At 37.4% G+C, this 72,089-nt stretch overlaps 3 pseudogenes; 2 read left to right on the forward strand and 1 right to left on the reverse strand.

Annotated features, from left to right (window-relative positions):
* Positions 1-4,626: 4,626 nt before the first annotated feature.
* On the forward strand, positions 4,627-10,389 carry LOC129875667 (pentatricopeptide repeat-containing protein At2g15980-like; annotated as a pseudogene).
* Positions 10,390-23,050: 12,661 nt separating this feature from the next.
* On the forward strand, positions 23,051-36,987 carry LOC129875668 (pectinesterase-like; annotated as a pseudogene).
* A 2,157-nt stretch (positions 36,988-39,144) lies between these two features.
* LOC129877060 (ribulose bisphosphate carboxylase/oxygenase activase, chloroplastic-like) lies at positions 39,145-42,724 on the reverse strand (annotated as a pseudogene).
* Between the last annotated feature and the right edge of the window lie 29,365 nt (positions 42,725-72,089).

A 72,089-nucleotide genomic window follows, 5' to 3' on the forward strand; every position in this document is an offset into this window, starting at 1 on the left:
ATGTATCATCACTAGCTCATAAGTGATGGTTGTTGGTTAGAGAAACTCCCAACTGAGTAAGCATTTCTTATTATTTTTATTTTTAAACTTGCATTACATATTGATGTTGAGATGATGTTGAGTTCTGAGTCGAGTCTTCCTGAGAGGAGTTTCTTGATATTTGTCCTTACTTTCTTGCCATTTAACATACTCTTACATTCCATTTACTGACGTCATTCGACCTGCATCATTTTATGATGAAGAAACAGGTATTAAAGATTCTCAACAGGCGCATCGTTGAAGATCATTACTTTCCAGCTATTTGGTGAGTCCTTCTTGTATTCGGAGGAACTCTTTATCCTTTTATTATTGTTGAGTATTATGTTTCTTTTGAGGTAGTCATGGACATGTCATTGGCACCGTCTGATAGTGTTAGAGGCTTCATAGATAGAGTTTGATAATGTAATTGGAGTAGTTCTTTGAAACTACTTCTTCTAATGATTATTTCTTTTATTTGATGTTGATGATGGCGAGCCCACATAAGTATTCTTATTTTCAATTAAGTCTTTCGCTGATGAACAAATGAGTGATGAGACCAAGTGGTTCTCTCGGAGGCCAGAGATAGTTTTTGAGTGCTAGCCATGCCTAGGGTACCTTCTCAGGGCGTGACAAAAATATAACAAGATATTAGAAGCTAAGTGAGCATGAATTGAAGAGACATGAATTAAAAATTAATTCACTACACAAAAATATGAATTGTTTATAAAATTACCTTTTACAGATGATAAGTAAATTTTTATAACAAACTAACTTTAAAAGTTAATAGATAGCAAGTTTTTAAGAGAGTTATGGAGTTTTAAGATTAGAAATATGTTAGGGATGCATAGGTTTTTTATAATTGGGATGAAGGGTAGGGGTTTTGTCTAGGGTTCACGAACTTTTGTTAGGCTTTTCTGTGGAATTTGCACAGCAGCTGGTGAATTATAATTCGCATAGCAGCTTACAAATAATAATTTGCATAGCCACGCGCTAATTATATGGATGACAGGTATGGAAGTGTTGCATGTGATAAAGCCTTTGTTAGTTTGCATAAAGTGTTGCATGTGAGTTACTATTTTAATTTTTTTGCGGTGTTGATTAAATTCAATACTGTAAAATTTGTTCACATTAATAAAATCAAATAATTTTAATTAATAAAATAAATTATTAAAAGAATAATGAGGTATTTTTCTATTTTAAATTATTACGTAATTATTTAATTTAACTATTAAACATGTAAATTAAATTTTTACTATTTCATTATTCAAGAGGACATTGTTTAAGTTTGGAATTGTTGCATGTGAGTTCTACATTTTGTTTGCGGTGAGTGTGATTTCTATCTTATGTATGGCCGTGCCTAAGGGCATATCGTTTGAAGTAGATTCTTCTTTTGATCAATTCCCAAACTGTTTTTCGAACTTCTTCCAAAGCATAGGGCTTTCTGGATGTAGATGATTAAATTCAACATTGCAAATTTTGTTAATATTAATAAAATTAAATAATTTTAATTAATTAAATAATTTATTAAAAGTATAATTAGGTATTTTACTATTTTAAATTGTTGTGTAATTATTTTTGAATTATAATTCGCATAGTAGCTCACAAATTATAATTCCCACAACCACTCACGAATTATAAGGCCATTGCATGTGAGTTACTATTTTAAATTTTTTGCGGTGTTGATTAAATTCAACACTGCAAAGTTTGTTAACATTAATAAAATTAAATAATTTTAATTAATTAAATAAATTAGTAAAAGAATAATTAGGTATTTTACTATTTTAAATTATTACATAATTATTTAATTTAACTGTTAAACACGTAAATTAAATTTTAAAATTTGTTATATACCATTTCAATAGCAACTTTGTAGTGTTGAATCAAATCAACACTGCAAAACTTAAAAGCGGTCAAATTTTGCCAGACGACATGTAAGTGTCGAATCACATCAACACTACAAATTAACCACTATTCATTATGACAAAACTATTCGCAATTCCTACTCCAATTTGTTTTTCATTACATCTTCCTGGTTCAAAACTATTCAGACTGAAAATGATCATTATGATACACTGAAAATTAATTAATTCCGTCACCTAAATTTATGTATTTGATTTTAAATTAATACAAAAATTTAAATAATAAATATACTTTTTAAATTAAAGATATGTACAATATACTAAAATAATTAGTTATTTTAATCAAAATTTTAGCACATCATAACTTAATTTATTTAAATTTAAAAGCAGTCAACTTACATCATAACTTAATTTACTTAAATTTAAAAGCAGAGAATTTGCCAATGTGATGCGTCTTGTATTTCGCATACGAGAGTGCCATATATATATATATATATATATATTTGCATGGCTAAATTTACCTGCATCAGTGCATGTCTCGCATAAAATTCGTATATATATATGATTCAATTTTTGAAGAAATATATACATACGTTTAAGTAAATTTTTATTTATCTTGAGTTTATATGTTATTTTTAATAATTATTAACATGACTGATTCTAAGGTTAGAGTCATGCTTCACTAGGGTGGTGAAATTTTGCATGAAGCTGGATATGTGAGATATAATATTCTGCCTATAGTAACCCAATTGTTTCCATTAAATCTCAAGTATGATCATTTGCAAACAGTATTTTGAAACAAAATGGGTATTCGTGATCCAGAAGACATAGTGGTTATCTCTAGACGATATTCAAGTTATTTTATGTCTGATGGACACGCTATTTTTGATTTGATTCGTATTTGGAATAATGATTCTTTATTTTCATTTCTTCGTAGTTTTGAAACATTTTCAAACCGCATTGATATACAGAATATTGAGATGTATGCATCAGTTGAACGATGTCCTAATGTTCATGAACCAACTGATAGCGAGTTTGATCTTTGTGAACCCAATTTAAATTTAGAATCTTCAAGTGGTCCAGTCGATCAACAAATGATGAGAGCAATTGACCGATAATCAATTGATTTCTCTACTTTTGATAGTCAATTTGAAGGTGTGGACCATGATGCTGGTCCAAGCAATGCATGCAGTCAACCACCTCCTTTACCATCGGAGGCTATGAATATATATTCACTTATTTTTAAATACTACTTAAGATTATTTTTTGTAATTCGTGTATTAATTTTTCATAATTTTGAAGGTTTAATGAATGTGGAGGTATTGTCACTCAACTCACACAAGGACTAAGAAACGATTGGTCAAAATGGCAAGAAGTAATATAATCAGAGTTGCATTCACTTGTCAAGTGTGAAGTTTTTGGACCTATAATTCAAACACCTGATGGTATTAAACCTATTCGCTATAAATAGGTCTTTGTGCGAAAAATAAATGAGAAAAATGAAATACAAATGTACAAAACATGTTTTGTTGCACAAGAATTTCAACAAAGGCCTGGTGTCAATTATGACGAAACATACTCATCCGTTATGGATGCAATAATATTGCGTTATCTCATTAGTTTCATGGTCCATGAGAGACTTGATATGTATATGATGGATGTGGTTACATCATATCTTTATGGATCACTTGATAATGAGATATACTTGAAAATCCCTGAAGGATTTACGGTGCCTAAAATATATAGTTCAAATCTCAGGAAATGTATTCAATTAGATTGCAAAGATCATTGTATGATTATTTGAAGTAATCTGGCTGCATGTTGAATAATCGTCTTAGTAAGTATTCATCTAAGGAAGGTGATATAAATTATGTGATTTGACCATGTATTTTTATTAAGAAAATAATATCAGAGTTTGTTGTACTTGTTGTTTATGTTGATGACGTAAATCTTATTGAAACTCCAATAGAGCTTCAAAAGAAAATTGATTATTTAAAGAATGAATTTGAGATGAAAGATCTTGGAAGGACAAAATTATGTCTTGATTTGCAAATTGAGCATTTGACAAACAATATTTTAGTTCATCAATCTGCCTATACAGAAAAAGAGTTGAAAAGATTTTATATTAATGGAGCACATCCATTAAATACTCCAATGGTTATTCGATAACTTAATGTGAATAAGAATCCATTCCAACCTCAAGAAAAGAATGAGGAAATTCATATTCCTGAAGTACCATATCATAGGACAATTGGTGTACTAATGTATCTTCCTAACACTATAAGGCCTGATATAGCCTTTTCAGTTAATCTGTTAGCAAAATAAAGTTCTGCTCCTACTAGGAGACATTGGAATGGAATCAAACACATATTGCAATATCTAAAAGGGATTATCGATATGAGCTTATTTTATTCTAACAATTGCAGTCCCAATTTTGTTGGTTATGCTAATGCAGGGTATTTATCTAACCCACACAAAGCTCGATCTCAAATAGGTTACGTGTTCATATATGGGGGTACTGTCATATCTTGGAGATCTACAAAGCAGTCTATAATGACCACTTCATCAAATCATGCTGAGATAATAGTTATTCATGAAGTAAGCTGAGAACGTGTATGATTGAGGTCCATGATACATCTCATTCGAGAAAAATGTGATTTGAAATGTGACAAAGTACCCACAATTATATAAGAAGATAATTGATCATGCATAGCACAACTAAATGAAGGATTCATATAAGAAAGATAGAATGAAGCACATTTCGTCAAGGCTTTTCTACATATATGAGCTTCAAAAGAATGGTGATATCAACGTGCAACAAATTTGTTCGAGTGAAAAGGTGGTTGATTTATTCACCAAGTCTCTACCAGCTGCAACTTTCAAGAAGATGGTGCACAAGCTTGGAATGCGAAGATTCAACTCTTTGGATTGATGTTCTCATTAGAGGGAGTTAGGAAGCACTGTACTCTTTTGTTCCTTACGGAGTTTTGTCCCACTAGATTTTCTTTATAAGATTTTAATGAGAAAACAAGTAATGCATATTAGGAATAATTGTATATACTTATTCTTTAACTAGAACTTTTATTTTACATGAACATCTAAGAGGTAATGTTCTAAATGATTAATGAATGTCACCTTTTTATACCTATAAAAGGCATTGTAGCTTAGATGGAAAATACACAAAAAAAAATTAGGAAGACAAAGTTCCCTATTTCATTTCTCTCTACTATTTCTCCTCTTTCTTGATTTTTATTTTGTGATACTAATTTGATGTTAGTCATTACTTATTACTCTCTCTATTTCATATTAATTGAATTTTAAAGATAAAACACACATATTAAGAAAAGCATTGAAGGACAAAATTTGAACTATATTTTCTTCTACTACATTTTTGTTTAATCAGTCTCATAAAGATATTAAACGTGAAATCATAAATTCAAATAATCTCTTATTGGAGTATAACTTTGTAAATAGTGTAGTTTAACTCCTAAAAAATTATAATGGTTCATTAATGCAAAGGTAAATATTTGAAGTGTTTTTTTCTCACAAAAGGTTTTCCAAAGCGCTGATGGAATATTTGGAAGAGAAGATGTTCGACAAAATGCCTGAGTGGAGCAGCAAATAGGCTTATCAATGGCAATACTTTTCATCTCTTACAAGACGCACTGTTTTCTCAATCCCATTAACCAAACACGCACTATCCTCATTTTCTGCTTTTACTTCTTCTCCACCACAATTGTCTGCAAACGAAGGTGAAACTTTAGTCTCAGCCGCCACAACAATCCTCAAACATCATCGCTCAAAATCGCGATGGTTCGAGATCCTTTCTCTACCTCCTCCAACTTCCGGCTTCACTCCTTCCAAAGTCTCCGAGGGATAGTTTGGTTTGAATAAAAATTATAATGGGATTAATTATAACGGAATAAATTATGATGATATTAATTATGATGAAATAAATTGTAATGTGATTAATTTTTATTGAGTGTTTAGTTTGTTGTATTGAAAATAATATGAATTATATAAATTTTAAAAATAAATTATTTGTTTACAAAATATCTTTTATTTTTGTGAAAAGTAATTTATAAAAAGAGTTTAAATAAATATTTTTGTCATTTATCTACTTTATCTCAAAATAAATTATTTCAAAATTATTATATCATCTAAGAGAAAAATAATTTATACCGATACTAAATATTAATTCAGAATAAATTATTATAAATTTACCAATCAAACAACAAATTATATAATATTATAATTTAATTTTAGAATTATTTAATGTTATACTTAATACCAAACTACCCATAAAATCACTCTTCAACTCGGCAACAAGCCTCATCTCGCTCTCCCTTTCTTCAATTTCACAATCCGCCACTCCATATGCTCTCACTCTCTTTCTTCTTATGCCACCATCATTCACATCCTCTCCCGTTCTCGCCTCAAGTACCAAGCCCTAGAGCTAATAAAATGCGCCCTTCGCAAATTTCCTGATACCCATAAACCTGATTTACCAAACCTACCTAGGATTTTCGAAATCTTGGTTAAAACTTACAGAACTTGTGATTCAGCTCCTTTTTTGTTTGATTTGTTAATAAAAGCTTATTTGGATTCTAAGAAAATCGATGTTTCTGTTCAACTTGTGAGAATTTTGGCTTCCAAGAATATTTTCCCACATATTGATATATGTAATTCTTTGATTGAGTTGATAGCAAAAAGTAGAGGTCCTTTTGCTGCTTATGATATGTATACGGAAATCTTTAGGTGTGAGAAAGGGGAAGGGGAATGGCAGGGAGGTAAAGGGTGTGATGGCGAATGCCTATACATTTAACATTCTTATGGTTGCTTTTCAGAGGGAGGGAGTGGTGGAGAAGGTTGAGGAGGTTTGGAAGGAAATGATGGCAAAACATTGTTCTCCAAATGCATATAGTTAAAGCGTTTTAATGGCTGCATATTGTGAAGATGGAAGGATGGAGAATGCCATGAAAGTTTAGGAGGAGATGGGTGACGAGGATGTGAAGCATGATATTGTAGCTTATAATACCATAATCGAGGGGTTTTGCAAAGTCGGAAAGGTTGAGAGAGCTGAGGAGGTTTTCAGGTAGATGGTCTTCAATGGGGTAGAATGTATTTGTGTTACTCTTGAGCATCTCGTAAATGGACATTGTATGAGCGGGAATGTTCATGCAGCTCTAGTTTTGTATAAGGATATGTTTCGAAAGGGATTCAAGCCAGAAAGTTCAACAATAGATGTAGTGGCTAAGGTGCTCTGTGACAAAAGTGGAGTTTTTGATGCCTTGGAATCCGTGAGAGCTGTAATGAAGAAACACGATATTGCACCAAGGAAGACAACATATGAACTTCTGATACGGAGCTTGTGTAATGAGGGGTGGATGGAAGAAGCTCTGAAACTTCAGGTAGAGATGGTGGGAAAAGGATTTGCACCAAATTTGGAAATATATAGTGCTTTCATTGATGGGTACATCAAGCAAGGGGATGATGAAAAGGCTGAAACTTTGAGGAATGAAATGCTTAGGAATGAGATACCATGTAAAGACAGCTAGAAGTTTGTATGACATGCAGAGTTCTAACCAAATCTTAAATCGTGACTTCGGGCTATGAGGATAAAAACAGACAAGGGGACTTTACAAAAGTGCTAGTCTGTCAGTAAATCAAAGCAAGGTACTCTCTGAAGGGCACCTTCAAAGGCCAGCCTGGTGTACTAAAACTCCCACTATGATTCGTCAAATATGAATGCATTCTTGCTTAAACACTTCTGTTCCCTACTATAGGTCATCTTATGATGATTTTTGCTACTCTTCAACTGGATAATGAAATCAAGAAGAGTACCTTTCTGTGGATGGTACTTCTCTAAGGAGATCGATAAATGTTTTATTAATATGCGCACCGCCTATCTGCTTGAGGAGTTCTCACTACAGGTAAGACGATTCATCCAAGACTCTTTCCTGCAGTATTCTGGCATAATTGTTCTTTTATCACATTCCACATATAAGAGATTAAAGTTACATCTCACAATATACTTTAGGTTTCAGCATTCCAATTACATTGAGACTTTATTACCTATTTTCTTCTTCCAATTTATGAAAAGGTTAGAAAGTAGCCTGCTTTTCTTAGGACCGGTTAGATACCTTAGTACCATCATCCGAGTTTGATAGCCGAATAAGTGTAATCTGACATCTATACTTATTTCATGGAAGTATCAATGCTAAAAATCAGTCACATGAGCTGTCCAAATGTGAAAAATGAGTTTGAAATACTCCATGTTTGACGATTAAAGGTAGAGAAGTATATGGAATGAGGTTAGAATTTGGCTTTAGTCCCTTGACAAATAAAAAGAAAATTTATGAAAAATCTTGAGTTTTATTAATTTAATTTCACTAAATTTGGTTTTAGGATTATATTTTTATCAGATTTCTATTCTTCTTAAGAGTGAAAAAGAGATGTAGTTTCTGCATAAATCCTCAACTTTCTGTTTTCTTTTAGGTGGTGGTTGGGTACTGGATTTTAGTGACTTTGATTTATTATATTCTTGTTTTGGAGTTGAACTTTTTTCCCCTCATAAAGCAAAGGACAAAGGTGGTTGGGATGGAGAGTAGAGATGAAAAAAGGGAGTAATTTAAGCTAAGAAATTCATCATTCAATTAATAAGTTGTAATGTAATTGCAGAACAACAGAAAATAGTTGTGTCACCAACAGAACCATTTTGTACTTTATACTTCCTGTACTTAATGCTTTCTTTATGTGTCACCTACAGAACTGTTCAGGGGTAATAGTAGCCTTGCATAGTTTAAGAGCATAGATATTAAGAAAATATTAAGTTCAGGGGTAATAGGACCCTCGCATAATTTAGGTGTGTACTGATCTCAAAGTAGTAAAGAGCCGTGCTTAATTGTGTATGCCATTAACCGTTTCCGCAAGATGGTAAAGCTTGATGCTCTAACTTTTTGCTAATGTATATAAGTGACAAGCAAGAACTTTCTGCGGTACTCTAAAGTACAAGAAGATTCAAAGTCATAGCTATCCTAAGTTCTTGCATCTATGTAATTTTTAATGGTATGTAGTAAATGTCAAAAACAGAGAAACATGAGAGGACTGGAAGAATGAGTCTCAATTCATTGATCCAGATACATAAGAATGTGCTTTTAATTCATAAGTTAAATTTGGTTCCTAGTCAATCCTGCATTCGGGTGACTTGCTTATATCTTATTTCTCTTTGTATAACTTTTAAGAGCATGTTATAACCCTAACGACTTTGCTTTGATAGGAACTCAAATACTCCTTTCACTATAAATAAATTTCATGAGTTTTTCTTACCTTGTTAGATTTTTAGAATAGGTCTTGGATGCAAAAGTAAAGAAACTTTAACTTTAGTCTATGTTGCTTGGACTCTTCAAAAATGTCGACGAGTGCATGACGGATCCTCCAAAAGTAGTGCATTTTTGGAGGATCCGACACAGGTGCAGCAACAATTTTGAAGAGTCTGAGCAACTTAGACTTTAGTTGATAAAAATGTACTTACTGGTTGTGTTCTCTCCAATTTGGAGTAAGGGTGAATTGGACTGAATTTGATTGCATATTTTCTGTGCCAATTTGCATATTGCTGATGCGACGCTAATAGCAAGTTATCTGGAAGCAATTCTTGTACTCCTAGGTAAAGTAAAAATGATTCTCGCGATAAAAGGCCAGTGTTCAAAATTCTCTGGATACCAACTTGTTATTTTAGTGGAGTTCTGCTTCTTGTTTTAAATGTGAAAATCTTGTGTTAATTTTAGAGAATGTGAGATTGGACATATGTTGTGTGCATTTGCTTTACTACTTCACATACTCTGCATTTTTGTTTTGCAATCTAAAGTGCTGAACACAGTCTTAACAAAGCTAGTAGTTGTTTTGAAAGCAAATAACTAAGAAAGTTATATGATGTTTTAAAAAGTGCCATTATGAATATTTTTTAAAATATTGTGCTTGTTGCTTTTACTAATCACTTCTGAAACTTCTTGAAACACGGTGGAGGCTTATGTATAATGTTTAGCTTTGGATGATGAAGTTCGGTAAAGTCCCTTGGAGGATTACTCTTTCACTGGCCATGCTTAAGATGAGGCCAGTGGCTATGCATTTTCTAAACCTCTTTTCAGTAGATTTCTTTTTTCACTCACCGTGTAATATTATAATATGATGAAGATCTGAATATTGTCGTGCTTACTTCATCTGCAGAATACCTTGCACTATTTTCAATCGCTTTAAATATTTATTTATGGAGATTGTATTCTTTTGGGAATTTTATTGAATCATTTATTTATTATCTTTTGTAGGTGAAACAAATGAATAAATGGAAGACAAAAGTAGTGAAGACTTTATGTAAAGAGTGTTGGGTAGATTGTTGCTAGAGACCTTAATATTCTAGGAATGTCCTATTTCTGAATTTAATTTATGTAGAATTTTGTATGCAAAGTCTTGAATTGTCAAACAATATTGTATATATAAAATTAATATCACTAGCTAGAATTTTTGGACTATGATTATGTTGATGAATACTTCTTATCGTGATTTATTTGAATTTTAGAGCATTATATTTTATTATATAAATAATTAATACATTATTGTTTCATTAAACTGTTGCAATAGCCTAAAAAACCGTTGCATTTGATCACCAAACCATTGTACAATAGTCCATATAATCTGTTGCAATAGCCCATATTAACTGTTGCAATCGTATAAAAAGTTGTAGCATAAAACATATTGCAACGGTTTTTAACCGTTCCCGTTAATGAAAAAACCATTGCAATAGAGTATCTTGTGACAACGATAACAAAACTGTTGCAATAGATAAACCTATTGCAACGGTTCTTGAACCCGTTGCATGAAACCTTAGCCATAGATCTATGGCTACACGATCAGATGAGATGGGTCTTGAACCGTTGCAACAGATCTATTGCAACAGTTTTAGTATCTACTGTAACGGTTTTGCTTCTATTGCCATATACCTATTTTCTAGTAGTGTGGATTTTAGGAAGGATAAAACGTACACAGATTTTACTTTTATCGTTATAGTATAAAAAGATTGTTCCTAGTATATCCTTAGCTCGAAATAAAAAAAATAAATTAGGCTGATATTATTTGAAGTGTTTTAGCAAACTCCATAGGATCATTTCATATACGGAAAATAGGATAAATATATCTTCGAATTATTATAAATGATATCTAAATACCCTCTCTTATACGTTTAGGACACTAATGTCCTTACCATCTACTTTGGAGTGTATATATCCGTTGGACTAACGAAAGAAACACATGTCTCAATCTTAAAGACCTACTCAAAATTTATTTAATTTCTATCCACAATTAAAATACTCGCTCAAATAATTAAAAAACCCATTTAAAGAACTTAAGACACCACCCAAATTTTAACCCAAATCCCCCAAAAGACTTCACTTTCATACCCAAAAACATCAATTTCAAATATTTCCAAAACACAAAAGTCTCTTTATTTCCTCCGTAGAGGTATCGATCACTATGAAAAAAAACTAACCATTATAAGAACAGGTGTTTTCACGTCATCTCCATCCATGGGCACAATTATAAACACTAATTATCAAATAGTCGCCTTTATTTTTGGGGGTTTGGGGTTATAAATTTAGTGTGGGTCTTAAGTTATTTGGTTTTTTATTTATTTATTTGAGTGAGTCTTTTAATTCTTGATAGAAATTAAAATTTTCAGATAAAACTTTAAGATCAAGACACATGTCCTTTCGTCAAATTGTCCTAAAACTATAACAAAGGGTATTTACATACTATTTATATAGTTCATTGGTATATTATCCTTTTTCCTTTATATATAAGTAATAAATTTTGGTCGCTTAAAAATATTAGTCAATTAACTACACCACCTCACCGAATATTCACTTTTCCTCAAGTAAATTGATTATTATTTTATAATAAATAAACTGGATCTAAAACCAAATTGGCATGATTTAATCTTGTATAAGTATTTGTCACGATCCGAATTCGGGTGTGATGGCATTTATCGTTTCTCATCGGATAATTCAGCTTAAACCCCAACATTTCAATAAATAAAGTGGAAACAATCTAAATAGGTAAATAATAAACAAAAGCGGAAGTCTTCAGACTTAAATTACCCCCAAAGATTGGTTGTCACATGTACAAGCCGCTAAAGAAAACAAAACTTAAATGAAATACAATCTCAATATGTCTTCAACTTTCAAGTGGAGTAAAGCATAAAAGTATAGAAAATCTGAGAGTATGCTGAATGTCAATAGCTACCTCTCCCAAAAATCCTAAAAGCTTCAAATGATTACAAAGAGACGGTGATCAAAGTCCAGGCTCAGAACCTACACAAGTGTAGAAGCAAGGGTGAGTATCAAACGACATGGTACCTAGCAAGCTAACTAAGTAAATCTAATAGAATACACAAACTCCTTAACCAACCCTACCAAACCTCTAGACTACAACCTGCACAGAAATCAGCCCAACCTAACAATTCATACTAAACAGTTCAATAAGGTTCATATCACAGCTCAATATCACAAGACATATTGTACAAATACTCACAAGTCACAAATAGGCATCAAACTGTTAACACAGATATGCATGATATGTGTATGCACACTCAATGATCATGCATGTATGCAATTGCCGGCAAAGACCTCGGCATAATAAACTATGACCGAAAATGATCTCCATCTCATAATCTCTAACTGAAACTGACCTCGGTCCCACAACCTCGTCGAAAATGACCTCGGCCACATAATCTCATCATAAATGACCTTGGCAATGTAATCCTACCGAAAATGACTTTGGCAATACAATCCCGTCGGAAATGACCTCGGCCTATAAATCTCTCATCGGAAATGACCTCAGCCATATCATATCTTTGACCAAAAATGATCTTTGTCTCACAATCATATACCTCTCATCACAGTATTTCATAACCAATGCAAATAGCATGCTCACACAAGTAATAAGGACTAATCATTTCAGACAAACCGCAATCACAATTAGACTATCAAGTATTTCATCAAATACACATAAATATCTAGATTACGACATGTAATATTCAATACTCAACAATATCACACATCATCTTTTATTAACCCATCAATTCATTTTAAATTAGTTCATATAACAATTAAATCCATAACCTCATCCCCATTACTCCCCAACACATATACAATGGGATATTCGGGAATTCTAAGAGATTCACGGAGTTTTAAGAGTCCAATTACCTTAACCAATACGCAATCGATCAATCCACTTAAGCCTTTCCCTTTCGAATGCACTCCAAATCACCACAATCTATGTAAATTTAAGTTCCCAATCAAAATATGAAACTAACGATATCCATATCATATTTTTAAAAACCGGGTCGAAACTAACTCGAAATGCCTAAAAAACCCGATTCCAAAAACGAGCAGAAAATTCTAGAAATTTTTACATGAACAACATGCTCAAAGTATTTGGGATTTACTAGCGAAAAAGTAAGTGGATTCAGACTTAAAATGAGCTCACAATTATCAAAATATTGAAACTAATTCAAGTTCTTGAAATCCCAATTTCTCTAATTCAAAAACCTCAATTTCATGCTAAAAATCTTAGATAATTAATGGGTAATCAAGATTTGATGTTAGAATCACTTACCCCAAAGTTTTCCCACAAGAAACCTCTGAAAAATCCCTCCCCAAGCTCCAAAATCACCAAAAATGGTGAAAATAGGCTAAATCCCGACTTTACACTGTTCAAGGATCACTAACTACACGAATGCGGAGGCTAACCAGAAGTCTCTCCGCGAATACAACATAAGCTATGCGATACGGAGAAGGGACAATTGTCCTTTCGCGAATGCGACTAAGCTTCCGCAAACACGGAGAAGGAACTTCGTTCCTTTCGCGAACGTGGAGAAGGACTCTTAGGCACCGTATATCAACAATGTTCCTTAAGTCTCAAAGTTTCTGAATGACCCTCGGGATTCTTTCGAAACCCCATATAGACAAACCATATATGCCTACTAAACTCGACGTTTCAGACTCAACAGAATCATCAAAATTCGATTTCGAGGTCTCCTTGATCCGAAAACCAAAAAGTCTCAACTAAACCAACATTATGCCTCAAAAGAACAAACACCCTCGGAGCTTCCGAAAAATACACAGGAACTCTCCCTAGGCCTAAATTCACCCTCTAAATCCAACGGGGTCGCCGAAATTCGATTCCGAGCATCCAATCCTCAAATGTTGACCAAAGTCAAACTTATGGCCAAAAACTAAAGTATTTCCAATTCAACCCCTCAAATCCACGATATGTTTCCGAATATGATTTCGTCAACTCTCCTAGACCAATTTCAACATCCCAAAATTAATGGAATTCACAAAATTTTGTTCCAAGACTCAAAATTATGAATGACCTCAAATACCACTTTTGAGTTATTCTAAATCTCTAAAACTCAAATTTTATCAAAAATTTCAACTTTTCAAAAAAACTACGAGACCGATATCAGATATCAACCAAATATGACTCGAAAAAACTATTGAGGGGGTAAAATAGTTTTTTTATGAAAATTTCCAAAAATGACCTTCAGGGTCATTATATCATCCACTACTAAAAAACATGTTCGTGCTCGAACATAAATCGGGCCTGCATGTGGTCTTTCGACTCCTAAGTCGCCTCTCCGACTAAGCGATGCCTCCATTGTACCTTTACTAAAACTGGCTCCTTGGTCCTAAGCTTACAGACCTGTCTATCAAGAATGGATATTGCCCCCTCCTCAAAAGTCAAATTTGTACCCAACTCTACTGTGTCAAGAGATAGAACATGAGACTCATTCGGAACATACTTTCAAAGCATGGAAATATGAAATACAAGATGTACCACTGATAAGCTAGGTGAAAAGGCCAATTTATAAGCCACCTCTTCCACTCACCCTAAAATCTCAAATGGGCCAATAAACCGAGGGCTAAGCTTTCCCTTCTTTTTGAAACGCATCATGCCCTTCATGGGCGACACTTAGAGCCAAACATGGTCACCCTCCATAAACTCCAATGGTCAAACTCTCCTATCCGCATAGCTCTTTTGCCTACTCTAGGTTGTCAAGAACCTACCCTAGATCATCTGAACCTGCTTCATGGCATCTCTAAGCAAGTCCATGTCCAAAGAGTCCATCTCAACTGAATCAAACCACCCAATAGGTGAATGATATCGCCTACCATACAATGCCTCGAATGGGGCCATCTGAATGCTGAAGTGATAATTATTGTTGTAGGAAAATTCTACTAAGGGCAAATGTTGATCCTACCTAGCACCTAAATCAAAAACACAAGATCAGAGCATATCCTCCAATACCTGAATTGTCATATCAGACTGGCGATCAGTCTGTGGGTGAAAAGTTGTACTCATATCAAGCCTATTTCCCAAGCCTTCCTGTAAAGCCTGCCAAAAGTGTGAAGTAAACACTGAACCTCAATCTGAAACAATAGATATTGGAACTCCATAAAGTTGAATGATCTGCTGAGCTAGTCTGTCAGTCGTGTACTTCACCTTAACTGGAATAAAATGGGAAGACTTGGTCAGTCTGTCGACCACCACCCATATTCAATCATAAACACCCATAGTGGGAGGCAAACCCACAACAAAGTCCATGGTGATTCGCTCCCACTTTCAAGTAAGAATGGGTATCCTCTCACTCACACCTCCAGGCCGCTGGTGCTCACACTTGACTTGTTGATAGGTCAAACACTTGGACACGAACTCTTTGACATCCCTCTTCATCCCACACCACCAATAATGCTGACTAAGGTCATGATACATCTTTGCCGTGCCCAGATGGATAGAATACCGAGAGCAATAAGCCTCTTCTAGTATCAATCTAATTAAGTTGCCCACTTTGGGCATAGAAATCCGGTCCCCAATCCTCAAGACACCCTTTGAATCAAGTCTAGCCTCCTTGGATTTACCCCTCAACACCTTGTATCGAATGAGACATAACTTTTTATCATCAAACTGGCTCTCTCAAATCTAGTCAACTAAGGAAGAACAAGCCTTAATAAAAGCAATAAATCCTCTATTCTCCTCGAAAACTTGCAATCGAATAAGGCTATTGGCTAACCTTTGAAAATCTCTAGCCAAGGGCCTTCTGTCAACACTAATCACAGCGAGACTCTCTATACTAGGAGACTTCCTACTCAAAGCATCGGCCACCATATTGGCCTTTCCCGGGTGATATAAGATAGTCATGTCACAGTCCTTCAATAGCTTAAGCCATATACGCTGTCTCAAATTCACATCCCTTTGACTGAAAATGTACTGAAGACTCCGATGATCAGTGAATACCTCACAATGAACAACATACAAGTAATGATGCCATAGTTTCAACATAAATACCACCGTCGCTAACTCTAGGCCATGGGTAGGGTAGTTCTTCTCATGCGCCTTCAACTATCTAGACGCATAGGTAACTACCTTCCCTTTCTTCATCAGAACTCTACCCAAACCTACACCAGAAGAATTATAATACACGATGAAGTCTACACCCTGCTCGGGTAAGGTCAAAACAGGAGCCGAAGGCAATAAGGCCTTGAGCTTTTGAAAGCTCGTCTTACACTCATTGGACCAATGAAAATATACCGACTTTTGAGTCAATCTAGTCAGTGGGGCCACAATAGTAGAGAACCCCTCCACGAAACGCTGGTAATATCTAGCCAAAACTATAAAACTCTAAATCTTGGTGGGGAGTTTCAGCCCTTAACTACCTCAATCTTAGCCGAATCTACCCTAATACCCTCCTTGGACACCATGTGTCCGAGAAATGCCACAGAATCAAGCCAAAAATCACATTTGGAGAACTTGGCATATAATGTTTTCTCCCTCAATTTCTGAAGCACCAACCTCAAATGACTAGAATAATCCTCCTCTATCTTAGAGTACACCAAGATATCATCAATGAAAACAATCATAGAGGAGTCTAGATATGGCCTAAACACCCCATTCATCAACTCCATGAATGTTGTTGGGGCATTGGTCAGCCTAAATAAAATAACCAGAAACTCATAATGGTCATAACGAGTCCGAAAAGCAGTCCTAGGAATATCTGACATTCTAATCCTCAACTAATGCTACCCGGACCTCAAATCTATCTTAGAGAACAAGGCCGCTCTCTGGAGCTGATCAAATAATTCATCGATACGAGGAAAAGGATAATTGTTCTTAACTGTCACCTTGTTCAACTGTCTATAATCGATGAACATCCTTATAGACCCATCCTTCTTCTTCACAAACAAAATTGGTGTACCCCCAAGGTGACACACTAGGGCGAATAAATCCCTTACTCAACAAATCCTGTTTCTAGACCTTCAACTCTACCGAAGCCATGAAATAATAATATCCCTATATGAAAGAACTCCTAAAAAGTCAGTAGGTAAAACATCGATGAACTTTTTAACCATGGAAATAGACTCCATGGGAGGTGACTCAGCACTAGTATCCCGAATAAAAGCAAAATTAAACATACACCCTTTATCAATCAACCTCTGAGCACGCATATAAAAGATGACCTTACTAGGATAGGAACCACTAGTGCCCTTCCACTCAATCCTCAAAACACCAAGTATCGCTAAATTCAAAGTTTTAGCATAGCAATCAAGAATACCAGGATAAGGAGAAAGCCAATCCATGCCAAATATCACATCAAAGTCTACCATCCTAGTATAATCATGTCTACCCAAGTAAAATACCCAGTATAACCGTATCAGAAGCCTCATCCTCGGTTTTCCCAAGAAAAACATAACACTAAGCTCCTCTACCACCACCCGCCTGAACCATACCTTTACCTCACAGAACCACAACACCACCATCAGAGGCTCTACCACCTCTACCTGTCTGAGCCCTATCTCGACCTCTAGTTAGAGGTGCTAAATCTCTCTCGAGATACTGAATAAGTGCGTTGGGGCCTAAATGAGTCTCTAGTGGGTACTGGCACATCAAATGATACGAATCTCTATAAATAAAACACGGCCTCAGAACAGAAGACTATTGCGATAACCTTAATGGAACACCATATCCACCACGGCCTAAACTCTGAGACCCTCGGACTAAATATCCATTATTGTCTGCTGGCATAGAATCATGAACAGACATCTAGCATTGAAACTGACTGCTGACCCTATGTGAACCTCTACCTCCAAATGAGGTACTCAAAAACTGACCACTAGCATGGGCCCTCTTGGGGTGCCCAAACTCCTCTCTGACCATTAATTCTGCCTCCTTGGCGATGCTTACAATGGACTAGAAGGAAGCCCCCTCACGGGTTGATTTGAACACATAGGATCAAATAGAGAAGGCCTAACCCTTCATGAACCTGTGACTGTCTCCGCATCATCTAGGATCAACTCTATAGTATGTCTTGATAACCGAAAGAAATGGGCATCATAGTCGGCAATTGAAATGCCACCCTAAGTCAAACTCTTGAACCTCAATCTACTCTCCTCCCGTACACTTCATGAGATGAAGGGATCCTCAAAAGCACTAGAAAAAACTTCCTGCTCAATCGAGGGGATCCAACTAGTCTGGACATCATGAATGCCCTCTAAAACTCACTAGCTAACCCACAAAGCTGGAGTGCAACAAATCAAATACCCCGGGCATCAGCCATGGTCACTGCCTCCAACATCTAACGATACAATATCAAAAACTCATATGTGTCCTCGCTCTTACCACCCTAAAATTAGGGTGGTTTCATCTTCTAAAACCTATCATAGCACTAATGATCTTCTATAGTCATAATCATATCTAGAGCAATTTGCTCACCAATAGCTAGTGCGGGAACCAATGGTGGATGGCCTACCTAAACCTAAACCACTAGAACCTGATATTGCTCTGGGTCTGTACACCAACTCTACTCTATGAACCCTATGATGTGCCTATAGAACCCTGAGTGGAACTCTCCAACATATCCGACATCCTCAATAGTGTCTACTAAAGCAACAGTAGTGCGGATTCTAAAGGAACTTGATCTTCAACAATCTCTACTTGTGGCTCTGGGGAGGCCTATCTAGCACGACCTCGGGCAGGTGCCGCTCCTTGGCCATGGACTCTACTGATAACTACTCAACGACCTCAGCCTCTCACTCGGATCCTACCTCTACCCCTATCTGGGGTCTCAACAACTACCTCAGGAACTGTATCCTCCCTACCAATATACATAGCTATGGTCATCGACATCTACCAAAACAACACGCCATACTCAACACTAGAGATAATGACTTGGCACGATAAGAAAGAATGAATAAATAAAGTTTTCTAAGAGTTTTCATAACCTCTACAGATAAGTACAGACGTCTTTGTACTGATCCTCGAGACTCTACTTAGACTTGGCTTGTACATGTGAGACCTATGAACCTGTGCTCTGATATTAATTTTCCATGACCCAAATCCGAGTGTGATGACATCTGTCCTTTCTCACCAGATAAGTCAGTCTAAAACCCAACATTTTGATAAATAAAGAGAAAATAGTCTAAATAGGTAAATAATAAACAAAAGTAGAAGTTTATCGACTTAAATTATCCTCAAAGATTGGTTGTCACATGTAGCCGCTAAAGAAAACAAAACTAAAATGAAATACAGTCTCAATGTCTTTAACTCTAAGTAGTGTAAAGCATAAAAGTACAAGAAATCTGAGAGTATGCTGAATGTCAATAGCTACCTCTCCCAAAAATTCTGGAAGCCTCGAATGATCAGAAAGAGACAGTAATCAAAGTCCAGGCTTAGAATTTACATAAGTATAAAAACAAGGGTGAGTACCAAACGACACGGTGCCCAACAAGCTAACTAAAAAAACTAAGTAAATCTAATAAAATATGTGAACTTCTTTTCCAACCCTACCAAACCTCTAGACTACAACCTGCACAGAAATCAGCCCAACCTAACAGTTCATACTAAACAATTCAATAAGGTTCAGATCACAGCTCAATATCACAAGACATATCGTACAAATATTCACAAGTCTCAAATAGGCATAAAATTGTCAACATAGAATGCAGGATATGTGTATGCACTCTCAATAATCATGCATGTGTGCAAATACTGGCAAACACCTCAGCATAATAAACTTCGAACGAAAAAGACCTCGATCTCATAATATTTGACCGAAAATGACCTTGGTCCTACAACCTAGCCGAAAATGACCTCGGCCACATAATCTTTGACCAAAAATGACATCGATCCCATAACCTCGCTGGAAATGACCTCAGCCACATAACCTCGTCAGAAATGACCTCAACAATGTAATCCGACTGGAAATGACCTAGACAACAAAATCCTATTAGAAATAACCTTGGCCTATCAATCTCTCACTGGAAATGACCTCGGCCATATCATATCTCTGACTAAAAATGAACTTGGTCTCACAACCATATACCTCTCATCACAGTATTTCAAAACCAATTCAAACAGCATGCTCACACAAGTAATGAGGAATAATCAGTTCAGACAAACCGCAATTAATATTAGACTATCAAGTATTTCATCAAATACACATAGATAACTAGATTATGGCATGTAATAGTAAATGCTCAACAATATCAAACATCATTTTTATTAACCCCGTCAATTTATTTTAGATTAGTTCATCACAATTAAACCCGTAACCTCATTTCCATTATGCCACAACACATATACAATGGAATATTTGGGAATTCTAAGAGATTCACGGAGTTTTAAGAGTCCACTTGCCTTAGCCAATACGTGATCAATCAATCCACGTTGCCTGTCCCTTCTGATTGCACTCCAAATCACCACAATCTATGAAAATTTAAGTTTCCAATTAAAATACGGAACCAACGATATCTATATCATATATTTGAAAATCAGATCGAAACTGATCCGAAATGTCTGAAAAATCCGATTCCAAAAATCAGCAGGAAATTCTAGAAACTTTTACATGAACAACATCCTGAAAGTATATGGTATTTACTACAAAAATAAAAGTTGATTCGGACTTAAAATAAGGTCACAATCATCAAATCATTGAAACTAATTCAAGTTCTTGAAACCCCAATTTCTCCAATTCAAAAATCTCAATTTCATGCTAAAAATCTTAAATAATCAATGGGTAATCAAGATTTGATGTTAGAATCACTTACCCCAAAATTTTCCCAAAAGAAACCTTTGATAAATTACCTCCCCAAGCTCCAAAATCACCAAAAATGGTGAAAATAGGCTAAACCCCAACTTTCACTGTTCAGGGGTCATTTACTTTCCGCGAACGCGGATCACTAACTCCGCAAATGTGGAGGCGAACCAGAAGTCTCGCCACGAATGCGGTATAAGCTCTACGAACGTAGAGAAGTGTAATGACTCTGAAGGTCATTTTTAGATTTTTATAAAATGACCATTTTATCCTTTCCTTTAGTTTCTCCGAGTCATTTCTGATTAGTACCGGGTGTTGATTTTTATAAAATCCTATGAAAAGTTAAGTCTTTGAAAATTTTGAGTTTTCATAAGCTTTAAGTGTTCAAAAATAGTACTTGGGGTTAACCAAATCTACGGGTCTCGAAATAAAATTCCATTGATTCCAGCATCTTCAGAATGTCAAAATTGGCGTAGAGGAATTTACGAAATTAGTTTTGGAGTTGTAACCAAGAGTTGAGGTCTTGAGTTGAGAATTTGAGGAATTTTAGGCCAAGATTTGACTTTGGTAAACTTTTGAAGTTTTGATGCTCGGAATGGAATTCCGATGACTCCATTGGATTTGAGGAATTGTTTTTGGTCTAGAAGAAGTGTTGGCTAAATTATTAGAGGTCCCGAGCCCATTTTGTATTTTGAAGGCCTAAGTTGGTTTAGTTGCGACTTTTCGAGTTTCGGATCAAGAAAACTTCGAATTTGAATTCTGATGTTTTCATCAGCTCTGGAATGGCCAAATTATGCTAGTAACATTTTTGGCATGACTATCGAAGAAATCAATACGAGTTCGGGGCCATTTGACCTTTTTGACTTTGAAAGTTAGCCTATGGTTGACTTTGGTCAACATTCTTGAAAAACGCGCTTGATTGAAAATTTTGACAGCGCGGTTAGTTTTGAAATATCGAGTTTGGTCTAGAATGACCCTTCGTTCGCTTTTTGAGGCTTCTGGTCTAATCTCGAGTCCTGTTGTGGAATGTGACTTAAAATGACACTTGGTGTGGGATCCACTTTATATAAAAATGACCTTGTATGATAATTTTGAATGCGCCATTGAGTCCGAAATATCGAATTTAGTGAAGTAGTATATCTACTTTATTTTTATCGGATTTTGAACGAATCCCAAGCACCCCGTTGGAGATTTTGAACTTTTCCAAAATCAAATATTGCAGCAAAAATCTAATGCAAATGAAAACCCATTTTTGGGTTTTTCACTCAACTTTAAAACCTCATAACTTGAGTTCTAGAGCTCCATTTTGGGTGATTCAAAGCTAAGTGTGTTCGTAAAGTTTGTGTCTACACATTAAAATATTGGGGACTGTTGGGTACTCTTTGTTAGAGGTAAGATTTGTGTTATAGCAACTGTCCTTCCTATTTTCAGAATTAGTTTTTGAAGAATTTTGAGAATTTATTTCTTGGTCTATATAAATCCGATTTTGACGATTCAAGGGTCTAAGTTCAACAGAATTTTATGGGAAATCTGTTGGTGAGCTCGGAATTTCAAAGGGAGGCTTTGTTTGAGTAAAACTTCAAATTTAGCAGCTGGTTGTTATATTTTTGAGTTAGAATTGTGTTGATCTTTGAGGGGCTAGTTGTTGCTCGTTTTGACTCCGATTTTAGTGATTCTTTGGGCTAAATTGTGGTTTTTTTTGGTAGGATCATCGTGGTGCTATTGGTTTGGGTTGGGGGTTCATTATTAGTGGTAATTTGCTGCCCCTAAAATGTTGTCTTTTTCCATTATCTTAGGTGGAACCCGAGTTTTGTTGCATGATCGTGTTGGGGCTGTGATTATGTGTGAATTATGTTCCTATTTGGAACACAAGCTGAGAATAGTAATTAGAATGTATTTTTGGGGTCAATTCCAGAATTTCAGATGTGGAGCCACAATTTCCATTTTAGACCCAAAAATTAGTCCATCTCTAAAAATTATGAAATTAGTGTCTAAACGACCATATCGATATTGTCCCTTTATTTTTGACAGCATGACAGCATTCAGAGACCAATCGGAAGGGAAAGACTCTGGCACTGTGATTTGGAGCTCGCGTGTTCAGCCTACAGGTAGGCTACAGTTTTCCTTTCTTTAGATTGAGCTAGAATGTATGAAAGCATGTTGAAATAGTTGGAATTTTGGTTGGGTAGCTTAATGGTATATCTTAGGTGTTAGAAATCATGCTTTAGACTTGTTATCGGGTTTTTCGAGTATGTGGAAGTATGCGTGTCCTAACGTTATTTGTTAGTATTATAAGAAGAGTTAAATGAGAATGTTGCTTATATTGTGGAGTATGTTGGAATTAGTATAGGTTGTAAACCTGCTTTAGTTTCCCTGGCATCGCTCCAGCGGACTTAGATCCTTATAGAATGGAGTAGCGGGCTAGTTTCTGGTAGTTGGCCTTAGCTAGGCGATACCCTTGCTCTTAATAACACCCTCATCCATAACTCGGTATAACCATGACTTTGAGGTGCATCGACTATACTAGACTTCGTGATCGTTTGACTTCAGCTTTGGTTTAAGTTTTAGCGGTATATCAGTTGAAACATTGGGGAGGAGATTGTCGATACTGTTGTTATGTGGTTGGAAAAAAGAATATTCGGCACCATGGGATAAATTATCTGTGAGCATCCCGATACCCAGTCTCGGCCACCGTTCTAAATTATTAGAGAGCATCCGGGTACCCAGCCCCGACCTTTGCCAGCTTGCTAGTATGACAAGCATCCGGGTACCCAGTCCTGGCCTCAATTATATCAATGTTTTACGGCGAACATTCGGGTACCCAATGCCGACCTCGACCGCACTGATGTATTATAGAGAGAATCTGGGTACCCAGTCTCAACCTTGGCCACGTTGGATATTCGGGCAGGCATCTGGGTCCTAGTCCTGGCCTCGACCCCTAAGGCATCGCTAGTTCATTGACTCTTGGAGATTTTAGGTTTGGAAATGATACAGTACTTCGGTTCCTGACATCGCAGATTCTTGGTTCCCAGCCTTGATAGTTATAGCTATTCTGTATACTCGGCAAGCTTATGAGGGTTCATCTGGATTTTTATTTAACTTGCACATGAGTGTCCCGACTGGGCTTATGGGGGTCCAGTTGGGTATAGTTAGCTATTGTTCTCATAGATAGTACACTTTTCCCTTGTGATACTTATGTTGATTCCTATTTAGGCTTATTCCTCTTTTTCATATTATTTTCACCTTTTTTGCTCAGTCGGCCTATAATGCCTACTGGGTACCTGTTGTCTTGGTACTCATACTACACTCTGCATCTACTTTCGTGATGCAGGACCGAGAACCAACTACCATCACGAATAGATCGAGTCTGTTGCAGTCAGATTCGGAGACCAGGTGAGCACTTGGCATTTCTGGATCACTTCTGTCTCCTTCAGTATGGATGACCCATCCTTTGCTTTTTTAGACTAGCCAGTTGTTGTATATATATATTCGATCCACTTTCGGGACTTGTACTCGTCTTTTATTTTGTAGAAGCTCTGTACTTATGACCTCCAGGTTCTGGGAGGGATCTTTAGTTGTTTATATCATGTTTTGGTTTACTTTCGCTTATTCATTCTGCTTACTTTTATAATTCGCTACTCTCGTGTAGTTTTCGCCCTCAAACCCATTACTTGACATTCCGGATTTACGGGTTGGCTTACCTACTGGTGGTTTATAGTAGGTGCCATCATGACCTGATAAAAATTGGGTCGTGACAAGAAGGGACAACTGTCCTTCCGCAAACGCAGGCAAGTCTCCGCGAACTTGGAGAAGGACTCTCAGGCACCAGATGATAGTAATGTTCCTTAAGTCTCAAATCCTCTGAATGACCCTCGTGATTTGTTTGGAACCCCGTACAGACAAACCATATATGCAACCCTACTAAACCTGATGTTTCGGACTCAACAGAATCATTGGAATTCGATTTCAAGGCCTCCTTAACACGAAAACCAAAAATTCACAAATAAACTAATATTATGCTTCAAAAGACAAAAATGCCCTCGGAGCTTTAGAAAAAATACACTGGAACTTTCCCTAGTCCTAAAATCACCCTTCGAATCCAACGGAGTCATCAGAATTCGATTTCGAGCATCTGATCCTCAAATGTTGACCAAAGTCGAACCTATGGCCAAAAACTCAAATATTTCCAACTCAACCCCTCAAATTTGCGATATGACCTCAAATATGATTTCATCAACTCTCCTAGATAAATTTCAACGTCTCAAAACTGGTGGCATCAACGGAATTTCATTCTGAGACTCGAAACTTTAAAATATCACTTTTAAGTCATTCTAAACCTCTAAAACTTAAAGTTTACCAAAAATCTCAACTTTTCAAGAAAACTATGGGAACAATGATAGATATCAATCAAATATGACTTGAAAAAACTACTGAGAGGGGTAAAATAGTCTTTTTACAAAAATTTCTAAAAATAACCTTCAGGATCATTACGGTATTACTCCCTATGAATCCCGATTTGTTTTTTAGTTAATTTCATGCTAATAAATCACACATTTGATTGATGTTATGTGTTATATATTAAAGAGAAAAGGATAAAAATGCTCTTCAAGTTTGTGAAATTGAACAAAAATGATCGGGTTGTTTGGTAGCTAATTGGAATTTGAGTTTTGCAGATTTTAAATCCTGCATAAATGGTACCATGTTTGGTAGCTAATTAATTAGGAGGTAAATTAATTATGTATAAAAATAAGTTTGTGTTTGATTTGCTTAGAAACTTGCATAACTAATACATATATAAATTATGAGAGAATTTATGTATTATTTTATGCAAGGTGAAAGGTGGAATAACTAATACATGAATAATAAATTTCTCCATAACTAATACCTGCATAAATGTCTTTATCGTAAATAGTTTGGTTTAAAATGTCTCTATTGTTAATTAATGGGTCAAAATGTCTTTACCCCAAATAAATATATTATTTTATTTTTTTAAACATATTTTTTCCTAATAATAATTTTGTTTAGTAGCAAATGTTTATCCTACTTCAATTCGATATTGATTAAGAAATACAAATATTTTCTATTTTATTAGATTTTTTTTATTGTTACCCAAATGAAATTAATGATGGGTTTACTATAATCTTATATATTATCAGTTGAAAATGCATACGTAGGTATTCTATTTTAATTGATAAAATGAGAATAAGAAGAAAAAAAAATTGTTTCCTATTTATTTATTAGTTAAAGTAATTTTAAATGATAATAACTGTAACACCCCAGAATCTTTTTCGCAAAGACTCGAGCATTTCTCCACGTGTGTGTAGACTCAAACCGTGTGACTTGTAATTTTATATATGAGTTAGGATTAATTCCTAAGTTTTGAAGTGTTTTAGATGTGGTGAGGGGTCATAAGGGATCTCTAACTCCAAATCGAGCCCAAAGATTTCCAATCGATTAAGTTTTCGGATGAGTTAGTATAAGGGTCAACTTCTAATGACCATATCTTTTGCAATATGCCGATCTGGGTGGCCCATGACCTATTAAATTAAAGGTCTTCGAGTCTTCTTTCCAACGCCGCCAAGATTGTAATTTTTGGAGTTCGAAGTCAAAAGTTATAACTATCCTAAGACGGACTGGTACTGCAGGAATTTCAGGCCTAGGTTGTGACTGCAGGAAGCCTGGGCTTGGCACCGCAGTGGCGCGACGCGCCACTATCGCACCAGGAACAAGCCTCAGTAGTTTGGTCCCTGGCGCGATGCGCCACTATTAGGCTTACACGGTTTCTAAGCCTATTTTCCCGAACCCAGAAAACTTAGGCTTGGCGCTGTAAGGGCGCGACGCGCCACTATAGCGCCATAAAATAGCCTCAGTAGTTTGGTCCTTGACGCGATGCGCCATTATCAGATGTGCAGGTTTTAAGCCTATTTTGGCTTGGCGCTGTAGTGGCGCGATGCGCCACTATAGCGCCAGAAGGAAATTTTGCCCAGTTTTCCAGATTTTTAGGAAGGGCAAACTGGACTTTTTCCCTAATTATATATACTCTAGCCTTGGATTATTTGGACCATATTTTTCAGTCTTGTGCCTCTCTCTAATCTCCATTCTCTTCTCTACCAAACATCTCCAACAAGATTTGCCCTCAAAAATTCAAGGATTCAAGCTCCCCATTGAAGACCCAACAACAAAGTTTCTTCAAAATCTACTCTAAGGTATGTAAGGCTAATCTAAAATATGGATTGATTTCTTCCATATGCCCATGTATGTGTTGGATAGGAGTTGTGAAAGATTTGAACCTTCTAGGAAGGTTTTCTTGAAATTTTTCCTAAACCCTAGAATATCTTTATATACTAAAAATTGATGGATGATTTCATGACTTGAATTATTAAATAGTCAACTTTTATATTATTGACTACAAATGTATCTTTGTATATAGATTTATAGGTATTGACGATATTCTTGAGTTGAGTTTTATTGAGAGTATGGATTCATGTATTCATTCACATGAACCCAAGATGAAATTTCTTTTTGGTCATAATTTGTCTTGAGTTTGAGATGGATGGTTTGTGTATATGTGTTGATTGGAATGAAAAGAATGAATTGGAATAGTTATGAATGTGAATGGCATAAAAAGGATTGAAACATTGGTAGAGCTAGAATGTCACTTTTGTTGCTATAAATGGAATGTGGAATTAAATAAGGATTTTGGAGTAGATGTTTGATGATGATGTGATGACGATGTTTGATGATGATGTGAATGATGATATTTGACGATGATGTGAATGAAGAGGTTATGTTTATGAGGATGTTGTGTGATGAAGTAGATTGGAGTCTAATGTGATTATGTGATATGTGATTTGCATAATTTGATTGGATTGGAGTCTTATGAGCATTCTCAAAATAAATGATCTTTTGAGAAGGAGTTTTAAATAAATGATTGTGAGCATTTTTGCATAAACTATTTATACATTATTTTGAGTTTTAAAGAATGATTATTTTCATCTATAATTTAAAAAGAGTTTAAGAATGAGTTGAGTTTGAGAAGTCTTTTAATTATTTTTGAACATGAGTATTTGGAGTATAAATGAGTTGGGCATTTTTACTTTGAAATGTCAATTTTTGAGATTGAGTTGAGATTGTATAAATTTTAAAAAGAAGAGTTTGATGATTTGAGATGAGTCGATTTGAAAGAAGGTCCAATGAGGTCAGATTTGATTGAGTTTTGAAAAGAGTCCAATGAGACTAAATGAGTTGATTTGAAAGAGTCCGATGAGACTAAATGAGTATTTTGAATATTTTACTCACTTAATAGCTATGTGCATATTGAGTCTTGGGAGGAGTATTGAGCACCGAATTGGGTAAGAGCATAGTCCATACTCGAATCCCATAAACTACGCCGCCAACGTAGGAAGGAATTGTATCGTGTCGGATGTTTCCCTATTTCATTGTCCTGAAATGATAGGACTTGATTGATTGACGGATCCATGATGGGTTTGAGTCATTCATATCCTGGCAAGTATGAACGGACGGAGCAACGACGTGACTCGTTGTGCATCACCTATATATAGGTGGTAGGATTGTTGTCGGTTAGAAAAACTCCCGAATTGAGTGGATTGTGCATGATATGATTGGTTTGATTGTGATTGTAGATAATTGAGTTGAATCGTAAAACATTGCATAATTTAATTTGCATATTTATTGAGTTGAGTCCTTTGAGTTGATTGTATATGATCGGATTGGATTAAATGATAGGTGATTAGATTGTGTACGATTGGATCAGATTAGATGATGTGTGATGGATTGGATTAGGTGATATGTGATTGGGTTGAATAGAATGGTATGTGATTGGATCAGATCGGATTGTATATAATTGGGGTTGGATCGGATCGTATATGACCGGATTGAACCGATCGTGATTGGATTTGAACTATATTGTACATGATTGGATTGGATTGGAGTGTATGGTGTGTGATTGGTCTTTGTCTAAAATGTATTCTTACTTTGGACTTATGATACTTTGATTGAGTCTCTCTTATCTTTCTGATTTGAGAAATTTGAACCGATGTTATTCTTCCTTGAGGTATATTTTATTCTGCCATATTACATACTCGTACATTCCATGTACTGACGTCCATTTGGACCTGCATCATTTCATGATGCAGCGATAGGTTTAAGAGATCGTCAATAGGAGCACCATTGAGGATCTATTCACACTCAGCGTATTGGTGAGTCCTCCCCTACATTCGGAGGAAACCACTTATGTTATTCTTGCGTCGAGTTAGTTTTTTTTTTTCATTTTGATTTGAGGTAGCCATGAACATGTCATTGGCACCAATTAGATAGTAGTGATAGAGGCTTCATAGACTAGATAGTGATGGGTTGATTGAACATTTTATTTCCTTCAAACTATTCTTGTCAAACTATTTTAATGACAAAGATTGAAGTTTGATTTGTTGGCCCATGACCTTTCTTTCTTGAGTTAGATTGTTGATTTGGGATTTGTCCACCAAATATTCTCTTTATTTTAAGTCTTCTGCTGATTGAATGAATGAACGGATGTGTGATCAGGCTATGTGGTTCGCTTGGGAACCAGAAATGGTTCCTGAGTGTCGGTCGCGTCTAGGGTACCCTCTCGGGGCGTGACAATAACAAGAATAGAATTTTTTTTAAAAGTAATATTTTTATTAAGAATAAAATGTGTTCAAGAAAAGAGCATTTTTACCCATTAAATAACAATTGAAGCCTTTTTCGTATCTCTTAATTCTATTAATTTGTTACCCTCTTAATTCTCTTAAGATGATCAATAATTATTTAAGGAGGAACTCCATAATTTTCATTCGTAATTACATTTGTAACTCTCATGCACTTTCTAATATTTATAACTTTAAAAAATTAGGTGTGAGTTTATAACATGACCTTATGCCTTCTTTCATCTTCTTTCTTATATTACTATCGAAGGAGAGGAATGGAAGTAGTCGCCTTGCTTATTTTCTTTGGATCCTCTTATGTCTCTACTTCGCTTGATTCTCATGCCAGTGGACTCCATGCTCTGTTTTTGACCTTATTAGCTTGATTAGATCACTTAGATGGTGATGATTCGGTACTAGTACATGTCCAATATTATGAAAGCTAAAATTTTTATTGATGTAAATTTTCTTTTTCTTAGTAAATACTCCGTATTACATTTAATAAGATTTTTTTTTAGTAGTCTGCTTGATTTTTTATCACCATTTCATAGTACATTTTTAATAACATAAATCTAATGCTGGCAACACATATGTAATGTTCTTTAAAAATATATTCCATTCAAAATCATATCTGATTGATTCGGTTTCCTTTACTAGTGATGGAAACAAAACAATTCATTGATTATATTTCTTCAAATGGTAGAAAACATTCTTATATAGTGAATGCGACTGCTTATTGGGCGGATCGATAGGACAATTATGCTTAATGGTTTGACTTATCGATTATCGATTTTTGAATATTCACTAGTCAATCAATAAGATATATGTTGGTTTGATAACGGATTAACAATTATTGGACAGTTTATCAGCTAACCTTCTTGATACCTTCTTTTTTTTTCGATGAATGCAACTTGAATAAAATGACTTCTTTTCACTGTATTAAATTATTAGCGTTTTTTTTTTGGCAACTACAAAAAAGAGGACTTTATTACTAATTAAGTTTTGATGATCTCTAAAATCTTAAATATGTAAGAACGAATTCTCCGTTGCAACATGTTAGGAGTACTGTAACTAATAGGAATTTAAGAAGCACCTAAACTAAAAACATAGAACAATTGAGCAAACAGAAGAACGAAAGCTTTATTCTTTGCTCTTTACAATTAATAATAGTAATATAATAATTCATACAACTAAAAACTAAACGGGCTTTGCCTCTTTAGGTATAGGGTTAACAATAACATATTATGATAAAATATTAAATGGGGCTTGGATTAAATCATAATATAATATATACTTTATAATTTATATATCTAGGGATAAAAGTGTAAGTATGATAGCTCTTAACGGGTTAATAGTTTATTCGATAAGGAAATTTAGTAATCTTTCCCACATCGATAAGCCATTAATTATAAAATTCTAATCCGTTCACTAATCGTTTATCCAATAACCCAATAGCAATAAGCCAATAAGTCAATTTTGTGATTGACTTATCGTTTTTGGATAGATTTTATGTCACGCCCCGGGAGGGTACCCTAGAAGTGGCCGGCACTCAGAAACCATTACTGGCTCCCAAGCGAACCACTTGACTTGATCACACATTCGTTCATTTATTCAATCAGCGGAAGACTTAAATTAAAAAAGGTAATTAAGTGGGCAATTCCAATCAACAATCTAGCTCAAGGAAGAAAGGTCATGGGCCAACAAATTGAACTTCAATCTATGTCGTTAAATAGTCTGACAAGAACAATTCAAGAAAAAAAAATACTCAATCGATCCATCACTATCTAGTCTATGAAGCCTCTATCACTACTATCTAATTGGTGCCAATGACAGGTTCATGGCTACCTCAAATCAGAATGAAAAGACTAAACTCAACGCAAGAATAACATAAGTGGTATCCTCCAAATGTAGGGGAGGACTCACCAATATGCTGAGTGTGAACAGATCCTCAACGGTGTGCCTATTGATGATCTCCTAAACCTGTCTTTGCATCATGAAATGATGCAAATCTAAAATGGACGTCAGTATGTGAAATGTACGAATATGTAATATGACAGAATAAAATATGCGTCAAGATAGAATAATATCGGTTCAAATATCTCATGTCAGAAAGATAAAAGAGACTCAATCAAGGTGTCATAAGTCTAAAGTAAGAATACATTTTATATAAAGACCAATCATATACAATCCAATCCAATCATGTACAATCCAATTCAATCAAATCAATTACAATTCGATCCAATCCAATCATATACAATCCGATTCAATCCAATCATATACCATCCAATCCAATCCAATCATATACAATCCGATTCAATCCAATCACAACCATCCAATCCAATCTAATCATATACAATTCGATTCAATTCAATCACATACCATCCAATCCAATCCAATCCAATCATATACCATCAACTCTAATCCAATCATATATCTTCAACTCAACAAATAAAGTCAAAGGACTCAACTCAATAGACATGTGAATTAGAATTTAGAAATATTTTACAAATCGACTCGATCATCTACAATGTCAATCAAACCAATCACATCATACTCAATCAACTCAATAATAAACTCAAAGGACTCATCTCAACAGGTATGCAAATCAGAATTTAGAAATGTCTTTCAAATCGACTCAATCATCTACAATCTCAATCAAACCAATCATATCAACCACAATCCACTCAATTTGGGATTTTCTCTAACCGAAAACTGTCACCTATGAGCCAGTGATGTACAACAAACGGATGTTGTTGCCACGTCCGTTCAATACTTTGCCAGGGTATGAACGAATCAATCAATCATGGATCCATCAATCAATTAAGTCCTATCATTTCAGGACAATGAAATAGGAAAAACATCCGACTTTAACGGTTCAATCCCTTCCTACGTTGGCTACGTAGTTCATGGGATTCGAGTATGGACTATGCTCTTACCCAATTCGGTGCTCAATACTCCTCCCAAGACTCAATATGCTCATATCTATCATGTGAGTAAAATACTCAAAATATCATTTAGTCTCTTTAGGACTTAATTCAAATCAACTCATTTAGTTTCATTGGACTCTTTTCAAAACTCAATCAATATAGTCTCATTGGACCTTCTTTCAAAACTCAATCAATTTCAATCATCACTTCATTCAATTAGGCAATCCTTTCAAGACTCATTCATGACTCATCAGGACTCCAAGTCAACAATCATTATCATTAAACTCTTCTTTTTAAATTTGATACAATCTCAACTCAATGAATGCAATAAAACATGTGAATAAATACATGAATCCATACTCTCAAAAAAACTCAACTCAAGAACATCATTAATACATATTAATTTATATATATAAAAAACTCAATAGAAATTATAGATAACTCAAGAACTCAACTCATGGAACCTCAAAACTCAACTCAACTCGAATCAATGGAGATGTAGGGCACGTGGATGAAATTAATACAACGTTGTGAGTAGCCTTACATACTTGGAATGAAGATTATCTCACCAAAAACCAAGAACATGGCTTGAAGATTTTGAATCCTAACTCTTCTTCTCCTTTCTAGTCTTTTATCTCAAATCTCCTAAGGTAAAGGAGAGGAAAACCTCCTTGGATATTATGAGAGAACTGATTTTTAGTCCCAAAATTTTTAGGGTTATACTTGAGATAGGTGGGGAAAAGTCTGGAATGCCCTTTCCAAAAGAATATGAAAACTTGCAGAAGTTGAAGCAAAAGCTGGCCAAGTCCGTGCCAGGTCCACGTCACGGACTTATCGCGCACCTCTCTTGTCAACTGGCATAACGTTTTACTCCGAACTCCACAAAATGCAATCTTGGTGGCGTTGGAAAGAAGACTCAATGACTTTTTCCTATTCAAAGATCAGCCCCTTTAAGTTGATAGGTCATTGGCCACCAATTCATTATATTCTAGGAAATATGGTCATTTGAAGTTGACCCTTATACGAACTCATTCGAAAACTTAGCCGATAGAAATTCTTTGGACTTGGCTTGGTGTTAGAGATCCTTTATGACCCTAAACTACATCTAATACTCTTAAAATACTTAGGAATTGATCCTAACTCATGTATACAATTAGAAGCCATTCAGTTCGAGTTTATACGCATATGAAGAATGGTTCAAGTCTTGACGAAAAATTTTTTGGAGTGTTACATTTTAAATAGCCCTAATAGTGAATGTAAGTCTTATAGTATTCAATGTTGTAAAATAATAAATAAAAGAATAAAAGTAAGAGTTTCTAGTCCTACCTAAAATCACTCAACTCTTTCATCACATTACATTGTGTAATTTGCCTTAGCAAGTTTTACATCGAACCTTCTTTCAAGCAACCTCTAACTTAGAAGAGTTCCAAATCAAACAGTAACTAATAACACAATTACAAAATTGATTTATTGGTATTGGATTTCTATATACAAGGTTTTATTGGATAGCATGACCATTAATCAGGTAAATTTTATATTTTCTTTATTACTTTAGTATTTAGTAATCATATTTATTGAACAATTATAATAAGAGAAAATTTCATAAATAGCTACAGTATATAACTATATTACATAACACAACGATAGTATTGTTATTTACATTAACCTATCGACTTTTCTTCATAGTTTGTTTTGTATCTAAGTTGTAGATTATTTGTATCGAAGATATAATTCTCGGCGAGGCACTTTAATTGTATCTAAGCTTTTGTTGATGTATTACGATATATCTGTCATGGACGGAGACTACACCCAAAATTAACACCGTGCTTAAAATTACAAGTGGTCCAAAGCTAACCCTTAGCTTGATACTGGCATAAGTCATGAACAACTAAATACAAACATGTATAAGAGCTAAATGACTAAGCGAAAGCATAATTATGGAATAAATTGGTTCAATACATTACTGAACAAAGTTTTGTTTACAACAACTGTATTTTGAAAAGAAACTTGAACTAAATAGATTTAATACAGTAACTGACTATCTATGAAATCTCTATTAATACCGAATATATGTAGCCGGGACATGACCCCTACTTCTCTTAATCAATACGTATGAATAGAAATAAAATACTAGGACTACATATTAACTTTAGTCCCCAAATAAAGAGAATTCATCACATGCTGCCTAGAACCTGTGATTTCGTTGACTAGGGTCTTGATATTAAGCACCTGAATCTACATCACTAAGTATGTACGAACAAAACTAAATAGCTGAAATCATATTTGTATCATTAGTTGTGGGAGGGACCACAATGAGTTTTTCAATTATATGTAAATTTCAACTGAGAAAGAATGCAATGAAAGATCATAAATAAATATTTTTGAAAGAAAATGTATATTTGAGACAATATTTTTCGAAATCATAGTGAAAAGGATGCATATATGAAATCATGCTATCTGAAATCATAAAATAATTATATCAAGTAAAATCTAAAAATAGAGTTAAGTCTTTTAGGTTGAAGTTTCTTATAACCGATATAAACCATGCGAGCAACATGGAATTTCACGTACAACCCCGTGTTGGAAGGGTGCCCTATATCTTGCCATGAGCATATAACACGTCTGCTGTGGATCCATTAACTGAGCCATTTAGGCTAAAAGTGTCAATCTTAACTAGCGAAAGACCCTTATTGAGTCATATAGGCCAAACGTATCAACCTCAACTAGCAGAAGTTGAATTTTTTCACAAAACTCTAATATTAATAGACAAGTACTCCATCCCTCCAGCTCAACTGATCTTTCTATAATTTCTTCTTTACATTAATTAACCCCTCTTGAATAGTTATTTGAATTATACAACATCTCATAATTGTCTCCGCGCAACATTATAATATTGTTGATTGTTGCTATGACTATTTTATCCATCACTTTATGTAGTGAAAGTCAGCTGATAGAAACACCTAATGCGATTGTTTCTCTAAATGAACCAGGAGATTTTAAGAAAATAGTTGGAGCAATACTAGCAGCGCTGGATCATAGTGTCCAACACTATATCAAGCTTAGCCAAGACACATATTGATTATACATTCGAGTTGATAAAAAGAAGATCAACATATTCCTCATTGGAGAAGGAATAGACATAAGAAGAGCTCTTTGCTATTACCTTGAAGCGATTATTCCCCAGCTATTCATTGTACAGTAGATATATGCTTTCCAAGGGCCGGGTGGATTACCTTTGGGAGCTAAGTCGAAGATCTCGGTGGTCTTGTGAGTGGTTGATAAACTGCGATTGCAGTTTTCTTTAGGAAGTCCCATAGCAGCCAATTTTCCATTTTTGATAGAAGGTGCTGTCTTTGGTACTACTATTATTTTACACGATCCAGGAACTTCCATAACGTTGGCGTGATAGTGGAAGGTTTTCTGCGTTCAGTCAATCTACGCAGAGTGATCGCAGGCAGGCCGCCTTCCTACATCTGCGGGCCGGTAGGCCATACCCTAGGGGGGTCGAGGGCTGCTATTTGTACTTTTTTTTGGGCGAATCTCGATTGATAATAATGACGGGAAATAGAATCTTCATATATATATATATATATATTCTTTGTTCTTATTTAATTTGTAGGGGTCCTTGGAAATGGCTTCACGGTCCAAGGCATAACCTTTAGAAATGATGCTGGATCGATAAAGCATCAGGCAGTGGCATTGAGAGTACAAGAAGATCCGTCTTTCTTTTATAGATGTTAATTTGATGGGTATCAAGAAACCCTATATACGAAAAGGAACTGTTAATTCTACCGGAATTGTGAAATTTATGGCACGATACATTTTATTTGCGGTGACAGGCTGAATCTGTTTCAAAACAACTTAATTGAAGCACGCATTCCATTGGTCAAGCAGTATAAAATAATGCCAACTCAAAATAGGGAGCATGAGGAATCTCCAACTGAAATAGTTCTTAAAATTTGTGGTTCAAAGGCTACCAAGATTTGGAGAAAATGGAAAACATCACAACATATTTAGGTCGGCCATGGGGTATATTCTCTAGGATAGTGGTCATGGAAAGCTGCATTGACCACTTGATGAATTCTAGAGGATGGATTGAATTTACAAATAAATTCTTTGTTCTCCCATATTATCTAGAGTTTAATAATAGAGGACCGGGTGATGTTACAGAGGGATGTGTGACATGGGCATTCGTCACTAGCGATAGAAATATTATATCGCATTTTATCGTCAAACACTTCATAAGTGGTGACAAGTGGATTACAGCCAATATACCATTATTTCTATTTATCCTGAACAGCATTAAGGAGTATTGTGTTCCTACTAGTTACTGTGTTACATTAACTTGTTTTTTCAAATGAATATAATTATCTGATTTGAAATTTCGTCTTCAAGCAATTTATGATTATGCTGCCTTTATATTGCCCAACTAATCGATGACCATTAATTCACTAGAAAATCATACTCACAAAAACTCCAACTTTACTCTATTGAGAGGGTTACTTTGTGTCGAATATTGGTGGGAATCCATTTATCACCATTTAGGAAGTGTCTGACAGTAAAATTTGGTGCAATATTCGGATTCCTAGCAATCGATGCCCATGTTACACGTCCCTTTGTGACTACACTCGGTCCTCGATTCTTGTACTCTAGATAATATATTACTAATGTCTACATAACTTAACTAATATACAAACGATCCGGGGCGACATAATGAAATTAGTTGCCTAAAACCAACCCTTAGGTAAAAATCTCAATTATATTGACTAAAATTAGTATTTTCGTGCATCGTACGTGCATCTTGTGAGTCAGGCGTGCATCTCGTGTGTCACACGTGCATTCTCTGTCAATTATTTGTTTTTATTTTTTTTAATCACATATGTATTGCATAACAAAATTAAAAGAAAATTAGTACAAGCTTAAAATGATGAAAAATGATCTTATCTGTACAAGAAAAAAATAAGAATGGTGAAAAAAGGTTATACTAAACGGATGAGAGAGAAAGTTCATTAATATTCTTGTCCTTAAATCTGTTTGTCACTTGAAATGATCAGATTTAATTTTTATTGGTTCGATGAAAGGATATTATGTAATTATTTTCTGGTATAACTATTTTGTCAGCCATTATATCATATCGTGAAAGTCAACTAACAAAAACACCAAACACGATTGTTGCTCAAGATGGATTCGGAGATTTCAGGGCAAGAGCTGAAGCAATACTGACGGACTGAATCATAGTTTTGAGCAATACTGCATCAAAATTAAACTACGGAACATATCTGGAACACATTCAAGTTGATAAAAAGAAGACCAACATAGTTCTTATTAGAGAAGGAAGGAATACTATCAAAATAACGGGCAATATATAGAAGCTTCTACGATGACAACAAAATGTATGGCTGCAAGAGTGGGTAAGTCTATTATACTTGGCGTTATTCCAATCATAGAATAACTCATAAATGAGAGTAGTGATGACTTTGCTTAACTAAAAGAGAATGTATTACAAATATTTGAAATTGTTTACCAAACTCGATGTTAAACCAACAAAATTAACCAAATCGTCACTTCATGATTTTATTACGGAATTTCCTAACATATTATTCAACAAATGATTCTTCACCAATAGAAAACTTTGCCTCGGGAAAGTTATTTGCACCGAAATCATTAATTGATGATGTAGCGTCATCTACCACTCCATCATAATTTTCCTTGCAAATTTGAAGGCAACCCTTGAGAACATGTTCTTTTATTTGGTTTAGTAGACTTATGACTTCATTGTAAATATTTTTTTGCCTTTGTTAAACACTATCAAAGTAGAATATGAAATAAACCCTTTTCTTAGAGTCATTTTATCAACCCTCCAAACAAAGTGTAATAGTCGATTTCAATTCAATAGGTCACCTGAACCAATTAAGAACCTAATGTTCATGATTTTCAGATAACTGCACTACCTTGTTAGAGCTGATATGCAGATGTTATGTTTCGAGAAATTGCTACTACTTGATGAAGAATCCGACTTTGAGATCCGCACCTGGATTGGATACCCGCGCACCTGAGTCTGAGCAACATCGATATTGGCTTTACTTTATTTACAGATCATATACATTTGAGTACACAAAGATAGTCATTTACAAAGCAAATATTGAAATTACAAATGAAGTTGATTACAGAAGAATGATAAAAACTGAAAACAAAAGATTATTTGGAGTCTGTATTCCCTTAACACTGGAACACAACTGATTTACATAATATTAAACAGATCAGTCACATTCTATAGCTACCCTCACAAATTGCCTCAAAAAAGTTGAAGAAATAAAATACATCATCACTCCTGGAAATTGAATCAATCGAGACTTCAAGCAACAGGGCGATTAACATGTCATGCTTTTTTCCCCTGCATCCACACAACAATGAGAACTTTTTAGAGATGTTGTTTTCTCCAATCTTCGATGTTATTATTAAAGCTTTTGAAAAAAAAAACCAACCTCTTGTTTCGACATTGAGAATTGTGAAGGTTCTTAGAAAGTTCCAGTGTTGATGGCATCCACGTTGGCATCTCTGAGTGCTGCCTCTTTAAGATAGCCAACTGAAAACTCTTGACATTCTCTTGCTCTTGAACAAGCATGTTACCACACTCAAGGAGCTTCTCAAGGGTCATGTTTGGTTGCTCGAAAGTTGGGGGTTCATCTCTAGAGTTCAAAAGTTTTTCCCCAACGGCTTCAATTCCAGTGCCTGAATCCCATTTCCTCACTTCATCGTCATATACTCGTTCCCTCAGAGCACCAAAGAAATCTGTTATCAGAACAAAAAGATACACATCAGTTATCATCAACAGGATTTATAGAGAAATTTCATTTTGAATTCTTGAGTGTCTGTACCAATAGATTGTTCAGGGAAGGAGTGGACAATCTTTATAACAGCTTCCTCAGGCACGTAGTCAGCTCTGAAATAACCTTGCAAACACCAATTCTATCCTCGCTAGTTGGAGCCCAGTAGAACTTCTCCATACGACCATCACGGATAAGAGGAGCATACAATGTGGAGAAATCGTTACCAGTGACTAATGGGGACCCTGGCGTTCTCTTGCTTGTTGTACATACTGGGGAGCTGGACATTTGTTGGGTTGTCAGCGCAGTTCATGAGGGTGGCATTCACCATCTGGTTGTTAGTGGTGTAGTGGGTAGTTCCATCCATTCTACCAGCTCCTGCATCGAGATCGTTGATGAAGAGGCAACACATGTTTCCTTTCCTGATGATTTCAGCTACTTCTCTGTACCTTTGCCTAATCAATTTTGCTGGCTCTCCTGCATTTCCACTTTCGAATTCTCTAGCACTCATCATAATGGGGCTGCAAGTTTTTACCGTCCAAACATAGTGAGTAAGAGCCCGTTGGACTTAAACTGATTAAAAATTGTTGATAAGCATCAAGTGCTTATATACGATACGAAATACTCACTTGGTTCCCATCTTTCTGCAGACAAGCTCACATTGGAATGATTTACCTTGACCTTTGCCTCTCCAGACACCCAAGATGAGTGGAACCTATAAGAAACATACACAGAATTCAATTTTTTTTCCAACCACAAAAGACGGCTCATGTTAGCCCAAATATTCTGACAAGTATTTGTTTAACAGACATTGATGTTGGGAAATTTCAAGAAGTTCTAGGTGATGTGAACAACAAGCTTTTCCATGAAAGCAGAGGCGATGTAGGATCCATCCAACTTGTTGGGAAAAAGCAACCGACTAATTCCCGTCCCTTCCAGAACGCCTTCAAGCAGAAAATAATAACAGACAAATTAAAGATAATAAAAACAACACAAGATTTAACGTGGAAACCCAATGCGGAAAAAACCACGGACCACCCAAAAAAATATTCACTATATGAAAAATTGTTACAACCATATAATACACAATATTTCTCTTACACACCCCAATACCTAAAATACTATACCCAGGAGACCTCCAAGAGATACCATCCCTAAATCCCTCAATGGTAAAAAAATACTATATCATTTATTTTATACATTTTGGTATTTGGTGTATTTTGGTGTCTAGATACAAACAATGAAGCTAAGCTCCTTAAATAGCTAACAAAAGCTATTTTCATTTGCTATCTACCGATGTGGGATAGCCTAACATATTTGACATTTCTTTTTCTTCTTTATCAAACAAAAACCAACAAATCTCCACCTTTGAAAAAGAAGAAAATGCAGTTCGTTGGACTTTACAGTTGTCCAGCTACACATAATAGAATTAGTTCTCCACCTAACTCTAAATTCGGCCAACCATGTGCAACTACAACTTTTACATTGTCTGTTGCTGACAATCATAATTCTAATATCAAGAATTATCATACCTCCACCATAAAGAGTACCTCTACTCAGATTGAATATTACCAATCAAAGAATTTTCACTTGAAATCACTTTCGAATTTCAAGAATTTCAGTTTCGGCTCATGTCGAAAATAAAAACCCGCTAATAACTTATTTCCACCCTCTAGTTTATTTTTTGAGAGTCCATTAGCTATCGACATTATTTCCACCACACATCTTGGCATCACCTATTAGCTAATGCCCATCGTACAATTGGAGCCCTTGTCGAACCTCTCCTTACAATCCTATCTCTTCCAAATTTACTAGTTGTTGATTAAAGTTCTCAGTCCACAAAGATTATAAAATTTCACTAGTCAAATCCTCAATTTTTTTTTACCATTTGAACAGACTTGAATCTTTGATCACCTCTTTTGATCCCTCCTTGTGTTAACAGAAAACCACAAAATTCCCAAAGCTACATCCCCACCGCAATCATACATGCCAGAAATCACAACAGTCATAGTTCGAGAACCACCGCTGAAGCTTCTTCATCTATTAACTAATGCACACCAGATTTTGACAACACTTGCAGATAATTTTTCATCATCTTTAACTTTATTTTCTCACACAACCAGCTCCAAAACTCATTCTCTAACCAAACTTGTCAAATACTATCCCCACATGCTTAATATTACTAATAAATGGACAATAGCAATGAAAAAGTACCACTAAATATGTTTTTAGGAAAGAGAGGTGGATCACAATGGCTACACTTAAATACCAAGTCTTTCCTTAGACAGAACCTCTTTAGATTGTACTTATTTCCACTATTACCAAATATACAAGTACCTCAAAGCAACTCCACCAAAATAGAAAACTCCACCGGAATCAGACTCCACTTGCTACTCTACAGGGATGAAACTTCTGTTTGAAAATAATAATTCTAATTCAGAAATTTATTCAGATGTGGAAGATCAGACAAAGCTGCAACCACAGAGCATACTAAAATTTTAAGAAGAATTATTCTACACCTAAGACTCTGATACCACATATTGGGAAAAAGTCACTCACTAATTTCCGTCCCTTCGAGACCGCCTTCAAGAAGAAAATAATAATAGAGAAATTAAAGAGAATAAAAATAACACACAATTTAACGTAGAAACTCAATGCGGAAAAAACCATGGACCACTCAGAAAAATATTCATTATATGAACGATTTATCGTGGAAACTCAATGCGGAAAAAACCACGGACCACTCAGAAAAATATTCACTATATGAAAAATTGTTATAACCATATAATACACAATATTTTTCTTACACACCCAAATACCTAAAATACTATACCCAAGAGACCTCCAAGATACCATCCCTAAATCCCTCAATGGTAAAAAAAAATATATTATACCATGTATTTTATACATTTTGATACTTGGTGTGTAGATACTAACAATGGAGCTAAGCTCCTTAAATAGCTAAGAAAAGTTAGTTTCATTTGCTATCTACCGATGTGGGATAGCCTAACATATTTGTCTTTTCTCTTTTTTCTTTATCAAACCAAAACCAACACAACTTGTTGTCCAAGTTGTACCTACATAAATAAGGTGAAAGTTTTCATTAACAATCAAAACTTCAAGAATCAAAAAGCAATGTCTTTCCAGAAATAGAGTAATTACTTACTATTTAAGACCGGCTGAGGCATCCGTAGGAATTCATAATGGCATGATGAGTACCAGTACGTCTAGGAGCCTGGAAAAGACTGTCAACCATACCCTTACCCCTTGCAATGTCGTTGTAACACCTCCCAACATTTTCCCTAAGATTCGAACCTTCCTTGTATTCGTGTTGGGTCGAACTCTATTATTGTGAAGTATATGCATGAGTTAAGATGAGTCCCTGAGAAATTGAAAAGTGTTAGAGGTGATGTGGGGTTACAAAGGACACCTAGGACGAAGCTAAGTCCAAAAGATTCGTCGTGGCTAAGTTTTAGGATGAGTTCGTATAAGAGGTCAACTTTTAACGATCCTATCTTTTGAAAGACGACAATCTGGGTGGCCCGCGACCTATTAAATTAAAGGTCATCGAATTTTCTTTCCAACGCCACCAAGAATGTAATTTTTGGAGTTTGGAGTCAAAAGATATGGCGATCCTAAGGCGCACCTCTATCGCGCCAGGAATAAGCCTCAGTAGTTTGTCCCCTGGCGCGGTGCACCACTGCGAGATGTGTAGGGTTTCCAAGCCTATTTTCCATAACCCAGAAAACTTGGGCTTGGCGCTGTAAGGGCGCGACGTGCCACTATCGCGCCAGGAACAAGCCTCAGTAGTTTGGTCCTTGGCGCGACGCGCCACTAACAGATGTGCAGGTTTTTAGCCTATTCGACTTGGCGTCGTAGTGGCCTTACCCTTACCCTAGTCAGAGGTACACCCATCGAGGGCTAGAGGCCGACCCGCGAGGTATGCGGAGGCACCTCAAATACCTACTACTCCACCTGTACCAACTTCAGAGGAAGATTTTTTTAGGAGCGATTGCCATGCTCACTCAATTAGTGGCTGCCCGAAATGGTAACCAGAGTTTGCCAACTCTTAGCTCTAATTCCCAAGAGCCGTCTGCTGCCACCAGAATTAGAGACTTTCTGAGAATGAATCCGCCGGCATTCATGGGTTCTAAGGTTGATGAAGATCCCCAAAATTTTATTGATGAGATGTAGAAAATTCTGAAAGCTATGTATGCTATGGAAATTGAGGGGGTTGAGTTGGTGTCTTATCAACTCAAGACGTGGCAAACATTTGGTATAACCAATGGGAACAAGGCAGAGGTGAGGATGCTGAACCTTCTATGTGGGATGAATTTGAGGGAGCCTTTCTTGACCACTTCTTTCCCCGAGAATTGAGGAAAGCAAAAGTGGTGGAGTTTGTGAATCTGAAACAAGAAGGCATGATTGTTAAGGAGTCCAGCCTGAAGTTTTTCCAGTTGTCCAGGTATGCCCCAGAAATAATCCCAGATATGAAGTCGAAGATGAGGAAGTTCATCTCCAGATTGGGAAGACATGTGAAGAAGGAGTGCAAAGCAGCATTGTTGATCTCTGACATGGATATTTCCATATTGATGGTGTATGCTCGACAGGTGGAGGACGAGAAGAGGAAAGACAGAGAGGAGCATCTGAGCAAAAAGGCAAAATCAGTTGGGCGTGAGAATGAACAGAGGCAAAACAAGGGCAACAGGTCCTTCTTCCAGAAGAGGCCTTCCAACTATGCCTCATCTACCGCCAGTGCACCTATGCCGCGGAACAGGTATGATCGGCAGGAACAGAGTCGCCAAACTTTCAGACCCCAAGGTTCTCAATCCCAGACTAGTGTGAGTCAAGGTTCGAGAGGGAAGCCACCATGCGGCAAGTGTGGTAGGCTCTACTTGGGGGACTACAGAGCGGGAAGGGTTGGTTGTTATAAATGCGGCCAAATGGATCATTTTCAGAGAGAGTGTCCAACAGGGGGAAACAGAGCCCAGCATTCTACCACCGCACCACCAACTAGGGGTGATCAGAGGGGCACTACTTCAGGCACGAGGGGAGGTACAAACCGTTTATATGCCATGGGTAGTCTCCAAGATCAAGAGAACTCTCCAAACGTCGTGATGGGTATAATTCGAGTCTCTTCTCTTGATTGCTATGTTTTGATGGATTCGGGTGCCACCCTATCTTTTGTGACTCCTTACGTGGCTAGTAAATTCAATAAAATTCCTGAATGTCTTCTTGAGCCTTTCAGTGTAACTACTCCAGTCGGTGATTCTGTCTTAGCTGAGAGAGTCTATAGAGATTGCACTGTGTCAATTCATCATAGGGATACCTTAGCTGGCTTAGTTGAGTTGGACATGGTTGATTTTGATGTGATCCTTAGCATAGACTAGCTTTATATCTGTTATGCCTCAGTTGACTGTAGGAATCAGATCGTTAAGTTCAAATTCTCGAATGAGACTGTCATAGAGTGGAAGGAGAGTCCTGTTGGTAAGTTTATTTCCTACCTTAGGGCCAGGAAGCTAATCTTAAATTGGTGCATTTAGCACCTTGTCCGAGTGAAAGATGACAATATTGAGTCTCCATCCCTTGAGTCGGTTCCGATTGTCAATGAGTTTCCTGACGTCTTTCCCAAAGATATGCCTAGAGTCCCTCCCGACAAAGAGATCGACTTTGGGGTTGATGTTCTTTCTAATGCCCAGCCTATCTCAATCCCTTCCTATAGAATGGCTCCGACTGAGTTGAAGGAGTTGAAGGAGTAGTTGAAGGACTTGTTAGATAAAGGATTCATTAGGCTGAGTGTCTCACCATGGGGCACTCCCGTCCTATTTGTGCGGAAGAAAGATGGGTCCTTTAGAATGTGTATTGATTACAGGCAGCTGAACAAGGTCACCATAAAGAACAAATACCCTCTCCCAAGAATAGATGATTTATTTGATCAACTTCAGGGTGCCACTTGTTTCTCAAAAATAGACCTAAGATTGGGCTACCATCAGTTGAAGGTGAGGGAGTGCGATATTCCAAAGATAACATTTCAGAACCGTTATGACCACTTTGAATTTTTGGTCATGTCCTTTGGATTGACTAATGCCCCCACAACTTTTATGGATCTCATGAACCGAGTATTTAAACCATATCTTGATATGTTTGTGATTATTTTCATAGATGATATTTTGGTTTATTTCAAGAATAAGGAGGAGCACGCCCATCATCTTAGGGTTATCTTGCAAACTCTGAAGGACCAGGTATTATATGCAAAGTTCTCCAAATGTGAATTCTAGCTTGCATCAATGGCTTTCCTAGGCCACAATATATCTGGAGATGGTATTCAGGTTGATGCTCAGAAAATTAAGGCTGTGAAGAATTAGCCCAGACCCACATCCCCGACAGAGGTGAGAAGCTTCTTGGGTTTGGCCGGCTATTATCGAAGGTTTGTAGAGGGATTCTCATCTATATCATCACCATTGACTAAGCTGACCCAGAAGAAGGCTAAGTTCCAATGGTCTGAAGCTTGTGAGGAGAGTTTCCAGAAATTGAAGACCAATCTAACCACTGCTCCTGTCTTGACTTTGCCTGATGGAACAGAGGGCTTTGTGATCTATTATGATACATTTAGAATTGGGTTGGGCTGTGTGCTGATGCAGAGGGGAAAGGTGATAGCCTATGCTTCAAGACAGCTTAAGGTTCATGAGAAGAACTACCCAACTCATGACCTTGAGCTGGTAGCTATGGTGTTCACGCTTAAAATTTGGTGCCACTACTTGTATGGAGTGCATGTTGATGTGTTCACCGATCACAAGAGCTTACAATACGTCTTCAGCCAGAAGGAACTCAACCCGAGGCAAAGGAGGTGGCTCAAACTACTTAAATATTATGATATAAGCATCCTCTAGTACCCAGGTAAAGCTAATGCTGTTGCTGATGCTCTTAGCAGGTTGTCTATGGGTAGCACTACCCATGTGGAGGAGGGAAGGAGAAAATTGGCGAAGTAGGTACATAGATTAGCCCGATTGGGAGTTCGTCTTGAAGAGAACGATGAAGGTGTGGTTAATGTTCAGGATGGGGCTGCATCCTCACTCGTGACGGAGGTAAAATAAAAGCAAGACCAAGATCCCGTCCTTCTCCGATTGAAGGAATTTATTCACAAGCAAGAGGTAATGGTTTTTACCAAAAGGGGAGATGGTGTGTTGAGGTACCAAACTAGACTGTGTGTACCTGATGTCGATGATGTTTGAGAGAGGATTATGGCCGAAGCACATAGTTCTAGATACTCTATTCATCCGGGCTCTACAAAAGTGTACCATGACTTGAGGGAAATCTATTAGTGGAGTGGGATGAAGAGGGATATTGCGGAATTTGTCTCCAAGTGCCCGAATTGCCAACAGGTGAAGGTTGAGCATCAACGACTGTGTGGCTTAGCTCAAAATATAGAAATTCCATAATGGAAGTAGGAGATGATCAACATGGACTTTATTACGGGTTTGTCGAGATCCCGAAAACAATATGATTTGATTTGGGTGATTATAGGATAGAATGACGAAATTAGCTTACTTCTTGGCAGTTAAGACTACAGACACCGCAGAGGATTATGCAAAATTATATATACAGGAGATCGTCAGATTGCATGGGGTTCCTTTGTCTATCATCTCAGATAGAGGAGCTCAATTCACTTCCCAATTTTAGAAATCCTTTTAGAAGGGATTAGGGAGGAGGTATAGATCGCCAATTGGATGGTTTGAGGTTGGTGAAGTTGAGTTGATTGGGCCCGATTTTGTTCACCAAGCCATGGACAAGGTGAGAGTCATTCAAGACAGGCTAAAGATAGCCCAAAGCTGCCAAAAATCTTACACCGACGTGAGAAGGAGAAACTTAGAGTTTGAGGTGGGTGATTGGGTATACTCGAAAGTGTCACCCATGAAGGGCGTCATGAGTTTTGGGAGGAAGGGGAAGCTTAGTCCTCGATATATTGGTCCTTACCAGGTTTCGAGGCGGATTGGGAGTGTTGCCTATGAGTTAGAGTTACCCTCGGAGCTAGCCTCTATTCATGTGGTATTCCACGTTTCGATGTTGAAAAAATGCTTAGGCGATCCCTCGTTGGTAGTCCCCATTGATAGTATTGGAGTTAAGGATAGCTTATCCTATGAAGAGGTTCCGGTCCAAATTCTTGATCGCCAAATCCGCAAATTGAGGAACAAAGAGATTGCCTCAGTTAAAGTCTTGTGGAGAAATCAATTTTTTGAGGAAGCCACATGGGAAGCGGAGGAAGACATGAAATCTAAATATCCATATCTATTCGTGCCTACCGACGAGAATGTTGAAGGTAATGTCCATTTCCTTAACTTAAATTTGTTTGCGCATTATGAGTTTGATTGGTAATTTGTTTGAGAATTTAATTGGCTGAATGACTGAATTCTGATTGTGATTTGTACCCCGAGTCCATTCTTGGTTACTCATTATTCGAGGATGAATGATCCCAAAAGGGAGATAATGTAACACCCCTAAAAAATTTTCCCTAAGATTTGGACCCTTCTTGTATACGGATAGGGTCGAACTCGAGTATTGTAAAGTATATGCATGAGTTAAGATGAGTCCCTGAGAAATTAAGTGGTGTTATAGGCGATGTGGGGTCACAAAGGACACCTAGGACCAAGCTAAGTCCCAAAGATTTATCGTGACTAAGCTTTAGGATGAGTTCGTATAAAAGGTCGACTTCTAACGACCCAACCTTTTGAAAGATGACAATCAGGGTAGCCCACGACCTATTGAATTAAAGGTCATCGAGTCTTCTTTCCAACGCCACCAAGAATGTAATTTTTGGAGTTCGGAGTTAAAAGATACGATGATCTCAAGAGGAACTAACACGGCAGGAATTTCAGGCCTGGGGTGCAAGTGCTGGAAATCTGGGCTTGGATCCGCAGTGGCGTGACGCGCCACTATCGTGCTAGGAACAAGCCTTAGTAGTTTGGCCCCTGGCGCGGTGCGCCACTATCAGGTGTGCAAAGTTTTCAAGCCTATTTTCCAGAACCCAGAAAATATGGCCTTGGCGCTGTAAGGGCGCGACGCGCCACTATCGTGCCAAGAACATACCTTAGTAGTTCAGTCCTTGGCATGGCACGCCACTAATGGATTTGCAGGTTTTAGGCCTAATCGACCTGGCGCTGCAATGGCGCGACGCGCCACTATCGCGCCAGAAGCATTTTCATCCTATTTTTCAGAATTTTGGAAAAAGGGCAATTTGGGAATTGTCCCAAATTATATATGTATTAGCCTTAGCACATTTTGGGACCATTTTCAATCCCTCACTCTCTCTCTAAAAATCCTTAGAAATCCCTCTCTCTTCTTTTTCTTCTTCTTCTTCTCCATTTCCAATAAGAGATTGTTCCAAGAGCTTTAAGACTTCAAGCTTTCCATTGAAGACCCAACAATAAGGTTTCTTCAAGAATCTATTCTAAGGTATGTAAGGCTACTCAAAGCATGGGTTGAGTCCACCCATGTGCCCTACTCTTCTTTGAGGTTAGATATCCATGAGAATGGAGTTTCTGGATATGGTTCATGTTTAAATGATTCTTTCCTACTATCAATTTGATTCTTATTGTGTTGAAGTTGTTGAGCTAAGAATTTCTAAACCTTCACGTTAGCATGAGTTGATGGAGATGGTTTGTTAATATGCTTTGTTGATTTCCTTAACCATGTGATTATGTGGAATGTGTCAATTTCCTTAAATGTGTTATTCCTCTTGAATTGTTGGTTTAAAACCTTAGAGTTGTGATGAGTCCTAATGAGGTGATAAATGAGGAGAGGATTGGTTTATTATGTTTGTGGGATTGTTATGAATGCTTCTTAAAGTAGGCTTGATTGAGTTGATTGGAGGATAGAATTGACGAGTGGACAAGGTCCTAAATGAGACTTGCCATTATGACTTGATTGAGTTGAAATGAGAATAGAGTTGATGAGTTGGCAAAGTCCTAAATGAAACTAGCCATGAGGGCTTGTTTGAGATGATTGGAGGGAGTCTTATGAGCATGGATTCATGGGAGGAGTATCGAGCACCAAAGCGGGTAAGAGTATAGTCCATACTTGAACCCCAGAAACTACACTGCCAACTTAGGTAGGGATGGAACCATTAAAGTCGGATGCTTCCCGTGGGATCGAACTGTTAAAGTAGGATGTTTCCCCTTTTATTATTCTGAAATAATAGGACTTGACTAATCGATGGAATCCATGATTAAAGAGGCGTTTATGCCCTGGCAAGGTATGGATGGACGTGGCAACAACATCTGATTGTTGTACTATCGCTGGCTCATAAGTGATGGTTGTCGCATAAGAGAAACTCCCATTTAGGTCTTGATAGTGCTCCGAGTAATTTGAGTTGAGTGGCATGTGAATTGGTCCCATCTAAACCATTTCGTGTTAGACTTAGGACACTTGAGTGAGTTGTCACTTCTTTATGAGTTGAGATTTCCGAGTTAGTTGATCCTTTTCTGATGTTGTTTTATTCAGTCATTTTACATACTCGTAAATTCCACGTACTGACGCCATTTGGCCTGCATCGTTTCATGATGCAGAGATAGGTACTAGAGATCATTAATCGGCGCACCGTTGAAGATCTTCACATTTCCAGCTACTTGGTGAGTCCTCTTAGTTTCCGGAGGATGTTGAGCTCCCTGTATAGTTTTGTATTGTTTCCTGTATTTTGATTGTTGGTAGCCATGGGCTTGTCATTGGCACCTCCTAGATTTTGATAGAGGCTTCATAGACTAGAGAGTGGGGAGGCTGGACTGTTATTTTGAGGAGTCTTAATATATTTGTTTTGCTGAGTTGATAGTGTTTGGACTTCGCGCCCCCCCTTAATGTGAATAGTGTGATCAGGATTGAATCCTCCATTGAGTGAATGTAATTGAATGATAGTGTGACTGAATCAGGTGGTTTGTTTGAAGGCCAGAAATGGCTTTCGAGTGCCGGTCATGTCTAGGGTACCCTCTAGGGTGTGACATAACTGTTAAGGAGTACAGCCTGAAGTTCATCCAGCTGTCTAGGTATGCTCTAGATATGATCCCAGATGTGAGGTCAAAGATGAGGAAATTTGTCTCCGGTTTAGGAAGATATGTGAAGAAGGAGTGCAAAGCGGCATTATTAATCTCCGATATGGATATTTCAAGATTAATGGTGTACACTCAATAGGTGGAGGGGGAGAAGAGAAAAGACAGAGAGGAGCATCTGAGCAAGAAGGCAAGATCAAATGGGCAAGAGAATGAACAGAAGAAAATCAAGGGCAACAGGTCCTTCTTCCAGAAGAGGCCTTCCAACTATGCCTCATCTACCTCCAGTGCACCTATGCCGCAGAACAAGTATGATCGGCAGGGACAGAGTCGCCAGAATTTTAGACCCCAGGGTTCTCAATCCTAGGCTAGCATGGGTCAAGGTTTGCAAGGGAAGCCACCATGCGTCAAGTATGGTAAGCTCCACCTGGGAGAGTGTAGAGCAGAAAGGGTCGGTTGTTATAAATGCAGCCAAATAGACCATTCTCAGAAAGAGTGTCCAGCATGGGGGAACAGAGCCCACTATTCTACCACCGCACCACCCTCTAGAGGTAATTAGAAGGGCACTACTTCAAGTACGAGCGGAGGTACAAATCATCTATATACCATGGGTAGTCATCAAGATCAGGAGAACTCTCAAATGTCATGACGGGTATGATTCGAGTCCTTTTTCTTTACTGTTATATTTTGATGGATTCGGGGCCACACTATCATTTGTGACTCCTTACGTGGCAAGTAAGTTTGATAAAATCCCTGAGTGTCTCCTTGAACCTTTCAGTGTAGCTACTCCTGTTAGTGATTCTGTCTTAGCTGAGAGAGTCTATAGAGATTGCACTGTGTCAATTCATCACAGGGATACCTTGGCTAACTTAGTTGAGTTGGAAATGGTTGATTTCGATATGATCCTTGGCATGGACTGGCTTTATGTCTGTTATGCCTTTATGGATTGTAGGACTCGGATTGTTAAGTTCAAATTCCTGAACAAGGCTATCATAGAGTGAAATGGGAGTCCTGTCATGGCTAAAGGTAAGTTTATTTCCTATCTTAGGGCCAGGAAGCTAATCTTAAAAGGGTGTGTTTATCACCTTGTCCGAGTGAAAGACGGCAGTATTGAGTCTCCACCTCTTGAGTCAGTTCCGATTGTCAATGAGTTTCCTAATGTCTTTCCTGAAGATCTGCCTGGAGTCCCTCCTGATAGGGAGATCGACTTTGGGATTGATGTCCTTCCTGATACCCAGCCTATCTCAATCCCTCCATATAGAATGGCTCCGGCTGAGTTGAAAGAACGGTTGAAAGACTTGTTAGATAAGGGATTCATTAGGCCGAGTGTCTCACCATGGGGTGCTCTGGTCCTATTTGTGTGAAAGAAAGATGGGTCCCTTAGAATGTGTATTGACTATAGGCAGCTGAACAAGGTCACCATAAAGAACAAATACCCTCTCCCCAGAATAGATGACTTATTTGATCAACTTTAGGGTGCCACTTGTTTCTCAAAGATAGACCTAAGATCGGGCTACCATCAGTTGAAGGTGAGGGAGTGTGATATCCCAAAGACAGCTTTTTAGACCCGCTATGGCCACTTTGAGTTCTTGGTGATGTCCTTTGGGTTGACTAATGCCCCCGCAGCTTTTATGGATCTCATGAACTGAGTATTTAAATCATATCTTGATATGTTTGTGATTTTTTCATAGATGATATTTTGGTTTACTCCAAGAATGAGGAGGAGCACGCCCATCATCTTAGAGTCGTCTTGTAAATTTTGAAGGACCAGGTATTGTATGCAAAGTTCTCAAAATGTGAATTTTGGCTTACATCAGTGGCTTTTCTAGGCCATATTGTATCTAGAGATGGTATTCAGGTTGATGCTCAGAAGATTAAGGCAGTGAAAAATTGGCCCAGTCCCATGTCCCCGACTGAGATAAGAAGCTTCTTGGGTTTGGCCGGCTATTATCGAAGGTTTGTAGAGGGATTCTCATCCATATCATCGCCATTGACCAAGCTGACCCAAAAGAAGGCTAAGTTCCAATGGTCCGATGCTTGTGAGGAGGGTTTCCAGAAATTGAAGACCAAGCTAACCACTGCTCCTATTCTAACTTTCCCTGATGGAACAGAGGGTTTTGTGATCTATTGTGATGCATCTAGAGTCGGTTTGGGCTGTGTGTTGATGCAGAGGGGGAGGGTGATAGCCTATGCTTCAAGACAGCTTAAGGTTCACGAGAGGAATTACCCAACTCATGACCTTGAACTGGCAACTGTGGTATTTGCCCTTAAGATTTGGTGCCACTACTTGTATGGGGTGCATGTTGAGGTGTTCACCGATCATAAGAGTTTACAATACATCTTCAGCCAGAAGGAACTAAACCTGAGATAAATGAGATGGCTCGAACTACTCAAAGACTATGATATAAGCATCCTCTACCATCCAGGTACAACTAACGTTGTTGCTGATGCTCTTAGCAGGCTGTCTATGGGTAGAACTGCCCATATGGAGGAGGGAAAGAAAGAATTGGCTAGAGAGGTGCACAGATTAGCCCGATTGGGAGTTCGTCTTGAAGAGAACAATAAAGTTGGAGTTAATGTTTAGGATGGGGCTGCATCCTCACTCGTGGCAGAGGTAAAAGAAAAGCAAGACCGAGATCCCGTCCTTCTCCAGTTGAAGGAAGTTGTTCAAAAACAGGAGGTGATGGTTTTTACCAAAGGGGGAGATAGTGTGTTGAGGTACCAAAATAGATTATGTGTACCAAATGTCGATGATGTTCGAGAAAGGATTATGGCCGAAGTGTATAGTTCCAGATACTCTATTCATCCTGGCTCTACAAAAATGTATCATGACTTGAGGGAAATCTATTGGTGGAGTGGGATGAAGAGAAATATTGCGGAATTCGTTTCCAAGTGCCCGAATTGCCAACAGGTGAAAGTTGAGCATCAAAGACTATGTGGTTTGGCTCAAAATATAGAAATCCCAGAATGGAAGTGGGAGAGTATTAATATGGACTTTATCACAGATCCGCCGAAGTCCCGGAAGTAACATGATTCGATTTGGGTGATTGTGGATAGAATGACAAAATTAGCTCACTTCTTGGCAGTTAAGACTACTGACATCGCAGAAGATTTTGCAAAGTTATATATTCAGGAGATCATCAGATTGCATAGGGTTCCCTTGTCTATCATTTCAGATAGAGGAGCTCAATTTACCTTCCAATTCTGGAGATCCTTTCAGAAGGGACTGGGTTCAAAAGTGAACCTTAGTAAGACCTTTCATCCCCAGACGGATGGCCAAGCGGAGCTTACCATCCAGACGTTGGAAGATATGTTGAGAGATTGTGTGCTTGACTTCAAAGGAAATTGGGATGATCACTTATCTCTTATAGAGTTTGCATATAATAATAGCTATCATGCAAGCATTCAAATGGCTCCTTATGAAGCTTTGTATGGGAGAAGGTGTAGATCACCCATTGGTGGTTTGAAGTCGGTGAAGTTGAGTTGATTGGGCCTGATTTTGTTCACCAAGCCATGGATAAGGTGAGAGTTATTCAAGATAGGCTAAAAACAGCCCAAAGCCGCCAAAAATCTTACACCGATGTGAGGAGGAGAGACTTAGAGTTTAAGGTGGGTGATTGGGTATACTTGAAAGTGTCACCCATGAAGGGCGTCATGAGGTTTGGAAGGAAGGGGAAGCTTAGTCCTCGATATATATTGGTCCATACAAGATTGCGAGGCAGATTGGGAGTGTTGCCTATGAGTTGGAGTTACCCTCGGAGCTAGCCTCTATTCATCCGATATTTCACATTTCGATGTTGAAGAAGTGCTTAGGCGATCCCTCATTGGTAGTCCCCATTGATAGTATTAGAGTTAAGGATAGCCTATCCTATGAAGAGGTTTCGGTCCAAATTCTTGATCGCCAAATTCGTAAATTGAGGAACAAAGAGATCGCCTCAGTCAAAGTCCTATGGAGATATTAATTTGTTGAGGAAGCCACTTGGAAATCGGAGGAAGATATGAAGTCTAAATATCCCCATCTATTCGTGCCTACCGATGAGAACGTTGGAGGTAATGCCTACTTTCTTGACTTGAATTCATTTGTGCATTTTGAGTTTGGATAGTAAGTTAATTGAGAATTTGATTGGTGGATTGGCTGAATTCTGATTGTGATTTGTACCCCGATTTCCAATCTTGGTTTACTAATCATTCGAGGACGAATGATCCCAAGGGGGAGATATTGTAATACCCCCCAAAATCTTTCCCTAAAATTCAGACCTTTCTTGTATTTATGTTGGGTCGAACTCTATTATTGTGAAGTATATGCATGAATTAAGATGAGTCCCTGAGAAATTGAAAAGTGTTAGAGGTGATGTGGGGTCACAAAGGACCCCTAGAACCAAGCTAATCTAAAAGATTCATCGTGGCTAAGTTTTAGGATGAGTTCGTATAAGGGGTCGACTTCTAATGACCCTATATTTTAAAAGACGACAATCTGGGTGGCCCACAACTTATTAAATTAAAGTTTGTCGAATCTTCTTTCCAATGACACCAAGAATGTAATTTTTGGAGTTTGGAGTCAAAATATATGGCGATCCTAAGGCGAACTAGCATGGCAGGAATTTCAGGCCTGGGTTGCAACTGCTGGAAATCTGGGCTTGGCACCGCAGTGGCGCGATGCGCCACTATCATGCCAGGAACAAGCCTCAGTAGTTTGGCCCCTAGCGCGGTGCGCCACTACGAGATGTGCAGGGTTTCCAAGCCTATTTTCTAGAACCCAGAAAACTTAGGCTTGGCACTGTAAGGGCGCAACGCACCACTATCGTGCCAGGAACAAGCCTCAGTAGTTTGGTCCTTAGCGCGACGTGCCACTAACAGATGTGCTGGTTTTTAGCCTATTCAACTTGGCGCTGCAATGGCGCAATGCGCCACTATCGCGCCAAGGGTGTTTTTCGCCTATTTTCCAGATTTTTGGAGAAAGGGCAGTTTGGGAATTTTCCCAAATTATATATACACAAGACTTGAACATTTTTGGATCATATTTACAGCCTCTCTCTCTCTAAAATCCTTAGAAATCCCTCTCTTCTTCTTCAATCCTTCTCAAACAAAGATTTCATTCAAGAGCTTCAAGAAATTCAAGTTTCCCATTAAAGACCCAACATCAAGGTTTTCTTCAAGTCTTCACTAAGGTATGTAAGGCTACTCAAAACATGGGTTGATTCTACCCATGTGCCGTACACTTTCTTTGAGGTTAAATGTTCATAAGAATGGAGTCTCTTGATAGGCCTATGTCCAAATGAGTCTTGTTATCCATTAATCTGATTCTTGTTATGTTGATGTTGTTGAAACAAGAAATTTCTAGAAAGAACCTTCATGTGAGTATGAGTTGATGAAGATGAGTTGTTAAACATGTTTTATTGATTTTCTTAACTATGTGGATTATGACAAAAATGCTAATTCTCTTAACTATGTTGTTCATTTTAAATTATTGGTCTAAAACTTTGGAGTTGTGATGAGTTCCAAAGATGTGTTAAATGAATAGAGAAATGGTTGGATATGTTTTATGATGACATAAGTGTATATTTAACCTACTTTTGAAAGATATGATTGAGATTGATCGTATAGTATGATTGGGAGAGGTTTGATTGTGATAGAGTTGATGAGTTGACAAGGTTGTAAATGAAACTTATCGATATGATTTGATTGAGTTGATTGGATGGAGTTTTATGAGCATTGAGTCTTGGGAGGAGTATCGAGCACCGAGTTGGGTAAGAGCATAGTCCATACTCGAACTCAATAACTACGTCACCAAATGTAGGAGGGGATTGAACCGTTAAAGTTGGATGCTTCCCCAAATTTATTGTCCTGACATTATAGGACTTGGTTGGATTGGATCCATGATTTGTTGATTCGTTCATACCCTGACAAAGTATGAACGGACGCGGCAACAACATCGGTTTGTTGTACTATCACTAGCTCATAAGTGATGGTTGTCGGATAAGAGAAACTCCCATATAGGTCTTGATAGCACTCTGAGTCAGATTGAGTTGAATTGTATGTGCTTGGTCCTTTCTAAATCATATTCATGTTTAGACTTAGGACACTTGATTGAGTTGTCATTTCCCTTGAGTTGAGATTCCGAGTTGATTTTATTCGGTCCTTTCTGACGTTGTTTCATTCGGCCATTTTACATACTTGTACATTCCATGTACTGATGCCATTTGGCCTGCATCGTTTCATGATGCAGAGACATGTACTAGAGATCATTAACTGGTGCACCGTTGAAGATCCACAAGCTCCCAACTAGTTGGTGAGTCCTTCTAGTTTTTGGAGGATGCTGAGTTTCCTATATAGTTTCGTGTTGTTTCCTTTATTTTATTTTTCTGATTATTGGTAGCCACGGGCTTGTCATTGGCACCTCCTAGATTGTTGATAGAGGCTTCATAGACTAGAGTGTGGGAATGTTGGATTGTTCTTTTGAGTAGCTATATTAAAGCTCTTTATTGATTTGATAGTTGTTTGGCCTTCGGCCCCAAATTATGAATAATATTCCTGTGATTGAGTCTTCCGCAGAGAGAATGTGAAGGAACGAAAGTGTGACTAGACTAGGTGGTCCGCTTGGAGGCCAGAGATGGCTTTCGAGTGCCGGCCACACCTAGGGTACCCTCCCGGGGCGTGACAGTCGTGTTGGTCCAAATATTGCATTTATTTAAAGAAATTCATTTTATATGTGAAGAAGAAATGATAGAAAGATCAGTTGGATTTGAAGTCTTAAAGTTCCTTTAGGGCTGATTTCAAGTTCTCCATTGAAGAACTCCAAGCTTTGAATCCCACTCCTCCATTTCAACTATTTGATATGTTACTTGACTTTTAAAGTTTCAAGTTTGTATATATTCATGTTTAAAGAATGATTCCATGCTCTATTGATTTCCCAAACCCCTTATGCTAGATATTTTCCATTTTTGCTAATGAAAATAGGGGTAATGTTCTTCAAAATTGTAGATCTTGGGTTGAATGTTTTATTTGTGAAAAATGCATGTTGTAAATCTTGTTTGAGTGATTGAAACTTTAGTTGGGGGTTGAAGTTTGAGAAATCCATTTGAGTTTACGTAGTGCATGAATTGATCCTATGATGGATTGGGTGACGTCATTCCTAAGGGTAAATTCATCATTATGTGAAATCTTCATTATTTGGCTGAAATTTCATGAAATGAGCTTCCATATTTGTTGTGAGAGTATTTTGAACTGATTTTATCTTGTGATGAGGTTGCTTATTGTGAATGAGAGGAGTAATTTGTATGAGAATGTTCTTGTGTTGCTTGATGGTTTTTGATGATAGACGAGGTAACGTCATTCTTAAGGAAAATCGTTAAGTAAATTTAAGATTACTTTGTGAATCTTTCGGGGAAGTATGAGTACCTGTTAGATGAATTTGTTGATTGTTTGGTTAAAAGAAGGGACCTTCTTGGTCGAAGTAGTCACTTCTTAGCATGGGCATTGTGTAACACGCTAAACATTTCTTAGCTAAGACCCAAATAATTCTTCGTATGCGTATAAAGTTGTATCAAGTTATTCTTAATTTTGCATAGGTTATAAGATCAAATACTAAACGTGGAAAGTGATTTGATGTGAATTAGGTCATAAGGGACCTCAACTCAAGCACTAAGTTGAGTCAAAAACTTCCTTACCAATTGAATTTCGGTATAAGATTTTATTTATATCAACTTCATATGAACATACCTCTCAAAAGATGAAGATATAAATAGCCCATGACCTACCGAATTGGAGATTTATGAGTCTTCTTTCCAATGCCACCAATTTTACGTCAATTTAACTCCGAAGTAAAAAGTTATGACCATTTTACTACAAATACCTCAATCTGAGAATTATGTTCCCAGTTTCCACGAACTGGAAACTACCGGCCGTGAAACCATTTATGGGTCGTGGTTTCAGCATGTGGAGTTGGATCAAAGGCTCATAATTCTTACCTAAATTCCACAAAACCAATCCACTAGCCGTGGATCATTCTATGGGCCTTAAAAGGTCCTTAGACCATGTAGACTACCTGTATATCATGTATATCCACTGTATATCAAATATTTCAGATTTCATAAAAATGTTATTTTGAGTTTCTTTTTTCACTTTTCACCACTTGGTCGATCCCAACAACCCTTAAGAGCTCTCTTCAACCCTTCTAAGTCATGGTAAATATTCTCCATGATCTTACAATATAAATCCTAGAACTTCTACAAGATTCTAACATCAATTCATCTTCCTATCTCTAGTGAAATTAAGAACTCAATTCTAGGGTTCACGACTTAATTTTTGAGCAAGTCCGTCAAGATTTCTTTCTTTCAAATCAAGGTAATCATACTCTTATAATTTTCAAGTGATTCTAATATGTAATCATGTATCCTAATCAAGAATCTATTATCAAAACCTAAGGTTTTCAAGATAACTCATCTCAAGGTTCAAGAACGGACTTTTGTGATTCTCCTTCAAAATTAGGGTTCTTCATCAAGATTTGTGCAAAATCTAAGGTTTGTAAGGACATCATAGTGAGGAACTTAAATCTTTATCTTGCCCTACATCTACAATTTCTGTTACAAAAATAAAAGCTAGGGTTGTTTATCTTCAAGCTTCAAGTTTAGCGATTCTACCAAGGTTTTCCCTTCCAGGTATGTAGGATTTTATCAATGGGTATTTTTTCTCCCATTGAGTCCCAAAGAAAACTCAGTATTTTAGTTATATCTACAAAATCTAGGGTTCTTATGATTAACATGTATTTAAATGTATTTCAGTTTCTCTTTGCGCAAGCCTATAAATACATGTTTTTTTTCCATATATTTCAATACTTTTACTCAAGCGTAATTTCATGAACCCTCAGTACAAGTAAATTTCATATCTCGGCTACCTATAGTCAGTATTAGGAGAGACTTCATTGACATTTAGTCAGAGTTATTATATTCAGTCTACTTAGTTTTAGTTGTTTTTTTTCTTCAGATTATAGTTTTTGTAAATAAAACTTTGTTCAGTAGTGTATAAGACCAATTTATTCCATAATTATGCTTCCGCTTAATTATTTTATCTCTTATACATATTCATATTTAATTGCTCATAATGTCTCCAATATTAAGTTTTAGCTTGGGATCACTTATAACTCTAAGCATCATGTTACCACTATAGGATCATCTCGGATCGTGACACGATGAGTAGGCGTTGCCCTGCCTTTGCTAGGTGCAATGCAGGTTGAGTTTGGGGATTTATCCCTAATAACTCAGACTTGTGTTACACTAGCAAGCTGCAGTTCTTCATCGGCTGAATACTAGAGCAACGCAGGTGCACTTAAAATGTTGTCAAGTTTCTGTTTTGAACCTGCATTTACACCAGCGATGAGTGATTTTTCAACTGTGAACCATTGGTCCAATATATGTGATTATGTAGTCTACTATATATGAAATTCTTCTTGTATCCTATTTCTTTTTTACTTTGTTAATTTTTTGTAGTTGATTCTTTTGTTTACTAATAACACAATCCAAAAAAAAAATCTTGTTTGTCTTCTTTCACCATATTTTGTAGGAACATGTCTTCTGTCAGATGAGCAATACCCTTTAAAAGCTCTTGAACATCTGATGCTCGAACAACATGATGATAGATTGATACATTGCTAAAATTGACAAGATTCTAGATAGTCTTAATGTAGCAACTTGGTAGGTGAAAGTTTGGTAAACTTTGACATCTTGACAAAATGTGATGTCATGAATGACATCAAGAGCAAGAATTTGTTCCTATAAATATGTAACTCTTGATTCATTTGAAATACACCTCAAAAACATTTCTCTCTTGTCTTCTCATATTCTAAGACATTTGAAAAATATATTAGAAGAGTAGAGAATTGATAGAGCAATTCTCTTAGTTGTATTTGGGATCTCTCCCCTTTCTTTGTGAATATAAAGACAGTTGTTCTCTGGTGGACATAGGATCATTCTGATCCAAACCATGTTAAATATTGTTGTTCTTTCTTATTTTTTATATTTTCACATTTTCTCTAACAGTTGGTATCAAAGCCAAAGTTCTATCTGAGCATGCTCTGTGGTTGCAGCATAGTCTGAATTTTCACATCAGAAAAAAATTATTTTGGTTTTCTGTATTTCCAAATACTTTGTAGTAGAAGAGGAAGAACAAGTAAAAATGAGTTTCATGAAGTTTGAAATTGATAGATTTAGTGGGTGCAACAACTTCAATATTTGAAAATTTTAGATGATGGCGTTACTGCGGAAGGAAGGTTCAATCCACGCTATTGATGAAAAGTACCTTGATAACATATCAGTTTCTGAAAGGCAAAGATTGAAGGAGATGCATTGAGTGTAATCCAACTATCACTTGCACCTAACGTGCTCTGTGAAGTGAGTACAAGTACCGAGGAGATAGCCAAACAGTTATGGGATAGGTTGGAAGGGCTTTACGAGGACCGGTTGGTTACAACAAGGATGTTGTTATAACGGCGTCTTCACACATTTAAGATGGAGTCAGGTACTTTGTTTCAAGACCATCTAGATGCATTCAATAAACTTATGATGGACTTATAGATTGCCGGAATTAAGAAGGATGAGGAAATGCTTGCATGTGCTTTGCTATTTTCATTGACTTCAAAATATTATGATATTGAGAATTCAATGATGTATAGAAAGACGCCTATCACTCTTGAGCAAGCACGGCAAGCACTTAACTCTTATGATATGCGGAGGTATTTTAAAAAAAAACAAAGATGATGAAGCTAGTGGGCTCTTTGTAAGAGGTCGTACTAGCCAACAGGGAAGGAGCAAATCAAAGCACAGATCAAAATCTCATGTGAATAAGAAGAATGCGAAGTGTTGGGGCTGTCACAAGAAGGGACACTTTGAACGAGATTGTCCTATGTCAAAGTCCAAAGAAAAGGCGAGTGCATCCATTGTTGAGTAGGTACATAATTCTGATGATGAATATATACTAACAACATCATGCAATAAGGGAGTCTATGACAACAAATGGGTGTTAGACTCTGGTTGTACTCTACATATGACATTTCGAAGAGATTGGTTCAGCAGCTATGAGAAAAATGGAGGAACTGTAGTAATGGGCAATAATGCAACTTGTAAAATAGTTGGTATTGGTTTAATTTGGAATCGCTGCCATGATGGAATCGTGAGGACTATTATAGAAGTCCATTATGTTCCTGATCTGAAGAAAAAATTGATATCCTTGGGTACTCTAGATAATCAAGGCTACAAGTACATGAGTAAAGGAGGTACAATGAAGGTGGCTAAAGGTTCTTTAGTTATGCTGAAGGCCAAGCTGGAGGATGACCTCTACATACTAGCAAGAAGCACCATTGTTGGCTTTGTTAATGCATCTACAGTGCAACAGTTACCTGATGATGACAAGGCAAGATTATAGTACAGGAGATTGGGTCATATGAGCGCACGAGGACTGGATTGGAGATGTTGAGAAAAAACAACCTTTTGAATAATTAAAAGATCATCACAATTAAATTATGTGAGAATTCTCACTAGGAAAGCAGAAGAAGGTCAGTTTTAGTACTAGCAAGCACAAGATAGGAGGAGTGCTAGACTACATCCATTTAGATTTATGGAGACCCTCTCGGATTTCATCGAAGGGGGGAAAGAGGTATCTTCTCACATTCATTGACTATTTTCCACAAAAGGTTTGGGTGCATTTCTTGAAGGAAAAAAGTGATGCTTTTAAAGAATTTAAAGATGGAAGATTTTGGTTGAGAATCAAATGGAGAGAAAAATCAAGTATCTTCGCACAAATAATGGCTTGGAGTTTTGCAGTGAAGAGTTCAATAATTTTTGCAAAATTCATGGGATCCCAAGACATAAGACGTTCAGGCACACACCACAGCAGAATGGAGTTGCCGAGAGAATGAACAAAACTCTTCTTGAGAAGGCTCGTTGTATTCTCTTACAAGCCAAAATGTCCAAAGTGTTTTGGGTTAAAGCAATTCACACTGCTTCTCATATTGTCAATCGATCTCCAACATTAGAGATTGACTTTAAGACTCTGAATAAGGTATGGTCAGGTGAACTCTCTAACTATTCATACCTACAAATGTTTGGGTGTCCGGCATATTATCATGTTAATAAAGGAAAGCTTGAACTAAGGTCTAAAAAGGCTATATTCGTAGGGTATGTATATGGATTAAAAGGGTACAAACTTTGGTATTTATCTTTACACAAATTTGTAGTTAGTAGAGATGTACCCTTTGATGAATCCTCTATACTTGATTCTCGTAAAGTTTCTGTGGAGTTATCAAGAAACAAGAACAACAAGTAAATGGAGTTACCAGTGGAGCATACTAAGGAAAATGATCAAAAGACTCAAGTTAATGAGTGAAAAGATGTAGATCTTAAAGAACATACTATCAATGAACCATACACAATTACGAAAGAAAGGGACAAAAGCTTAAAATGGAAATCGAAACATCTTATAGAGTAAGCAAATCTGATTGCATACGCGTTCGTAGTTGCAGAAGAAGAGATTAAAGACCTTGATCCCTCTTCGTATATTGAATCAACTTTTTGCAAAGATGCTTCACAGTGGCGGTTAGCTATGATGGAAGAAATGGAGTCTCTTCACAAAAATGAGACATGGGTCTTAGTTGAAAGGCCAAAGGGGAAGAAGATAGATGGATGAAAATGGATCTACAGAAAGAAAGAAAGAAAGTATTTCAGAAGTGGAAGATGCTAGGTTTAAGGAGAGATTGGTTGCAAAGTGTTTTAGTCAGGAGAAGGAAATTGACTATAATGAGTTCTTCTCTCCGGTCATGAAACATAACTCAATTCGCATGCTACTAGCATTGGTTGCACAATTAAATTTGGAGCTTCAACAACTTGATGTCAAAACTACTTTCTTACATGGTGAACTAGAAGAGACAATCTGTATGGAACAGCCTGAAGGTTTCCTAGCTAAGGGAAAAGAAGATCATATATGTCAACTGAAGAAGTCTTTGTATGGTTTGAAGCAATCCCCTAGATAGTGGTACAAAAGGTTTGGTGCATTCATGACTACACATGGATTATCGAGGAGTGTATTTAATAGCTGTGTGTATCACAAGAAAATGTTTAGTAACTCCATGATTTATTTACTGTTGTATGTTGATGATATTTTTATTGCTGCTAACAACATCACATAGATAAATATTTTGAAAAAACTATTGATCAAAGAATTTGACATGAAGGATTTGGGAGCTCCAAAGAAAATTCTTGGAATGGAGATTTCAAGAGAAGATGGTGTTGTCCATCTTTCTCAGAAGAGGTACATCAAAAATATTCTTGAGAGATTCAATATGTAGATGATCAAGTTGTAAGTACACCATTAGCTTTTCATTTTAAGCTTTCAGAGTTACAAACACCTCAGTCTGGGGATGAGGTAGAGCATATGTCAAAAGTTCCTTATGCTAGCGTAGTTGGTAGCATTATGTATGCTATGGTGTGCACACCCAGATATTGCTCAATCTGTAAGTAGGATAAGTAGGTACATGGCCAATCTAAAAAGGCATTGGGAAATTGTCAAGTGGATATTTAGATATCTTAAATGAGCTTCTGATGTTTGCCTAACCTTTTAAAAAAGTAAAGGTATTTCAATTCTCGGTTATGTGGATTCTGACTATGTAGAGGATCTTGATAGAAGAAGGTCCACAACTGGATACATCTTAACTCTCGTTGGCAGTGCCGTTAGTTGGAAATTGACTTTACAATCGATTACGCTTTGTCAACAACAGAGGCAAAATATATGATAGTAACAGAGGCAGTGAAAGAAGCTATCTGGATGAAAGGTTTGGTGGCAAAATTGAGTTTGGTTCAGCTGGAAGCAACTCTAAGATGTGACAGTCAAAGTGCTATTCATTTGATTAAAAATTAAAGATTTCATGAGCGCACCAAACATATTGATGTCAGATTTTTCATTTGAGATGTTGTTGAAGAGGGAGCTATCAAAGTCGAGAAGGTTATCACAGATGATAATGATGCAGACATGCTGACCAAGATAGTCCCGATTGCCAAGTTTGCACACTACAAGGACTTGGCGGGAGTATGCATCGACTGATGCAAACTCTGGGAGAAAAGCTACTTGGTGGAGCTAGTATGTTCAAAAAAGGTTTGATTCTTCTTTTTTCTTACTAAGGGATTGCCCAGTAAGCTTAGAAGTTTTGGCCAGAGTTGTTCATATGTATGCTCAGAATGTAAACCATGGTGGAGATTGAAAGAGTTGAGGTTGAAGACACAATCAAAAGTTGCTACAAGAAAGTTAAAAATGGAGAATCTTGCCAAGGTGGAGATTTGTTAAAATTGACAAGATTCTAGATAGTCTTAATGTAGCAACTTGGTAGATGAAAGTTTGGTAAACTTTGACATCTTGACAAAAAGTGATGTCATGGATAACATCAAGAGAAAGAATTTATTCCTATAAATAGGTAGCTCTTGATTCATTTGAAACACACCTCAAAAACATTTCTCTCTTGTCTTCTCATATTCTAAGGCATTTGCAAAATATATTAGAAGAGTAGAGAATTGATAGAGCAATTCTCTTAGTTGTATTTGGGATCTCTCCCCTTTATTTGTTAATATAAAAGCAGTTGTTCTCTAATGGACGCATAATCATTCTATTCCGAACTACGTTAAATTTATTCTTCTTCCTTGTTCTTTATATGTTCACGTTTCCGCTAACATACATCAACTACATTTTGGGGTGCTTGGAATTAAAGCTCACTATTTGAATTTTTGTGAGAAGCTTGCAATCATAGGAAGTTGGGTTTGATGTAGCCTCGTTCAAGAGGAATTTCCTAACATTACCAAACAATCCAAGGACCAACTTTGGGAATATTTCATAACTCCTCCAAGCCATTACTTTCTTGAAATGGTGAAGGAATTCTATGTCATATACCGTGCGCATTTAGACCTATTGCACCATAGAGGTTCCTTAGAAGTAACTCTATGCCTACCCTCTGTATTAGTGTAGGGTAGAGAAGTTGACATCACTCCAGCCGCCATTGATTTTGTTTGGTATACTGAGGATATGTAGCTGGGAACTAGCTTTTCCTGAAGAATTGCCACGGAAAATGACCAACAAGGTTGAGATGATTGTCGAGCAACTCAAAGCAGCAGCTAGAAAACACACCACCTCTATGCCCTTTCCAATTCTTATTAATAACTGATAATATCACTCCCATATTTTTGATTTAGTAGTTCCTGCCCTTTAGAACTCTGTTGTAACTTCCTCTTTGTATTTAGGTTATAGATAAGTCTTATTATTTTCTTAGTTTATCTTGTTGCTGAAGAAGTTGTATAGAATCTATATATACTTAGTCTACCATCAATAAAAATCATCGTTCCTTTATTCTACTGACAACTTTATACTTTATGGTATCAGAGCCAATTATCTCTCATGAGTAAAATTCTATCAAAAAGCAGCCCTCCCACCCTTCCCATCAAAATGGCCCAAAACATCACTGTAACTAATTCTGATGCCAATACATCAATTGTTCAGTTCAATCTGATCACCCAGTTACCAATCAAATTAACTAGCAGCCATAATTTTTCCCTTGGGGGAGCACAAGTGTCCATGCTTATGCATGGTCACAACCTTTTTAACCATCTCAACTGTTCTCACCCTGCCCCTGAACGTACAATGTCTCAAAATAATCAGGATGTCAAAATCCTGAATTTGTTTCATGGTATCGCCAAGATCAGCTAACTCAAAACGCTATCTTGGCCTCAGTTGATCCTACACTTGCTGCTACAGTTGCCGCTGCATCCACTTCCCAGGCTACTTGGGATGCTTTTCACACTGCCTATGTCAACAAATTGTAAACAAAAATCTTTAGTTTGCGTGATCATCTGGCTTTTTCTCAAAAGAAACCCTTTTCGTCGCTGATTATTTTCACCAAGTTCGATCTCTCTATGATGAACTTGCCACTGCTGAAGCTCCTGTGTCTAATGAGGAACTGATTTTCAAAATACCCACTAGACTTGGACCTGAATTTCATGAAATCTCTGCTGCTATCCGTGCAAGAGATTCTACTATCTCTTATCCAGAACTTTATGAAAAGTTGCTAGACGCTGAACTTTTTATAAAGCATGAAGAAGCAAATAAGCCATTATCAACACCAATTACTGTTGCTATTGCACAGTAAACAAAAACGCATCCTCGCTAAGGAAACACCTCTAACAGGACTCCAAGTGCAAATTTCCCCAACACCAACCAGTCATGGCGTGCCCAACCAAGGCGCACTGCCAAAAACAACCAATAATAGCATTATGACAACACCCTAAAGTGCCAGTTATGTGACTGACCTAGTTATTATGCTAAAGTTTATAGATCACAATCACCTACAAGCCCGGGCAAACTATGCTGCTCGCTCTCCCACTCAACAGGCTCCTTGGATTGTTGATTCCTGCGCCACTCATCATATAGCCTCAGATGCGCAAAACTTCACTGATGTGCACACCTACCATGGTCCAGAGGAGATAGCAATGGGTGATGGTAACACAATTTCAATATCTCATACCGGTAACACTAAAATAAGTGCATCGAATCAGCAATTTAAGCTTCTCAATACCTTATGTTCTCATGCTATCAAAAATAATCTTCTTTCTATTTCCAAATTTAGCCGCGATAACCATACATCCATTGAATTCTTTCTTTTTTCTTATTTTGTGAGGGATCTGAGTACGGGGCGCTTCTGTTTCGCGGGTAGAATAGAAATGGGCTATACAAGTAGCTGTTGGGCAGTGCACATCATTCCCCTCAATGCAATAGTGTTGTTCATCTCCACCTGTGGCATCGGCGTTTAGGACATCCTAATCATCGTGTTTTAAACACAATTTTACGTTAGTTTTCTCTTCTAGTTTCCCATTCTAGAACTGCTTCCGCTTGTAATTTGTGTTATTCTAATAAAATGCACAGTTTACCTTTTTCTGAAAATTTATTACAAAGTCAACGTCCATTGCAAATTATTTATAGTGATTTATGGGGCCATATCCTGTTTTTTAAATCGATAACAAAAGTTATTATGCCTTATTTGTTGACCAGTACTCGAAATACATGTGGTTGTTCACTATAAAAACTAAAAAAGGAAGTTCTTGATGTCTTTCAAGCGTTGCTGTAACAACCCTCAAAATTTTTCTCTAAGATTCGGACCCTTCTTGTATTCGGGTAGGGTCGAACTCGAGTATTGTGGGACATTTGAATGAGTAAGGTGAGTCTCTGAGAAACTGAGCAGCATTAGAGGTGATGTAGGGTCATGAAAGACCCCTAGGACCAAATCAATCCAAATAATTCGTTGTGGCTAAGTTTGAGGAGGAGTTCGCATGAGGGGTTGACTTCTAACGACCCTATCTTTTGATATATGATGATTTGAGTGGCCCACAAACTATTAAATTATTGGTCGTCGAGTTTTCTTTCCAACGCCACCAAGTATGTACATTTTGGAGTTTGGAGTCAAAAGATATGATGATCCTAAGATGGACTAGCACAGTAGAGAATTTCAGGTCTGGGTTGTAATTGCTGGAAAACTGGGCTTGGCGCCGCAGTGGCGTGATGCGCCACTATCACGCCAGAAACATGCCTCAGTAGTTTGGTCTCTGGCGCGGCGCACCACTAAAAGGTGTGCAGGGTTTTCAAGCCAATTTTCAGAACCTAGAAAATATTGGCCTTGGCGCTATAAGGGCGCGACGCGCCACTATCGCGCCAAGAATGTGCCTTAGTAGTTTGGTCCTTGGCGCGGCATGCCACTACGAGATATGCAGGTTTTAGGCGTAATCAGCCTAGCGCTGCAATGGCGCGACGTGCCACTATCGCGCCAGGAGTATTTTTGCCTATTTTTAAGAACTTTTGAGAAGGGTAATTAGGGAATTTCCCCAAATTATATATGTATCAGCCTTAGCACATTTTGGGATAATTTTTCAATCCCTCACTTTCTCTCTAAAAAGCCCTAGGAGTTCCTCTCTCTCTCTCTTCTTCTTCTTCTCCATTTCCAACAAGGAGGGTTCTAAGAGCTTCAAGATTTGAGTTCTCCATTGAAGACCCAATATCAAGGTTTTCTTCAAGTCTTCACTAAGGTATGTAAGGCTATCCAAAACATGGGTTGAGTCCACCCATGTGCCCTACTCTTGCTTTGAGGCTAGATGTCCATGAAAATGGAGTTTCTTGGTAGGGTTTATGTTTGAATGAGTTTTGTCCCCTATTTATTTGATGCTATATGTGTTGATGTTGTTGAGCTAAGAAGTTCCTAACACCTTCATGTAAGTGTGAGTTAATGGAGATGACTTTTTATTATGTTTTTTTTATCTCTTTAGCCATGTGATTATGTTGCTTAAGTCATTTTCCTTGAATATGGTATTCTACTTGAATTGTTGAGCTAAAGCCATAGAGTTGTGATGAGTCTTGAGGAGATGTCATAAATGCTTATCTAAATGAGGCTTTATTGAGTTAATTGGAGAATAGAATTGACGAGTGGACGATGTCCTAAATGGAACTTACCATTATGACTTAATTGAGTTGAAATGAGAATAGAGTTGATGAGTTGGCAATGACCCACATGAAACTAGCCGTGAGGGCTTGTTTGAGATGATTGGAGGGAGTTTTATGAGCATAGAGTCATGGGAGGAGTATCGAGCACCGAAGCGGGTAAGAGTATAGTCCATACTCGAACCCCAGAAACTACGCCACCAACATAGGAAGGGATGGAACCATTAAAGTCGGATGCTTCCCATGGGATCAAACTGTTAAAGTCGGATGTTTCCTATTTTATTATCCTAAAATGATAGGACTTGAATAATCGATGGTATCCCTGATTAGGGAGGCGTTCATGCCCTGGCAAGGTATGGATGGACGTGACAACAATGTCTGATTGTTGTACTATCACCAGCTCATAGGTGATGGTTGTCGGATAAGAGAAACTCCCATTTAGGTCTGTATAGTGCTCCGAGTCAGTTGAGTTAAGTGGCTTATGAGTTAGTCCCGTCTAAACTATTCTTGTTAGACTTAGGACATTTGAGTGAGTTGTCATGTATATATGTATGAGTTGAGATACTGAGTTGATATTGATGTTTTCTTGATGTTGTTTCATCCGGCCATTTTACATACTCGTACATTCCACGTACTAACGCCATTTGGCCTGCATCATTTCATCATGTAGAGATAGGTACCAGAGATCATCAACCAGCGCACCGTCGATTATCTACACACTTCCAACTATGTGGTGAGTCCTCCTAGCTTCCGGAGGATCTTGAGCTCCCTGTATAGCTTCATGTTGTCCCATTTATTTTGATTGTGGTAGCCATGGGCTTGTCATTGGCACCTTCTAGACTTTGGTAGAGGCTTCATAGACTAGAGTGTGGGGAGTCTGGATCATTATTTTGGGGAGTCCTATTATACTTATTTTGTTGAGTCAAACATGTTTGGCCTTCGCCCCCATATTGCAAATAGCATGTTATAATTAAGCCTTTCATTGAGCGTATATGACTGAATGATGGAATGATTGAGTTAGGTGGTTCGCTTGAAGGTCAGAAATGGCTTTCAAGTGCCGGTCACGTCTAGGGTATCCTCCCGGGGCGTAACAAATATGGTATCAAAGCACAGAGTTCAAGTATCCTAGGGAGTCTATGAAGCTGTGTCTAGTAGAGTCTTGCTTATGGGTGTGTTGTGCACCACACTTATAAGCAGGAGGCTATAGGACATTAGGAATTGTTTCACTTCTTTCATACTCTGACTTCGTGCGATAGAGTTAAACTCTATAAAACTCCTTTCTAATTCGTGCATTTGTACGTTACAGATAATGCCTCCTAAATGTACGGCTAGCCAGAGAAACGTTGAAAATGCTGAGATGTCCTAATCTGAGGTATTCCCAGCAAGGGCTAGAGGCCGACCTGCGAGGTATGCGGAGGCAACCCAAGTGCCTGCTACTCTGCCTGCACCAACATCAGAGGCAGAATTTCGAGGGGCGATTGCAATGCTCACGCAATTAATGGCTGCCCGAAATAGTAACCAGAGTTCGCTGACTCTTAGCTCTAGTTCCCAAAAGCCATCTACTGCCACTAGAATTAGAGACTTTTTGAGGATGAATCCGCCTGCATTCACGGGTTCTAAGGTTGATGAAGACCCCCAAAACTTTATTGATGAGATATGGAAAATTCTGAAAGCCATGCATGCTACGAAAATTAAGGGGGTCGAGTTGGTGTCTTATCAACTCAAGGATGTGGCCAACATCTGGTATAACCAATGGGAGAAAGGTAGGGGTGAGGATGCTGAACCTGCTATGTGGGATGAATTTGAAGTAGCTTTTCTTGACCACTTCTTTCCCCAAGAATTGAGGGAAGCGAAGGTGGAGGAGTTTGTAAATCTGAAACAAGAAGGCATGACAGTTAAAGAGTATGGCCAAAGTTCATCCAGCTGTCCAGGTATGCTCCAGATATGATCCCAGATATAAGGCCAAAGATGAGGAAGTTCATCTCCGGATTAGGGAGGCATGTGAAGAAGGAATGCAAAGCAGCATTATTGATCTCAGACATGGATATTTCCAGATTGATGGTGTATGCTCAACAGGTAGAGGATGAGAAGAGGAAAGACAGAGAGGAGCATCTCAGCAAGAAGGCAAAATCCGCGGGCCACGAGGATGAGCAGAGGCAAACCAAGGGCAACAGGTCCTTCTTCCAGAAGAGGCCTCCCAATTATGCCTCATCTACCGCCAGTGCACCTATGCCGTAGAGCAGGTATGAACGGCAGGGACAGAGTTGCCAGAATTTCAGACCCTAGGGTTCTCAATCCTAGGCTAGTGTAAGTCAAGGCTCGAGAGGAAAGCCACCATGCAGCAAGTGTGGTAGGCTCCACTTAGGAGAATACAGAGCGGGAAGGGTTGGTTATTATAAATGCGGCCAAATGGACCATTTTCAGAGAGAGTGTCCAACAGAGGGAAACGGAGTCCAGCATTCTGCCACTGCTCTACCGGCTAGGGGTAATCAGAGAGGCACTACTTCAGGTACGAGTGGAGGTACAAACCGCCTATATGCCATGGGTAGTCGTCAAGACCAGGAGAACTCTCCAAACATCGTAATGGGTATGATACGAGTCTCTTCTCTTGATTGTTATATATTGATGGATCCGGGTGCCACCCTATCTTTTGTGACTCCTTATGTGGCTAGTAAATTCAATAAAGTTCCTGAATATCTTCGTGAGCCTTTTTGCATAGCTACTCCTATCGGTGATTCTGTTTTAGCTGAGAAGGTCTATAGAGATTGCACTATGTCAATCCATCACAGGGACACCTTGGCCAACTTAATTGAGTTGGATATGGTCGACTTCGATGTGATCCTTGGCATGGACTTGCTTTATGTCTGTCACGCCTCTATTGATTGTAGGATTCAGATTATCAAGTTCAAATTCCCGAACGAGGCAGTCATAGAGTGGAAAGGGAGTCCTATCACGCCTAAGGGTAAGTTTATTTCTTACCTTAGGGACAGGAAGCTAATCTCAAAAGGATGTATCTATCACCTTGTCCAAGTGAAAGACGACAATGTTGAGTCTCCATCCCTTGAGTTAGTTCCAATTGTCAATGAGTTTCCC

The sequence above is a fragment of the Solanum dulcamara genome, chromosome 12, assembly GCF_947179165.1.
Source record: "Solanum dulcamara chromosome 12, daSolDulc1.2, whole genome shotgun sequence".
In the NCBI taxonomy this organism is placed as follows: domain Eukaryota; kingdom Viridiplantae; phylum Streptophyta; class Magnoliopsida; order Solanales; family Solanaceae; genus Solanum; species Solanum dulcamara.